This window comes from Pseudophryne corroboree, chromosome 8, assembly GCF_028390025.1.
Source record: "Pseudophryne corroboree isolate aPseCor3 chromosome 8, aPseCor3.hap2, whole genome shotgun sequence".
NCBI lineage: Eukaryota > Metazoa > Chordata > Amphibia > Anura > Myobatrachidae > Pseudophryne > Pseudophryne corroboree.
The window spans coordinates 366,427,976-366,500,064 of record NC_086451.1 but is presented as its reverse complement, the minus strand read 5'-3'; positions in this window follow the sequence as shown (position 1 = coordinate 366,500,064).

Genomic DNA, 72,089 nt, shown 5'->3' with positions numbered 1-72,089 from the left:
TTCCTCTCCTGCCTGGGATTCCTCCGATGCATCCTTGCGTGTAACGCCTACTGCTGCTGGCGCTGCTGTTGTTGCTGCTGGGAGTCGATGGTCATCCCAGAGGGGAAATCGTAAGACCACTTTTACTACTTCCACCAAGCAATTGACTGTCCAACAGTCCTTTGCGAGGAAAATGAAATATCACAGCAGTCATCTTGCTGCAAAGCGGATAACTGAGGCCTTGGCATCCTGGGTGGTGAGAAACGTGGTTCCGGTATCCATCATTACTGCAGAGCCAACTAGAGACTTGTTGGAGGTACTGTGTCCCCGGTGCCAAATACCATCTAGGTTCCATTTCTCTAGGCAGGCGATACCGAAAATGTACACAGACCTCAGAAAAAGAGTCACCAGTGTCCTAAAAAATGCAGCTGTACCCAATGTCCACTTAACCACGGACATGTGGACAAGTGGAGCAGGGCAGGGTCAGGACTATGTGACTGTGACAGCCCACTGGGTAGATGTATGGACTCCCGCCGCAAGAACAGCAGCGGCGGCACCAGTAGCAGCATCTCGCAAACGCCAACTCTTTCCTAGGCAGGCTACGCTTTGTATCACCGGTTTCCAGAATACGCACACAGCTGAAAACCTCTTACGGCAACTGAGGAAGATCATCGCGGAATGGCTTACCCCAATTGGACTCTCCTGTGGATTTGTGGCATCGGACAACGCCAGCAATATTGTGTGTGCATTAAATCTGGGCAAATTCCAGCACGTCCCATGTTTTGCACACACCTTGAATTTGGTGGTGCAGAATTTTTTTAAAAACGACAGGGGCGTGCAAGAGATGCTGTCGGTGGCCAGAAGAATTGCGGGACACTTTCGGCGTACAGGCACCACGTACAGAAGACTGGAGGAACACCAAAAACGCCTGAACCTGCCCTGCCATCATCTGAAGCAAGAAGTGGTAACGAGGTGGAATTCAACCCTATATATGCTTCAGAGGTTGGAGGAGCAGCAAAAGGCCATTCAAGCCTATACAATTCAGCACGATATAGGAGGTGGAATGCACCTGTCTCAAGCGCAGTGGAGAATGATTTCAACGTTGTGCAAGGTTCTGCTGCCCTTTGAACTTGCCACACGTGAAGTCAGTTCAGACACTGCCAGCCTGAGTCAGGTCATTCCCCTCATCAGGCTTTTGCAGAAGAAGCTGGAGACATTGAAGGAGGAGCTAACACGGAGCGATTCCGCTAGGCATGTGAGACTTGTGGATGGAGCCCTTAATTCGCTTAACAAGGATTCACGCGTGGTCAATCTGTTGAAATCAGAGCACTACATTTTGGCCACCGTGCTCGATCCTAGATTTAAAACCTACCTTGGATCTCTCTTTCCGGCAGACACAAGTCTGCTGGGGTTCAAAGACCTGCTGGTGAGAAAATTGTCAAGTCAAGCGGAACGCGACCTGTCACCATCTCCTCCTTCACATTCTCCCGCAACTGGGGGTGCGAGGAAAAGGCTCAGAATTCCGAGCCCACCCGCTGGCGGTGATGCAGGGCAGTCTGGAGCGACTGCTGATGCTGACATCTGGTCCGGATTGAAGGACCTGTCAACGATTACGGACATGTCATCTACTGTCACTGCATATGATTCTCTCCCCATTGAAAGAATGGTGGAGGATTATATGAGTGACCGCATCCAAGTAGGCACGTCACACAGTCCGTACTTATACTGGCAGGAAAAAGAGGCAATTTGGAGGCCCTTGCACAAACTGGCTTTATTCTACCTAAGTTGCCCTCCCACAAGTGTGTACTCCGAAAAAGTGTTTAGTGCCGCCGCTCACCTTGTCAGCAATCGGCGTACGAGGTTACTTCCAGAAAATGTGGAGAAGATGATGTTCATTAAAATGAATTATAATCAATTCCTCCGTGGAGACATTGACCAGCAGCAATTGCCTCCACAAAGTACACAGGGAGCTGAGATGGTGGATTCCAGTGGGGACGAATTGATAATCTGTGAGGAGGGGGATGTACACGGTGATATATCGGAGGATGATGATGAGGTGGACATCTTGCCTCTGTAGAGCCAGTTTGTGCAAGGAGAGATTAATTGCTTCTTTTTTGGTGGGGGTCCAAACCAACCTGTCATTTCAGTCACAGTCGTGTGGCAGACCCTGTCACTGAAATGATGGGTTGGTTAAAGTGTGCATGTCCTGTTTATACAACATAAGGGTGGGTGGGAGGGCCCAAGGACAATTCCATCTTGCACCTCTTTTTTCTTTAATTTTTCTTTGCGTCATGTGCTGTTTGGGGAGTGTTTTTTGGAAGGGCCATCCTGCGTGACACTGCAGTGCCACTCCTAGATGGGCCCGGTGTTTGTGTCGGCCACTAGGGTCGCTTATCTTACTCACACAGCTACCTCATTGCGCCTCTTTTTTTCTTTGCGTCATGTGCTGTTTGGGGAGTGTTTTTTGGAAGGGCCATCCTGCGTGACACTGCAGTGCCACTCCTAGATGGGCCAGGTGTTTGTGTCGGCCACTAGGGTCGCTTATCTTACTCACACAGCTACCTCATTGCGCCTCTTTTTTTCTTTGCGTCATGTGCTGTTTGGGGAGTGTTTTTTGGAAGGGCCATCCTGCGTGACACTGCAGTGCCACTCCTAGATGGGCCCGGTGTTTGTGTCGGCCACTAGGGTCGCTTATCTTACTCACACAGCTACCTCATTGCGCCTCTTTTTTTCTTTGCGTCATGTGCTGTTTGGGGAGTGTTTTTTGGAAGGGCCATCCTGCGTGACACTGCAGTGCCACTCCTAGATGGGCAAGGTGTTTGTGTCGGCCACTAGGGTCGCTTATCTTACTCACACAGCTACCTCATTGCGCCTCTTTTTTTCTTTGTGTCATGTGCTGTTTGGGGAGTGTTTTTTGGAAGGGCCATCCTGCGTGACACTGCAGTGCCACTCCTAGATGGGCCCGGTGTTTGTGTCGGCCACTAGGGTCGCTTATCTTACTCACTCAGCTACCTCATTGCACCTCTTTTTTTCTTTGCGTCATGTGCTGTTTGGGGAGTGTTTTTTGGAAGGGCCATCCTGCGTGACACTGCAGTGCCACTCCTAGATGGGCCCGGTGTTTGTGTCGGCCACTAGGGTCGCTTATCTTACTCACACAGCTACCTCATTGCGCCTCTTTTTTTCTTTGCGTCATGTGCTGTTTGGGGAGTGTTTTTTGGAAGGGCCATCCTGCGTGACACTGCAGTGCCACTCCTAGATGGGCCAGGTGTTTGTGTCGGCCACTAGGGTCGCTTATCTTACTCACACAGCTACCTCATTGCGCCTCTTTTTTTCTTTGCGTCATGTGCTGTTTGGGGAGTGTTTTTTGGAAGGGCCATCCTGCGTGACACTGCAGTGCCACTCCTAGATGGGCCCGGTGTTTGTGTCGGCCACTAGGGTCGCTTATCTTACTCACACAGCTACCTCATTACGCCTCTTTTTTTCTTTGCGTCATGTGCTGTTTGGGGAGTGTTTTTTGGAAGGGCCATCCTGCGTGACACTGCAGTGCCACTCCTAGATGGGCCCGGTGTTTGTGTCGGCCACTAGGGTCGCTTATCTTACTCACACAGCTACCTCATTGCGCCTCTTTTTTTCTTTGCGTCATGTGCTGTTTGGGGAGTGTTTTTTGGAAGGGCCATCCTGCGTGACACTGCAGTGCCACTCCTAGATGGGCCCGGTGTTTGTGTCGGCCACTAGGGTCGCTTATCTTACTCACACAGCTACCTCATTGCGCCTCTTTTTTTCTTTGCGTCATGTGCTGTTTGGGGAGTGTTTTTTGGAAGGGCCATCCTGCGTGACACTGCAGTGCCACTCCTAGATGGGCCCGGTGTTTGTGTCGGCCACTAGGGTCGCTTAGCTTAGTCATCCAGCGACCTCGGTGCAAATTTTAGGACTATAAATAATATTGTGAGGTGTGAGGTATTCAGAATAGACTGAAAATGAGTGGAAATTATGGTTTTTGAGGTTAATAATACTTTGGGATCAAAATGACCCCCAAATTCTATGATTTAAGCTGTTTTTTAGTGTTTTTTGAAAAAAACACCCGAATCCAAAACACACCCGAATCCGACAAAAAAAATTCGGTGAGGTTTTGCCAAAACGCGGTCGAACCCAAAACACGGCCGCGGAACCGAACCCAAAACCAAAACACAAAACCCGAAAAATTTCAAGTGCACATCTCTATAAACATGCGCATTAAGCGGAAAATCGCTGCAATGCGAAGAAAATTACCGAGCGAACAACTCGGAATGACCACCCATATAATAAAAATATTGCACGCCACAAGGGTGTGCAAGGGTTAAGGGGGCGTAGCCCCTTACGACGCTGTGAAGAGCGCCGATAGGGCGCAATGAATCACCTAGTATATTGTAAGTGGCCACGAGAAACCTTATTTAAAATGTAACCATAGGGATCATTGTGCCTTATAACCAATGCAGGGAAATGGCACTGATGATCCCATTTGAATGTATGTATCTCTATCTTCCCCCACCCCCCAATAATGTAACAGCAACATAATAGGGTTAAGTAAGGTGCAATCAGGGAGATTGCTGGTCTATTCAGGGAGTCAGGGAGACTGCTGCTATTTCAGGAGTTTCCTGCAGAATGCGGGAGGGTAGGCAACTACGGCCCTCATTCCGAGTTGTTCGCTCGTTCTTTTTCATCGCATCGCAGTGAAAATCCGCTTAGTACGCATGCGCAAAGTTCGCACTGCGACTGCGCCAAGTAACTTTACTATGAAGAAAGTATTTTTACTCACGGCTTTTTCTTCGCTCCGGCGATCGTAATGTGATTGACAGGAAATGGGTGTTACTGGGCGGAAACACGGCGTTTCAGGGGCGTGTGGCTGAAAACGCTACCGTTTCCGGAAAAAACGCAGGAGTGGCCGGAGAAACGGTGGGAGTGCCTGGGCGAACGCTGGGTGTGTTTGTGACGTCAACCAGGAACGACAAGCACTGAACTGATCGCACAGGCAGAGTAAGTCTGGAGCTACTCTGAAACTGCTAAGTAGTTAGTAATCGCAATATTGCGAATACATCGGTCGCAATTTTAAGAAGCTAAGATTCACTCCCAGTAGGCGGCGGCTTAGCGTGTGTAACTCTGCTAAATTCGCCTTGCGACCGATCAACTCGGAATGAGGGCCTATGTATTGTACATCTGACAGTTTTTTTACCATATAAAACTCCTTATTTATTTGTAGGCAGATCACAGAACCAGAATTATAGCAATGTATGCCAATGTCATACAACTGTATATACCAGTAGCAGATCTTGCCACGGGCAAGCAGGACTTTTACCCGGGGCGCCGCCTTCCGGAGGGCGCCGCACCATGGCAAGATCCGCTACTGTGCTACTGTGCCCCCCGCTATGTCCGCTGCTCCCCCGCTGGTCCGCTGCTGTGAAGGGAACTAGACGCTACCCGTCTAGTTTCCCTTCGTGGAGAGGACCTTTGCTGTGCGGTGCGCGATGACGTCATCACGCACCGCACAGCATTGTGGGACTGACACAGACGCTAGGGGTCATAATTGACCACTAGTGTCTATCTATGCTGTGCTATGGGAGAGACGTCATGACTTCTCTTCCATAGATCCGAGGAGAGCAGCGGTGCCGGCGGAGGTCAGCAGCGGTCGGGATTCAGGAGCGGGGATAGTAAGTATTAATTATTATTTTTTGTGTAAGCAGTGCTACTCCTACAGGGGGCACAAATTGGGGCACAACTCTTCACGGGGCGTAACTGATCAAGCCCCCTGTATGAAGCCATGCCCCTATTTTCCGCCCGGGGCGCCAAAAGGGCTAGAACTGGCCCTGGTATATACCTACAGCCTCCCAGCAATGCATTAAAAAATGGGTAGAATTTAATCACAGATAAAAACTGTATGGCCAACGTAGCCTGCTCCTAGTAACCTCAACCATGTTACTTTGTTTTTCAAAGTGCCTGTCTCAAGTGTGCTTACATTTCCTTACAATATCAGCCTCTACTACTTATCCTGGAAGACTCAAATTTCACCCCTACTATTCTCCAGTTTCAGACCATGTAATATAGGGCTTAATTCAGAGTTCATCGCTCGCTAGCTGTTTTTTGCAGTCAAGCATTCACATAGTTGCCGCCCACCGGGGAATGTATTTTAGCTGTGCAAGTGTGCAATCGCATGTGCAGCCGAGCGGTACAAAAATATTTTGTGCAGTTTCTGAGTTGCCCAGGACTTACTCAGCCGCTGCGATCACTTTAGCATGTCTGGGACCGGAATTGATGCCAGACACCTGCCCTGCAAACGCTTGGGAACGCCTACATTTTTCCAAACACTCCCAGAAAACACCCATAAACGCCTTCTTCCCGTCAATCACCTTGCGATCGGCTGTGGATTCTATGCACAAACCCATCGCAGAGCAACAAACCACTTTGTACCCATGCGGCGCACCTACGCATTGCGGTGCATACGCTTGCGCAGTTCTGACCTGATTGCAGTGCTGCAAAAAACGCTAGTGAGCAATGAGGTCTGAATTACCGGGCCCAGGTACTTTTCAGGGGGTGTGGCCTAATCAGTAATCATGGGAGGCGTGACCTTGCACACGTAAAAAAAAAGTGCAGATCTCCGGGCTCGGTGGCCATTTTCGTGGTGATTTCCCTCCTGTGCATGCAAAATGAAGCGGCAGCATTTTTCCAGTGATTTTGCAGCACTGCTGCAGCTGACGCAGTACTCCATAGAGGTAAACATTGAAAAAATGAGTGCAGCCTGTGCCCCAATGGCCCAGGTGCACCACACACACTGCACCCATTGTAGATAAGTCAGTGCACTTAACTTTTAGGCCCTACACACTTGTAGATAATACTGCACGATTTGAACGATCTCGTTCATTAATGAACGAGAACTCGTTCAAATCGTGCAGTGTGTATATACCAGCGATGAACGATGCGCGGCCCCGCGCTCGTTCATCGCTGGCCTATCATCGCTGATACATGCAAGTCAATCTGAACGATACCGACATATACAATGTGCGGTATCGTTCATTGTGTATGTATCAGCGATGAACGATACTCACAATACGGACGATCCTCCGCCCTGCCGCCTGCACGCCACGCCCGTCCGTCCGTCATCAAAGGAACTCCCGGCCGTCACTGAAGAGGAGCGCAGCCGCAGCACAGCCAGCCGCAGCATTGTGGAAGAAGAGCAGCGCGTCTTTGGTAAGTATAGCACAGTGTTCCCACTGGCCACCAATGTATAAAACACTGGCCACCAATGACACACTGTCCACCAATGAATTTAATAAAATCCACTGTCCACCAATGAATTTAATAAAATCCACTGCCCACCAATGCATTATGTCCCCCGGCAGTGTGCATGCAGCATGTGTTCCTAGTACACAGCATGCATATTGATATGCTGTGTACTGAGAACACATGCTGCATGCACACTGCCGGGGGACATAATGCATTGGTGGGCAGGGGATATATTATATACATTGGTGGGCAGCGGTTTGTCCCCCGGCAGTGTGCATGCAGCATGTGTTCTCAGTACACAGCATATCAATATGCATGCTGTGTACTAGGAACACATGCTGCATGCACACTGCCGGGGGACATAATGCATTGGTGGGCAGGGGATATTATATACATTGGTGGGCAGCGGTTTGTCCCCCGGCAGTGTGCATGCAGCATGTGTTCTCAGTACACAGCATATCAATATGCATGCTGTGTACTAGGAACACATGCTGCATGCACACTGCCGGGGGACATAATGCATTGGTGGGCAGGGGATATTATATACATTGGTGGGCAGCGGTTTGTCCCCCGGCAGTGTGCATGCAGCATGTGTACTCAGTACACAGCATATCAATATGCATGCTGTGTACTAGGAACACATGCTGCATGCACACTGCCGGGGGACATAATGCATTGGTGGGCAGGGGATATTATATACATTGGTGGGCAGCGGTTTGTCCCCCGGCAGTGTGCATGCAGCATGTGTTCTCAGTACACAGCATATCAATATGCATGCTGTGTACTAGGAACACATGCTGCATGCACACTGCAGGGGGACATAATGCATTGGTGGGCAGGGCAGTGGCAAACGCAGGATTTGCATGGGGGGGTTTCCAGAACTGGGCGGAGCCAATCACGGGGGTGGGGACTGAGGTGACCCAGTATATGCTGGGTCCGTAAAACTAGTGTGTGTGTGTGTGTGTGTATATATATATATATATATATACAAAATAGAGAATTCAGCACTCACCATAGCAAGCTCACTTGTCCTCACAACATCAATAAATAAATGATGGGGGTTTAGTTGGTGGATTGGCCAATGCACGGAAGCCTGCATACCGATTTTCAAGGTACCCCACCTTCATGCAGGTCCTACACTATCACAAAGCCTAAAGAATTAAAACCTGGCAACTGTATCACATATAATATAACTGCAAATATGCCCACTAGGTTTAATGTATGCCTGCCACATATCTAGTGGCTTTTAAAAGGCATACTAGTCACCTGACACAGCCGATAAATTACTAAACGGCTGTGTCAGGTGACTAGTATGCCTTTTAAAAGCCACTAGATATGTGGCAGGCATACATTAAACCTAGTGGGCATATTTGCAGTTATATTATATGTGATACAGTTGCCAGGTTTTAATTCTTTAGGCTTTGTGATAGTGTAGGACCTGCATGAAGGTGGGGTACCTTGAAAATCGGTATGCAGGCTTCCGTGCATTGGCCAATCCACCAACTAAACCCCCATCATTTATTTATTGATGTTGTGAGGACAAGTGAGCTTGCTATGGTGAGTGCTGAATTCTCTATTTTGTATGTATTTGGGTAGGTGGCCATGGGCTGCATGCACCCCAGCCTATGAGTGGTGAGTGCAGACACTGCACCCCGCTTCTGGGGTGGCGAGTGCTGTGGTTTTCTATATTTGTTTGTATATTTTGGGGTTAATCTTTGGTTAACTCTTATTAACCATGGTCACAGGCCTTTTCATGCACCCCTGTGTAATCTTAATTGTTCTAAACCTGTGTCAGCTGCTGTTTAGTAATTTATCGGCTGTGTCAGGTGACTAGTATGCCTTTTAAAAGCCACTAGATATGTGGCAGGCATACATTAAACCTAGTGGGCATATTTGCAGTTATATTATATGTGATACAGTTGCCAGGTTTTAATTCTTTAGGCTTTGTGATAGTGTAGGACCTGCATGAAGGTGGGGTACCTTGAAAATCGGTATGCAGGCTTCCGTGCATTGGCCAATCCACCAACTAAACCCCCATCATTTATTTATTGATGTTGTGAGGACAAGTGAGCTTGCTATGGTGAGTGCTGAATTCTCTATTTTGTATGTATTTGGGTAGGTGGCCATGGGCTGCATGCACCCCAGCCTATGAGTGGTGAGTGCAGACACTGCACCCCGCTTCTGGGGTGGCGAGTGCTGTGGTTTTCTATATTTGTTTGTATATATATATATATACATATATCTACACACATATATATACACACACATACATATACACGGGTGGTCTTCAGTATGCCAGCGGTCGGGCTCCCGGCGACCAGCATACCGGCGCCGGGAGCCTGACCGCCGGCATACCGACACTTATTCTCCCTCGTGGGGGTCCACGACCCCCCTGGAGGGAGAATAGAATAGTGTGGAGCGGGTAGCGTGGCGAGCGCAGTGAGCCCGCAAGGGGCTCATTTGCGCTCGCCACACTGTTGGTAAGCCGGCGGCCGGCCTCCCGGCGCCGGTATGCTGGTCGCCGGGAGGCCGGCCGCCGGGAGATCGTAGTGAACCCATATACACATATACATAGCATATTAAACATGCATACATATATATATATATACACACACACATACAGTACACATATATATACACATGTATATATATATATATCATGTGTGTTGGTGTGTGTGTGTGTGTGTGTGTGTGTGTGTGTGTGTGTGTTTATATGTATGTATGTATGTATGTATATGATTGTACTGTTGTGGTGTGGTCCTGAGGACGGGGTGCTGTCCCCGAAAGTACTCGACCTGAACCTGTAATACACATTTGCTACTTTGCCATTATTGATGACTCCAGAGTGCCTTCTTCCTTGGATTTGCATTTATGTATATACATGTGTATATATGTAGGCACATGGATATATATGTACTATAATTAAAATAAAGTAAACTTTTATTGCACTTGCAAGTGCCACCAGGAAGACAGCAGGCTGCAGAGGACGCTAGACAGTCATTAATAATACTCATGCAGCTTAAAAAAAAAAAAAAAAAAAAAAAATTTTTTTTTTTTTTTTTTAGTGGAGGGGGGTTTCTGGGTACTCGGAAACCCCCCCTGGGTGCGCCACTGCAGGGGATATATTATATACATTGGTGGGCAGCGGTTTGTCCCCCGGCAGTGTGCATGAAGCACACCCATGGATTCTACGTGGACAAGGGGACCGAGCCTCGTGTCAACATAGGTAAGTATGTATGAATGTAAGTGTGAATGTATGTAATAAAGTTGTACTGTCACGGTGTGTGTGTACTGTTTTTATTTGGGTATTTTTCTTGTAGTAGAACTACAGGTACCAGCGGGCCCGTTTACCCCGCATGCTGGTACTTGTGGTTCTCCAAGTACCAGCTTGCGTGGGAGGCTTGCTGGGACTTGTAGTTCTGCTGCAAAAAACAATATTCTTTTATTTGACACAAGGCTATCAGCCCCCCATCCGCAGCCCATGGATGGGGGGGACAGCCTCGGGCTTCACCCCTGGCCCTTGGGTGGCTGGAGGGCGGGGACCCCTTGATTTAAGGGATCCCCACTCCTCCAGGGTACCCCGGCCAGGGGTGACTAGTTAGTGATTTAATGCCCGGGCCGCAGGGACCGATATAAAAGTGTCCACCGGCTGTGGCATTATCTCTCTGACTAGTGGAGCCCGGTGCTGGTGTTAAAAATACAGGGGACCCCTACACTTTTTGTCCCCCGTATTTTTGGCACCAGGACCGGACGCAGAGCCCGGTGCTGGTTGTTAAAATACGGAGGATCCCATGTCATTTTTCCCCCCGAATTTTTACAACCAGGACCAGCTCAAAGAGCCCGAGGCTGGTTATGCTTAGGAGGGGGGACCCCACGCAATTTTTTTCAGGGTTTTTTTAACACTTTTGTGTCGTCCATGAAGTCGAATCCAGGACGCACACTATCGTCAATTGGTCCATTTTTCGACAGCGGGACTGTCGAATCCGTTTTTTTATTGAATATGTCGAATTATTGACATATTGTCATTATGGGGTATTGTGTATAGAATTTTGAGGGAAAAAGTGTTTTTTTCCCCTTTTTTGAATAAGGTTGTAATATAACAAAATGTGGAAAAAGTGAAGCATATATAAATATATATATTTACACAGGAGCAAAGGACTGCCACTCCAGGAAAGCAGAAATCAAATCAAATCACAGTTATATACACATCACTGGGCTAATCTGCTTTATTAAGGTACGTTTTTGTATTATATATATAACAAGTCAAAACTAAATCACGCAAATTCACGTATCCTGTATTGTCAATTTTTAAACAGGCTTCTGATTTTCATCCACTGAATGATTTCCCTGCAGTGTCCTCCCGATAGAGCCGTACCACAAGCTCAATGATGCACATTTAGAGAAAACAAATGGAGGGCGCAGGGAGTGAGTATACAACTAATAACTCTTTTAATACGAGTATATGTGTACATCTAGTTTGAGTAATACAGCATAGAGGACTATCACTGGCGCCTCCGAACAGCACACACAGAAAGCTGCTAGCCGCCGCTCGTCAGATACTCCTGGTCTGAGACCGCACACCGTCAGGTCAGCCAAAGAGACGTAGTACGTCCAGTGTCCCACTATCATGCCAACATGTTTCGTCCCAAGGACTTCGTCAGGGGGTGTGACACCTCCTTTTGGCTGACCCGATGGTGTGCGGTCTCAGACCAGGAGTATCTGATGAGCGGCGGCTAGCGGCTTTCTGTGTGTGCTGTCCGGAGGCGCCAGTGATAGTCCTCTGTGCTATGATACTCAAACTAGATGTATGTACACATATACTCATATTAAAAGAGTTATAAGTCGTGTACTCATTGCCTGCAGCCTCCATTTGTTTTCTCTACATTTATATATATATATATATATATATACACACACACACAAACATTTTTGTTATATTATTTTGTGCATATATATATGTATATATATATATATTTATATATATATTTATTTTGTAACATGGGTATTGTAAATAAGGACTCGTAGGCAGATTTTCAGGTTATAACCACAGTGTCTTTAATGACATCAGACACTGTAGCACAGCATACACAGGCTTGGGCCTGGTCACAGAGGTACATAGAGAAAATAAACAGACAAATATAAAAGGTCCTAGCAATTCCCATACTGAAAAGTAACTCTGCTGCAGTGGCTTGCAGCTACACATACCATGGTCTCCTGGCACGGCCAATGTCCACAGTCCATGGCGCTATAAACTCATCCCGGCTCACTGGCATCTAACAGGCACCAGCGCAATGCATTTTGGGTAAGAGGGATATTTAAACCCCTTTCGTGCTCCTGACTTCCTGCTGTCTCTGGGTGAGCATGAAATCACGGACATCTGTTTCTCCAGCTGCAGCTGTGCAGAATGTGCAGGACTTGTTTTCTTCTCCCTCGGAGAGAGATGATTCCACCAGAATGTGGGCATTTGTGGTGAGACACAAGCTCTCTCACCACGATATATATATAATTAGTTGAACTTATTATATCTGATTTCTGTGTTAAGTTCTGATTTTAATATTTTTAAAAATTAAATCTCACCTTTCACAGAGACATGGATGCAAACCGTGAGTTCTGGGCTGGATTCATCGATCTATACCAGATCAATGAATGCTTGTGGCGTGTGGGAACAAGGGATTACGCCAACAGAGGAAAGAAAAATCTGGCATACCAGCAATTGGCCAGGTACAGCCTTGTCCAAGATAGTGGTGCCGACATCAAGTGGGTGAAGAGGAAGATCCAGAATCTGAGGACAGTATTTCTTAAGGAGCACAGGAAATACAAAGATTCCCAACGTTCAGGAGCGGGGTCAGATCAAGTCAAGAAGCCAACATTATGGTATTATGACTTGAAGAAGTTCGTATTGGATGAGGAACCTTTGAGGACAGCGCGGAGCACGGAGGAGCCGAACACGCCCGAGATGTTCGAGCCTGAGGAAGAGGAGAGTGTGGATCCGGTAAGTGTCCGCACAATACAGATGTCACTGTTTCTTGTTTAATTTGTTGCCTTATTATTTTCACATATTTTTCTTCATATTTTTGGATAACTCAGCTGTCTTCGAGGGAGCTGGACGTGGAACCTGCAGTGGATGAGCCGGCAGACCAAGCCACTGTAATGCCGGAGCTGGAGGAGAGTGAGGTGGCGATGGGAACGCCCCAGCCTCTGGCTAGAAAGAGACGCCGGCCGGCTATCCCTGGAAGATCTGTCTCGTCCAGCAGGTCAGATACAATTCTGAGGCAGGCAGAGGAGGTCCTAAAAAACAGACCGGATAGATTTGAAGCTATTGGAGACCATTTAGCCTGTGAGTTGCGGGAGATGAACCCCACTCAGCAAAAATATGCCCCGCGTCTGGTATATGCCATTATATCACATGGCCAGGATGATGAATTGACCAACCACAGTGGCGTTGTGTTAGATACCAGACAGGTGCCTAGTACATCTTATGCCCCTCCCCCAACTCACCCTCCCATGTATTCTGCGCCGGTAATTCCTCCTCAACAATACCCCACATATCCTGCTCCGGGTTACCAAATGCCACAATCCCCCTTCCCTGGCACCTCTTCAGGTGGAGTGTTCACCACTCTGTTGAGTGCACACTCCACTGTTCAAGGCGACCAACATTTTTAATCAAAATGTTTTTGAATTTTTGAATTTGTATTTTTGTTTGCTGTCTTCAGATTTGTATTTGACCTTCCTCATCCAATATGTTTTTTCTTGAAGTCAATTGTACCATAATGTTGGTTTTCTACACTTCATTTGACCCTGTAATAGAACGTTGGGAATGCTTTTATTTCATGTGCACTTTTGAAATACTGTCCTCAAATTCTTTTACTTCTTCTTCATCCCAAGTTATGTTGGCACCACTGTTTTTGCTGCACTGTATCTGGCTAATTGTTGGAATGCATGATGCCTCTATTGGTGTAATCCCTGCTGTCATGGCACTCATTGGCTCAAAAATCAATGAATCCAGCCCAGAATGTTTCTAATTTATTATTTTTCTAAAATTTATAATTACAAATTGTTACTAAAAATTGTGTGGAGTCTTTATTTATGGGGAGTGCTAAAAGGTTTACCAGGTATACACTGCACCAAACAAACTACAGAGCAGATATGCAGTGATTTTAAATGGATGCTGTTATTTATTGTACAAAGAAGACCTGCCCACCTTCCTAAAACCATGCCCAGTATTTAAATGAAGCTGGATCTTTCAAATCTTTGATCAGACATTGTTCAGTGTGTATGCACATAATCGTTCATGGGAAATCTTTAATCTATCATATCTTTCATCTTTTAAATCTTTCAAATCTACAAGTGTGTAGGGCCCATAACCTGGATATAGTACCATAAGGGGTACATTTAGTAAGATTAATGTTCTGCCTGTGTTTGCCCAAGATTAAACACGGATTTGATCGATCGGACACGGGTGTGTTTTTTTAAAATGAAATCCGTGAATTTACCATGCTTCCGTGTTTTAGGCTCTTCCCATGCGATTTTTAGCAATATCTAAATTTGTGAAAATCGCTATCTCAGCCTCAATAGCGATCCTTAGTGAATTAGGCCCAAAGTTCACATTGTAATAGTTACTTTCAGTTCACATAATATAACCATTATTCAGTTAATGAGTGTTCCAAAAATAGAGTCTTCTTTTTCTCTGTTTTTCTCTATGTTTCTGACTCTGGGTGTCACCACCAAGCCACCATATGCAATTGTACAGGAGCTACCATTTGAAATGATCCTGTTCTAATAAATGTATTAGTTTGGCATATATAAGCCTTCTCCTTAATATAAGCCTTTGTGCAGTATTATATGTTGCATTAAATTAAGGAGTAGATCTTGTGCGGAGGGTCTCAGTTTTGTTTTAACTTACAGTAGTATCATTGTTCTATGCAAAATCTTCCCTTTTCTTTCTTTCGCCTTAGGAAAAGGAAAAAGAACAGTACGCTGTCCTAGTGTATTGTGTCCAAATTAGAGATGTGCGGCGGGCACTTTTTGTGTTTTGTGTTTTGGTTCTAATTCCACTTTCGTGTTTTGGTTTTGGCTTGGTTTTGCCAAAACCACCCTTTCGTGTTTTGGTTTTGGATTGTGATGATTTAAAAACAAAACAAAACATAAAAACAGCTAAAATCTCAGAATTTAGGGGTAATTTTTGCTCCTACGGTATTATTAACCTCAATAACAATCATTTCCACCAATTTCCAGTCTATTCTGAACACCTCACACTTCACAATATTGTTTTTAGACCAAAAGGTTGCACCGAGGTTGCTGGATGACTAAGCTAAGTGACACAAGTGGACAACACAAACACCTGGCCCATCTAGGAGTGGCACTGCAGTACAGGAGGGCAGATATAAAAAAAAGGCCCCAAACAGCACATCATGCAAAGAAGAAAAAGAATTGCAATGAGGTAGTTGTATGACTAAGCCAAGCGACACAAACAATTGGCCCATCTAGGCGTGGCACTGCAGTGGCAGACATGAGGGCAGATATAAAAAAAAGGCCCCTAACAGCACATGATGCAAAGAAGAAAAAAAGGTGCACCGAGGTTGCTGTAGGCCTAAGCTAAGCGAGACAACCACCTGGCCCATCTAGTTGTGTCACGCAGTGGCTGAATGTCGAGAGTGGGACGCAATTGTTCGGTCCACTGACAGCATCTCCAGCACGCTCCAGTCACTTTAAAAAAAATCTGCAATTGGTGGACTTATACTGAGGTACCCCAGGACTAATACAGCAGTACCCCTGGACTCATACGGCAGTGTCACACAGGATGGCACTTTTCAAAAACTATGCCCCAATCAGCACCTCCATGCAAAGATGTCGAAGAGGTGCAATGAGGTAGCTGTATGACTAAGCCAAGCGACACAAACAATTCCAACTGGAATTATACGTCCAAATCACTGGAATTAAATGGCAAGATCACTGTAATTAATAATTATAAATCACTGACATTAATTGGCAAAATCACTGTAATTATACGTCCAAATCACTGGAATTAATTGGCAAGATCACTGTAAGTAAGAATTATAAATCACTGACATTAATTGGCAAAATCACTGTAATTATACGTCCAAATCACTGGGATTAATTGGCAAGATCACTGTAATTAAGAATTATAAATCACTGACATTAATTGGTAAAATCACTGTAATTATACGTCCAAATCACTGGAATTAAATGGCAAAATCTCGCTATCGCCTGGCTAGTGAAGTGGAATCTAGATGGGATTTGGTACCGTACTACCGGGGACACAATACCTCCATCAATTGTCTAAATACCACTGCACTAATGGCGAATACCGGGCGCACGTCTAACACCAACATAAGTGTCAAGGCCTCAGTTATGAGGGCTTCCATCGTCATGTGAAGCTGAACCACTAGTGATGAACACAGTGGCGTAACTAGAAATTTTTCTCCCCCAAGCCAAAAAATCCTTCGCCCCCCCCCCCCCCCATAACCCCCATAATTGGCTTTAGTAAAGAGACAAATATGTGCCGCCAAAAAGGGTGTGTGGCTTCGTTAAAATGGGCGTGGCTTCGTGTAAAGGGGCGTGGCATTGCAGGAAAAGACTACCTTATACCCCAGTTTTGCAACCTGCACGCCCAGACGTTAGCCACCACAGGAAAGAAAAATAATCCTGATTCATGCCCCTTACATTATTTGTCATTTTTCCTCCTTATAGTAATGCCCAGTATACATTATTCCACATACTGCAATGGCCTTAGCCATTATGCCACACACAATAATGCACATGACACAATATGCACACACTGTAATGCCCCCGAAACATTATGCCACACACCGTAATGCCTGTGACACATTATGACAGGAATCGCAATGCCCGTTATATATTATGCTACACACTGCAATGCCCCTGATACATTATAGCACATACAATGTCTGTGACACAGTATGACACACACCACAATGATCCTGAGACATTATACCACATACCACAATGCCCGTGATATAGTATACAACACACCGTAATGCCTGACACATTATGACACACACCGCAATGTCCGTGATACATTATGCCACACACCGTAATGCCCATTACACATTAAGTTCTACAGTAAGGCTTCTAATTACTTTTAAATTACCTGCTCGTTGCCAGGGGTTTCATGCTCTTGGTTCCATGCACGGTGCCAGGGGTTTTCATGCTCAGGGTGTCATGCTCGTTGCCAGGGGTTTCATGCACTGGGTGTCATGCTCGTTGCCAGCGGTTTCATGCTCTCGGTTCCATGCACAGTGCCAGGGGTTTTCATGCTCAGGGTGTCATGCTCGTTGCCAGGGGTTTCATGCACTGGGTGTCATGCTCGTTGCCAGGGGTTTCATGCACTGGGTGTCATGCTCGTTGCTAGGGGGTAGTGCTTGTTGCTAGGGCCATGCTCCCAGTGCCACATATGCCCCCAGTGCCAGATATTCCCCCACAGTGCCAGGTATATGCCCCCAGTGCCAGATATTCCCCCACAGTGCCAGGTACATGCCCCCAGTGCCACATATACCCCGCCCCCCCAGTGCCACATATGCCCCCTCAGTGCCTGCTCCCCCCAGTGCCAAATATTCCCCCACAGTGCCACATATGCCCCCTCAGTGACTGCTCCCCCCAGTGCCAGATATTCCCCCACAGTGCCAGGTATATGCCCCCAGTGCCAGATATTCCCCCACAGTGCCACATATGCCCTCTCCGTGCCTGCTCCCCCCCAGTGCCAAATATTCCCCCACAGTGCCAGGTATATGCCCCCAGTGCCAGATATTCCCCCACAGTGCCAGGTATATGCCCCCGGTGCCAGATCTTCCCCCACAGTGCCAGGTATATGCCCCCAGTGCCAGATCTTCCCCACAGTACCAGGTATATGCCCCCAGTGCCAGATCTTCCCCCACAGTGCCAGATATTCCCCCACAGTGCCAGGTATATGCCCCCAGTGCCAGATCTTCCCCACAGTGCCAGGTATATGCCCCCAGTGCCAGATATTCCCCCACAGTGCCAGGTATATGCCCCCAGTGCCAGATATTCCCCCACAGTGCCAGGTATATGCCCCCAGTGCCAGATATTCCCCCACAGTGCCAGGTATATGCCCCCAGTGCCAGATATTCCCCCACAGTGCCGGGTATATGCCCCCACAGTGCCTGCTCCCCCCACCCCCCGCTCCTTTGTGTTGGAGGGACACGAAGGGCACAGCGCGCGCCTCTCCTGTGTCCCTCCTGGCTCTCCTGCCGGTCTAATAAAGGAAGTGCCGGTTCGTGAGCCAATCAGAGCTCACGAACGACACTTCCTTTATTAGACTGGCCGGGGGAGAGCCAGGGAGGGACACAGGAGAGGCGCGCGCGGTGCCCTCCGTGTCCCTCCAACACAGCAGCGGAGGGAAGGAGACCGCAGATTGACATGCGGACGCTCGTCCGCATGTCAATCTGTGCAAAATCAGTGGCGCCCCCGCAGCCCCTCGCCCCCAAGCCACCGCGAGGACTGCGGGGGCAGTAGTTACGCCACTGCATGAACATAGGCCAGGGCCTCAGTCGTTCCTTGCCACTCCGTGTCGTAAATGGCATATTTGCAAGTTTATGTTTTTCCTCAGACCATTTAAATTTCTATTTTTGGTTCTTTTTACTGAACATTGGCTTTTTGGATTTTACATGCCCTCTACTATCACATTGGGCATCGGCCTTGGCAGACGACGTTGATGGCATTTCATCGTCTACTGTATGTCATGGCTAGTGGCAGCAGCTTCAGCACTAGGAGGAAGTAGTTCTTCTTGATCTTTCCCTATTTTATCCTCAAAATGTTTGTTCTCCATTATTTTTTGGGAGTTATATGAGACAATATGCGGCACAGGAATGACTGGAATGACTGATGGACAGGACACTACCACTGGTCTGATGCAGCACAACAGGTTGTTGTTATAATTATTATACTGCAGCAGTGGACATATAGCAGCAGCGCATATCGTCACTGGAATTACTGATGACACAGGACACTACCACTGGTCTGATGCAGCACAACAGGTTGTTGTTATAATTGTTATACTGCAGCAGTGGACATATAGCAGCAGCGTATATCGTCACTGGAATTACTGATGACACAGGACACTACCACTGGTCTGATGCAGCACAACAGGTTGTTGTTATAATTATTATACTGCAGCAGTGGACATATAGCAGCAGCGTATATCGTCACTGGAATTACTGATGACACAGGACAGTACCACTGGTCTGATGCAGCCCAACAGGTTGTTATAATTGTTATACTGCAGCAGTGGACATATAGCAGCAGTGTATATCGTCACTGGAATGACTGATGAGACAGGACACTACCACTGGTCTGTCCAACACAGCACCACTTATACAGCTACACTGGATATATGGCAGCAGAGAACACCAACACTGTGACTGCCTGGACTGCTGCAGCACAATACACTGAGTGACTACACTGGACTGGACTGAGCAGCACAAGATTCGCCACCCCACTTTCCCGCCCCAACACACAGACACTGAACACTGAGGATACATCCTCTCTATACACTCTCCGAGACTGGAGTGAAAATGGCCGTGACACGCGGCTCCTTATATGGAATCCAAATCCCGCAAGAATCTGACAGCGGGATGATGACGTTTTGCCGCGTTCGGGTTTCCGAGTTAGGCGGGAAAACCCGAGCCGGACTCGGATCCGGGCTCGGAAGGCAAAGTTCGGTAGGGTTCGGTTCTCTGAGAACCGAACCCGCTCATCTCTAGTCCAAATTGATTACAAAATAAAAATAGATCCTACAGTAAAAATGCACATAAATTAAAACAATTCCAAACTTGCAATGGAACTAATAAGTAACAGCAACATGTGCAGCATTCTCCACCTACCAGACGCAGTGAACAGAAGTGAAGATCTTTCACAGGGAACTCACTTGCCGACATGTTCTATTCCCCTTCTGTTTCCATCATTCACCTCCCACAGTAGGAAAAAAAGCCGCCCTGGCTGGATACACAATCACAGTCGACTCATTTCTGTCACTTTGTAAATTTTCTGAAGGCAGAGACGGAGGTGGACAGTGGACAGAGAAAGGGAATAGATTGGTGCTGGTGAGCGAGTTCCCTGTGAAAGACCTTTTTATAAGTAAGTATTCCTGTATAACAGAGGTTCCCAAACGCGATCCTCAAGGCACCCCAACGGTCCTGGTTTTAAAAGTATCCATGCTTGGCCACTGGTGACTTAATTAGCACTTTAGTAAATTTGATTTAACCATCTGTGCTGAGCCATGGATATACCTAAAACCTGGACTGTTGGGGTGCCTTGAGGACCGCGTTTGGGAACCTCTGCTGTATACTGTACAGGCTATCACAAATGCCAATATGCAGGCCAAAGAGGGCTGGATGTATCGCAGCTTTCATGTGAACATTGGCACATCTGGCCCATTGTAAGTTGGTGACCAGACCAAGTGATGAGGAAAGCACATAAGTCATGTCATCCCTTCCACATCAAATACTCTCTATGTTTCAGGCACTGAAAGGCAATGGCCAAAGGAGTTTAGGTTGGTGTAAGTAAACTACTATAATCTGGGTTGATTTTCAGTTAGCTAGGAATAACAGGCTATCACTCATGGTTAGGTTAGCAGTCTTTTAGCAGGAAGAGAATTATCAGTTGTGGTCACATTGGCCCCCTGTACTTTCTTGGACCCTTGGCGTTCTTGAATTTGGACACCCTGGGACCTGGACTCTAGATCAGCTACTGACGCTCCAGAATTTCCAGGTGTCCACACTGTAACCACACAGCTTTCCTCTCACACCTTCATTACTCATTCTCTCTACTACCCTGTTCTGTGTCTTGTTTGGGATGAGTTCCATCTGCTTTTCTGTGCTGGTGAATGTAGAGTAAACAGTTGGGGATCAGCCATTATTATTATTATTATTATTATTATTATTATTTTACACACGTTTAGCAACAGCTCTCTTGCTGCCTGCCCCTGCACTCCGGCTCTCCTGAGCTGTATATTCTGGGACGAAATGGCTTTGAGAGCTGAACGTAGTATTCTAGATAAGGTCTCACCAAGGACCTACATCACTTCATTACTTGTCTTTTTTGTTACTAATTTCTCTCCCTATGTGGCCTAGCATTTGACTGGCATTCTTCATTGCTTTTGTTACATTGGACCGGATGTAATACAGTGCGAGACGGCCGGAGCTCCGAGATTCAGGCCGAACTCCTACGTTTTATTAAAGTGGCAATGATTTACAGTACAAGGCAAAACCAGGTTGGTTAATTAATGTCCTGTTCCTTCTCCATATTAATTATTTTATAGCCATGAATATGTTACGTTCACTGTACTTGGGGCTCATCCGCCCAGTTCCAGGAGTACCAAGTACAGGAACGTAATGCTGCAATAGATACGGAGCTCGGCAGCACCCCCAAGGATCCCTAACTCCGTTGTCTCACCCTCGTTGTCAGCCTACGCCTGCGTGACTATGGTTTCTTGGGCCCACGGCAGCCGCGTTTGAAGAGCGGGTTATGTCTGCCCAACTCCGATGCCCCCCGGTCTTAGTTGGAGACAAGGTGTAGACTGAGATGGGGCGATGACAAGGGGAACCTCTAACTAGAGAAGGAAGTACCCAGTTGAGGGTGCTATAGAACTAGAATAAAGTGTGTGCGGCACAGCCACCAAGACAAAAACTACAACAAAGGCAGTGCTGTCCACATGCCGACACAGCACCGCTGTGTTCCGGTGAGGACAGCACATGCAGAACCTTCTGCAGAAAATCCAAAGCAAAAGCAACAGGTAGCCATGGCCTAGGCCAAGGGACACGGCAAAGCCGCTACTCACGAAACCGGTACGAATACTGGCAAAAAAGGACAGGAACCCCCAAAGTAGCTGACACAGGCTCTCAGGACCGGAGGACAGGCAGAATTCCAAACGACAGACCAATGGACACCAAGAAGCAGGATACTGGATCAGACACAGGCAAAGCCACAGGACTCCTAGACAGGAATGCGTCAAGGCAGGATACTGGATCAGACACAGGCAAAGCCACAGGACTCCTGGACAGGAATGCTTCAAGGCAGGATACAGCTAGACAGAAGCTATCACCGGCGTCTGTGTAATGCACTGAGACAGAATATAACAAGGATTTCTTCCAATCACAGCAGGGACCCTAATTAATTATGTCGTGCAGCTGCCCTGCTGCACGATTCCAAACTGACAGGTGCAATTAACAGACAGGTGAGGCTAAACACATGGAAACAGGCTGCAATTACACAGTCTCGTCACCGGCGGCCAACAAGAGTCTTTCTAAACCAGAGCAAAGGAAATCCTGGCCTGCAAGAGAACTATAACATAAAATACATAACCAAAATGCAAAACAAGAATGAGCCACTGCCGTGGCTCATAACAGAATACTACACTCAGGGGGGTTATTCAGAGATGAACGCAGATGGTTGCATACACAGCCAGAGCTACGTTCATCTTAGCACATGCTGGGGGATGCCCAGCACAGGGTAATGCAGCACAGCATGTGTGTGGCCGCCCTCTGATGCGGACACGTCAGATCTAAGGTTGAACCCTGGCTGCACTGTAAGGCGGTCATCAGGCTTCTTTTTTTTTTAGACCGGCTGCATGTGTTGTCACGGAGCAGCCCTGAAAATGCTCCCGTCACCCCCTGTTCGGTCTGCCTTGCCCCTAATGCTACGACGACGCCCCTCCAATGGCAGCCACTGTCAATCACACTGCAGCCGCATCCTTCCTTGATTCAGCCACAATGTGTAAGGTAACGCACGTTTACTGCGGTCAGTGCACATGCGCAGACCAGATGGACGCGGCCGCTGCGAGCAACTGCGTGGCTGCGTCCATCTCTGAATTAGGCCCTTGGGCTTTATTTTTTTTTAGATCAAACTGCTTGATTTTCAGGTGTTAAGCTGTACAGGATAAAAGGTCTGAGTTTGTCCTGGAAACATATTAATATAAATCAATGGTTGTAAATGTGAAACTCGCTTGTAAGCAGGAAACATCTGTTGTGAGTTCTAATCAGCACAGCCGCAACAATCCACAGGGATGAATGCTATAAATGGTCTCCCAGGATTTTTTGCCACACAGGTAAAGTCATCGTCAGCGATATATTTGGGGCACTGTATTATTATTATTATTATTGTTGTTGTTGTTGTTGTTGTTGTTGCTGTTGCTGCTGTTGATGCATAAGGTGCCACAATACTTCTACACACACCAGACAATGGAAAAAAACTGAGCATAATAAACAGTTACATAATACAAGGACATACTGTACTAGCCTAGTGTAGGGAGGCTCCTGCACCCTGTAAGCATCCTTGGATGTAGCCTTTCTTACCCCACTGTTCTGTCAACTTGATTTTTTAGGCTATTCTCCTCTGTAAATGAGCAAACAGTAGGAATTTAATTACCTACTGGTAAATCATTTTCTCGTAGTCCGTTGAGGATACTTGAGGAGTCCATTTAGTACCATGGGGTATAGACGGGTCCACTAGGAGCCTTTGGCACTTTAAGAATTTGATAGTGTGCACTGGCTCCTCCCTCTATGCCCCTCCTACCAGACTCAGTCTAGGAAACTGTGCCAGAGGAGACGGACATACTTTGAGGGAAGGATTTAAAGGACAGTGGTGAAATTCGAACCAGCACACACAAAACAAGAGGAAAGCCATGCTAACCAAACTTGATGAGGAACAGAAACAGCTAAACCAACAACAGTACTTAACAAGTAACAGTGTAGGAAAACACAAAGCACTGGGTACCCAGTATTCCTCTACGGACTACGAGAAAAGGAATTCCTGGTAGGTGATTAAAATCCTATTTTATCTTACGTCCTAGAGGATACTGGGGTCCATTTAGTACCATGGGGATGTACCAAAGCTCCCAAACCGGTTGGGAGAGTGCTGAGGTTCCTGCAGAACTGATTGACCAAACTTTAGGTCCTCAGAGGCCAAAGAATTGAACTTGTAGAACTTAGCAAATGTGTTCGAAGCTGACCAAGTAGCTGCTCGGCATAGCTGTAAAGCCGAGACACCCCGGGCAGCCACCCAGGAAGAACCCACTGACCTAGCAGAGTGGGCCTGTACAGATTTTGGAAACGGCAAACCTGCCGTAGAAAAAGCATGCTGGATAGTAAGCCTGATCCAGCGAGCAATAGACTGCTTTGAAGCGGGACACCCAATTTTATTGGGATCATAGAGAACAAACAGCGAGTCTGATTTTCTGTGATGAGTTGTCCGCTTCACATAGATCTTCAAAGCCCTCACAACATTCAAGGACTTTGAAGTAGCAGAGGTGTCGGTAACTACCGGAACTACAATAGGTTGGTTGATATGAAACACAGACATCACCTTAGGAAGAAATTGCTGATGAGTTCTGAGTTCAGCTTTATCTTCATGAAAAATCAAATAGGTGCTTTTGTGAGACAACACCCCCAGGTCCGAAACACGCCTTGCTCAAGCTAAGGCCAACAGTGTGACGGTTTTCCACGTAAGAAACTTCATGTCAACCTACTGTAAAGGCTCAAACCATTCTGACTGTGCCTCCCACGGCACCTTGGGATCTCAACGTGGTGTTGCAGTTTCTACAAAGGGCGGTTGGATGTGCAGAACGTCTGAACCTCCAGAAGGGAAGCCAATTGTTTCTGGAAGAAAATGGACAAGGCCAAAATCTGGACTTTTATGGAGCCCAAGTGTAGGCCCACATCCACCCCTGACAGCAGAAAAAGGAGAAAACATCCCAATTGAAATGCCACTGCAGGAAATTCCGTTTTCACACCAAGAGACGTATTTTTTCAAAATACAGTGGTAATGTTTAGACGTTACCCCCTTTTTGGCTTGGATCAAAGTTGGAATAACCCTGTCCGGGATCCCTTTCTGGGCTAGAATTTGATGCTCAACTTTCATGCCATCAAACGTAGCCGTGGTAAGTCTTGATAGACGAACGGCCCTTGTTGCAGAAGATCCTCGCGAAGAGGCTAGAGGCCACGGGTCCTCTAAGAGCATCTCCAGTAGATCCACGTACCAGGCCCTTCTTGGCCAGTCCGGAGCAATGAGTTATGCTTGAATCTTTTCTCTTTTTATTCTTTTGAGAATCCTTGGGATCAATGGAAGTGGTGGAAACACGTACACCATCTGGTAAACCCATGGAGTCACCAGAGCGTCCACCGCCACAGCCTGTAGGTCTCTCAACCTGGAACAATACCGCTTGAGAGTCTTGTTGAGATGAGAGGCCATCATGTCGATTTGAGGAACCCTCCACCCTCTGGGTGAAGGCCCCACTCTCCTGGGTGGAGGTTGTGTCTGCTGAGGAAGTCTGCTTCCCAGTTGTCCACTCCCGTAATGAAGAATGCCAACAATGCCACAGCATGTCTTTCTGCCCAGAAGAGAATCATTGTTATGTATGACATTGCTGCTCTGCTCTTCGTTCCGCCCTGCCAGTTTATGTACGTTACTGCCGTCACATTGTCCGACTGAACCTGAATGGTTGATCATGAAGAAGATGTGATGCCTGTAGAAGGACGTTGTATATGGCCCTTAGTTCCAGAATGTTGATTGGGAGAATGGTTTTCTGACTTGACCATTTTCCTTGGAACTGTTCCCCTTGGGTGACTGCTTCCCAACCTTGCCAAGGCTTGCGTCTGTGGTTAGCAGAATCCAATTTTGAATCCCGAACCTTCAGCCCTCTGTCAGGTGAGAAGTCTGAAGCCACTACAGAAGAGAAATCCTGGCTCTTGGCGACAAACGTATCTTCTGGTGCATGTTGAGATGCGATCCGGATCATTTGTCCAACAGATCCAACTGGAAGGACATTTCGTGAAACCTTCCGTACTGCAGTGCCTCGTAAGTGGCTACTATGTTCCCCAGAAGGCAAATGCATAGATGCACCGATATCCGGGTTGGTTTCAGAACATCCTACACAATCGACTGGATTACCAAAGCATTTTCCAATGGAAAGAATACCTACTGTGCCTCCATATCTGGTATCATCCCCAGGAACGGAAGCCTCCGTGTTGGTTCCAGGTGAGATTTTAGTAGGTTCAGAATCCACCTGTGATCCCGGAGTAGACGAGTTGAGAGGGCAATGTTGTCCAACAATCTCACCCTGGATGGTGCCTTTTTCAGCAGGTCGTCCAGGTACAGAATTATGTTCACTCCCTGTTTGCGGAGGAGAAGCATCATCTCTGCCATTTCCTTGGTGAACACCCTCGGTGCCCTGGAGAGGCCAAATGGCAGGGCCTGGAACTGGTAGTAACAGTCCTGTAAAGCAACCCTTAGCTAAGCCTGATGAGGCGGCCAGATTGGAATATGAAGGTACGCATCCTTGATATCCAGAGACACTGGGATTTCCCCTCCTCCAGACCTGAGATCACCGCTCTCAGAGACTCCATCTTGAATTTGAACACCCGTAAGTACAGGTTCAGTGACTTGAGGTTTAAAATGGGTCTTACTGAACCATCCAGCTTCGGTACCACAAACAGGTTGGAATAATAACCTTTGTTTCGCAGAAGAGGTGGAACTGGAACAATGACCTGAGTCTGTACCAGATTTTGAATTGCTTTCTGTAAAGTCATACTTGCTTCCTGAGAAGCTGGTAACCCTGATCTGAAGAATCTGTGAGGTGGGAGTTCCTGAAACTCCAGCCTGTACCCTGGGGTGATAAGATCTTTGACACAGGGATCCTGGCATGATGTTGCGCATATGTGACTGAAATCTCTTAATCGGGCTCCCACCTGCCTGTCTTCTAGGCAGTGCAGTCCACCGTCATGCTGAAGGCTTTGAGGAAACAGAACCTGAGGTCTGTTCCTGTGAACCTGCAGTTGCTGGTTTTCTGGGTTTACCTCTATTGCCTCCTGAGGCTGTAGAAGAACCTCTGGCCTTATTTTTAAATTTGGCTGCCCAAAAGGACTGCAAAGTTGGAGCCGGAGTAGGTCTTCCCAACTTGGGGGGGGGGGGGGGGTAGGTGATGGTGGGGAGGTTGCAATGATCAAGCCTATAAACCCATAAAATATAAACACCATAACATTTGCAGAGTCCTTTATATGTTGTAGGGGTAAAACTTCCTCCCCCCTGGATAAGGAATCTAATCCCTTAATTAGATTACCTGACCATTTTGCAATGGCCCTAGTGGTCCATGCACAAGCAATAGTGTGTCTTTGGGCACCCCAGCAGCTGTATATACAGATTTGAGAGTGGTCTCAATCTTGCAGTCAGCCGTGTCCTTTAAGGAGGCTGCCCCAGGGACAGGTAAGATTGTTTTACGAGATAACCTAGATACCGATGCATCAACAATCGGTGGATTTTCCCATTTCTTCCTATCATTCTTAGGAAAAGGGAAGGATGTGAGTGACCTGTTAGGGATCTGAAATTTCTTATCAGGATTAACCCAAGTCTCTTCAAATAGGTAATTCAACTCTTTTGATGCAGGAAAAGTAGCAGAGGATTTCTTTTTTACATTAAAATAAGATTCTTCATCCTCCTCTGTCACCATATCAGGTATGTGCAGGACGTCTCTAATAGCTTCTATCAGGGCCTGTATTCCTTGTGACAGAGCAGCATCCCCCCCTCCTGAGTCCACCTCACCCTCCTCCGCGTCTGATACGTCATCATCAGTGTCAGCCTGCAGGATCTGGGCCAGTGTACGCTTTTGCGGACAAATGGTAGGGGTCTGAGACGCCGGTATGAGAACTGAATCTTTATTCATCAGGTCATCCACAGACTGTCTTAAGTATTGCGTTTCTCTTTCATTATGGGATAATTTATTCAAAATATTTGGGATCATCCCTTTAAGGGAATCCAACCATGCTGGTTCTGACCCACTAGTCTGAGAATGCGTACTATCCTGAGTACACTGTAGTGATCCCCCTGTTGAAGAAAGACACTCTGCCGTGCATGAAACACACTCCTTGCCTGTGTAAATGTGAAGCACACACACACAGGAAAGGTTAAAATACGGTTAACCCACACAGAGCCCTTCCAGGGAGACACAGAGTATATAGGAGCCAGCCACACCGCGCCCTTAATGCTAATGCCAAGCTTAGCTGGGTCACAAACTAAGTACCCTGATAGGGGCTTAGTACTCTAATAACGCTCATCCCCCTTTACTATGACCCCCTGGTACCGCTGAGGAAAGCTGGAGTCCTTCTGGAGAAGCTGTGCTTCCCTGACAGTCTGTCTGTGTAGAACTGCAGAGAGAAAAATGGCGCTGGTGAACCACTGGAACCGCTCATAGTGAAGCCCCACCCTCTTAATGGCGCGTGGCCTTCCCGGTTTTATTTTAAACTGGCTGAGGTGTTTAAGATGCCTAAAAAGTGGGACATAGCCCCTGTAAGTTTATTTGCCAGTGTGAGTATGTCAGCGTCCGGAGTCTTACCGGTACGCTGGGGCCGCGGGGCTGGCTTCCTTGGCGATGTGCGGGCAGCGGTGGAGGTGGGCTGCTGCACCGGATCCGTGGGCAGCAGTAGCGGCTGTGAGGGGGTCCGCATGTGGTGGCGGGACGCCGCTACAGCTGGTCGCTCTTGCTGAGCCGTTGCTAGGAGACCAGGGGCAGTGAGCATTGTGGCTTTGCAAAAAGGTCTGCATTTCTGGGCACCGCCATGTTGGAGACCAAGTTTTAAGCATAGTTCCTGTTTCCTGTTTCTTCTAGCCAATCCAGGGGAAGCTCTCCCTATAAAAGGGGGCTGGTTTAGGACAGGGATGCCAGTGCTTCAAGTTACAACCCTGTTGTAGGTGCTTTAGCCTGTGCTCCCAGGATTCCTGCTGTATTCTGGTTCCTCCTGATCCTGTTTGGTCGGTTCTCTGTTGCTGCTGCAGCCCTGCCGTCTCTAGCCTGTTACTGCCTGTGGAAGCACTCCTGGAAAACCCGGTCCAGTAAGACTCTTTGGGCACAGTCGGCCCCGGGTCTTCTGCCTTGTCTTCCAAGTCACACTCCACAGATCTCCTTCACCAGCCACGCCTTTGTACCACCGACCACAGCCTGCAGATTATTATCTTCAGCCTCGTTTAACAACCACAGTCCACAGTCCTTGTCTCCAGCCACGTCTTCAACCACCATCCACAGTTCCACAGTTCATCATCTACAGTCTCGTCTTTCAAATCACAGTCCACAGTTCTTCGCCCCTGCCACGTCTTTAACCATCGTGCTCCAGCCTCGGTCCTCTACCTCAGCCCTGTACATAATAAATACTTTCCATTGACTCTCAAACCCCGCCTACATTCTTCATTGCTCCGTGTCCCATGCAAAGGAACTATATCCAGCCCCCTCATCTGGTTCATTCACAGCCTGCTATCTCCTCGGGCAAATCTCAGCAGCCGGATCCTCAAACTTTGCTAGACGTGACAGTAAGCACTGGCCAAATGGATTCGACGGGTGATCAGGCCTCAGGAGGGGATTCAACTGCAAATATCTGGTCTCGCTTAAATAAGCAGGAGGCCACACAATCTCAAATCGTGCAGTTCATGCAGAGTATGTCTGAACGTCTCGATTCTCTCTGTGTTGCCATCACGCCCCTCAAGTATCTACAGCTGCTCCCATATTAGCACCTCCGGTCCTGCTTCCTCCTGTACCAGTACCACTTCAACGGGTGCATTTGCCACCTCCCAGTAAATTCGATGGGAATCCAAAACAATGCCGCGGGTTTCTTAACCAGTGCAAAATCCAGTTCGAACTACAGTCGGCCAACTTCCCATCAGCACGAACCAAAGTAGCCTATATAATTTCTTTACTTACCGGGCAAGCTTTGGAATGGGCTTCACCATTGTGGGAGAGGATGGATCCCATTTTATCTAACTATCCAGAATTCGTGGCCACCTTTCGAAGAATCTTCGACGAACCGGGCAGGACTTCTGCCACCTCATTGGAGATACTGCGCCTGCGTCAGGGCACGCGTACGGTCAGTCAGTACGTGATCCAGTTTCGCACCCTTTCCTCAGAACTGAACTGGAACGAGGAGGCTCTCATTGCAGCTTTTTGGAGCGGTCTCTCAGAAAAGATCAAAGATGACCTCGCAACTCAGGACGTACCTGATAAGTTGGATAAACTAATTTCTTTATGCAATAAGTTAGACCTAAGGTACAGAGAACGCTGTATGGAGAGGTTGCGGTCAGATCGCCCTAAGCCTAGAGTTGTTCTTCCACCAACACCATCATCACCAACTGCGGAAGAACCCATGCAGATTAATCGCTCCCGCCTCTCCAATGAAGAACGTCAGAGACGGCGACAAGGGAACCTCTGCCTGTATTGTGGTGCATCTGATCACTTTGTTAAAACTTGCAATTTACGTCTGGGAAACGCCCGCTCCTAGTTTGTGCTATAGAGGTCAAGCTAGGAGAATTCTCAGAATTACATACCAAGAAAGAGTCTGTCCCTTTAACCCAATTGGAGCTCCCTTCTTCTTCTCTTCTCATCCCTGCACTACTCGACTCCAGAGCCGCCGAAAGTTTCATTACGTCAGCTCTGGTCAAATGATCTGGAATGCAAATGGTTCCTTTGGATCGTACCATTTCTGTTACCGCAGTGGATGGAAGTTATATCCCTGAGGGGATTATATCCTTTCGTACTATTCCTCTCAAGATGAAGGTTGGAGTTCTCCATTCAGAAAAAGCCTCTTTCCTTGTAATTCCTAAAGCCTCTCATCAACTAATCCTAGGGTTTCCATGGTTAATCAGACACAATCCCCACATAGATTGGCAAACTATGGATGTTCTCTCTTGGGGACAAGACTGCTTCCAGAACTGTTTACCTTCAGTTAGACCTCTCTGTTCTTCCAGCCCTTCCAGCCATCCTGTGGAATACCAAGCTTTTCAAGATGTTTCCAGTAAGCATGGGGCGGACACCTTGCCTCCGCATCGTACTTGGGATTGTCCCATTGAGCTAGTACCCGGTAAGACTCCTCCCCGAGGACGAATTTACCCTCTGTCACTTCCCGAGACACAGGCCATGTCGGAGTATATCCGCGAGAACTTGGAGAAAGGGTTCATCAGGTCTTCCACATCTCCGGCCGGAGCAGGATTTTTCTTCGTCAAAAAGAAGGATGGGGGGTTGCGGCCCTGTATTGACTATAGAGGTCTCAATGACATAACAGTTAAGATCAGATATCCATTACCTTTGATTCCAGAACTGTTCGACCGTATTAAGGGGCTATTGTATTTACTAAGTTGGACTTACGGGGGGCCTACAATCTTATACGTATTCGCCCAGGGGACGAATGGAAGACGGCATTTAATACCCGCGACGGCCATTACGAATACCTGGTAATGCCTTTTGGCCTATGTAACGCCCCAGCCGTCTTTCAAGAGTTTGTTAACGAAATCTTCAGAGATCTCCTCTACGACTGCTTGATAGTGTATCTGGTTGACATCCTCATTTTTTCTAGGGATCTGAAGACCCATCGGGAATAAGTCAAAGAAGTGTTAACTCGTTTACGAAGGAATCAGTTATTCTGTAAGTTAGAGAAGTGCACCTTTGAAGTACCCACGATTCCATTCCTCGGTTACATTCTCTCAGGGCAGAGGTTACAGATGGATCCCGCTAAAGTCCAGGCGATTCAGGATTGGGCGCTTCCAGCTACCCTTAAAGGAATTCAACGTTTCCTGGGGTTTGCTAACTTCTACCGAAAAACAGATGTGTTGAACAAATGCGCTGCCTAAAACAATGCCGCCTGCTTGAAAAATACAGGAATCCTCATCAAATTCCAAAGAAAACAAAATGAAACATAAAGATTTAACAAGTGGGCGCAAAGAACCTACATAGAGAATATCCTCAAAGTGAAGGATGATTCCAGGGATATCACAGACTGTATTCTTAGATACTCAAACCACCAGATAATCAGTCAGGTGGAAGTTTTCTTTATGGAGATATTCCAGAAGTGTCACAATCAGTGTTCTAATATTCCCAATCCACCATGTCGATCAATCAGGTTGTAATATTCTTTCTCTCAAATTTACATAAAAAGAAAAAGCATGTAACCAATCAAATGGTACAGGTTGGAGTGTGGGCCTCTAACATAATCACGTTACCCTCAAAGAATGGTATTGGGACACCACTGGTGGTTCCGGATAGCACACCAGTTGGAGCAGGCTTTGAAGTCAGAAGTCACATCCACAGCAAGCAGAAAACGCCACCAGCTTAACGCGTTTCGGACAGTACTTGTCCTTCCTCAGAAGCTTGGTGGTAACTGAACCCTAATACATATATATACTAAAACATAATTGTATCATCAAATCCATGTGTGTGGCGTTCTCCCGCCACACAGTAACGCCGCACAGCCGCTCGTGGCCGGAAGTCACGTAACCGGAACCGGAAATGTTCATGCATTCCAAGGACTTTACCGGAAGTTCGTCGTGCGTTCCATACTATAATGAGACGGCATGAGCGGCGAAGATCCTCCTGATCCATAACATCGAGTCCATATCCACATAGTACATAGGGAGAAACACATAACAAAGCGATGTATGTGAAATAAACCACTTCTCCATATGGAAAACAATTAAATGAATAATTTTAAAATTACATAATACACATAATTAAGCATATGACACAGCGGAATAAAAATGCAGAATAAAATAGCGAATAAAAATAACAAATAAAAAGAGCAGGATAAAAATCAGAGGAACCACTTTAGTTCAAAATCCCCATTCAAATTTTCTCATAGCCTTTTTCTGAGAAACGTTTCCCCATTTCCTCCATTTGGTCCTCACAAACATTAGTTTCAGTGCAGTTACGTCTTACCCTTAGGAACTGGCCATAGGGTATACCGTCTAGCCAGTTCCTATGGTGAAGACTATGTTTATCGATATAGCTATTGGAGTCGGTGGTTTTTCTGTATATCTTAGTTTGTAGACTGCCACCTTTCACATATATCCATAAGTCAAGAAAAGATAATTCTTCCTTACTACGCGTAAAATAAATAGATATATTAAAATCATTGGAATTCAAAGCTGCACAGAATTTGGTCAAATCATCTTGGGTACCTTTCCAGATGAACAATAAATCATCGATAAAACGTTTCTATGACACCAGACCCGCACTCAGCTGGTCACCATGCCATACCATGGTATCCTCCCAATATGCCATAAACATATTGGCATAACTGGGTGCGAATCTGGTGCCCATGGCGGTACCTACCAATTGCATATAATAAGCACCATTATAATAAAAATAATTGTTAATGAGTATAAATTTGATGCTCATTAGTAAAAATTCCTTCAAAGTATTTGGTAAAGTGGATTTATTAAAAAAATAGGAAACTGCTCTTAGCCCCAGGTCAGTGTCAATAATAGTGTAAAGGGTAGAAACATCACCGCTAACAAGAAAATAGTCCTCCTGCCATGTAATATTTTCTAAAATCCGTAAAACATCTCCTGTGTCTTTTAAGAAAGCTTTAGTCTCCCTAACAAGAGGTTGTAGATGAGCATCTACCACAGCAGATAAATTTGACGTGATGCTATTCACTCCCGATACAATCGGTCTGCCTGGTGGGTGGAGGGGGTCCTTATGGACTTTCGGTAAAACATAAATAGTAGGTACTGAAGGATGTAAAATATTGATAAAATCCGATTCTGATTGGCTAAGAGCACCATCAGAAACAGCTTCCTTTGTAAGAATGGATAACTCCTTTTGGATTCTTACAGTGGGATCATTTTTCAACTTCTTATAAGTATTTCCACTGGAGAGCTGTTTCTCAATTTCTGCCATGTAATCAGTTTTGTCCATAAGGACCACACCTCCACCCTTATCTGCAGGTTTAATAATCAAATCGCTATCATCTCTTAAAGATTTTAGTGCAATACGTTCCTTATTAGTTAAATTGCATTTTTTGTTGTTTTTCTGTAAAACTGTCTCCACCTCTTCATTAACTATCTTACTAAAACAATCTATAAAACTTCCCTTACAGTGCGCAGGGTAAAATGTGGATTTAGGCTTGAAGGCCATTGTAGGAGATATTTCACTTGCGGACTCCAATGCCTTCTCACCATCCTTACTAAGGAAGAATTTCTTAATCGTCAGTTTCCGAGAAAATTTCTCCAAATCTATATAAAATTCAAAGGGGTCACATTTACTAGTAGGGGCATATTTCAAGCCTTTTTTTAAAACACTTTCCTCATCCTTAGTAAGCGCCCTCTTGCTTAGATTTAAGATTTTCATTGAAGAAAAATCCTGATGGGTGCTTTCCATAACTTGATTTGTTTCAGTGTTTATATTTTTATTTTTGTTTTTATTGTTATTTTTATTTTTGACACCTGCTCTCTTTCCTCTTTTCTTTTTTCTGCTGAGGTCACTTAAAATCTCCTTTTCATGGGTCTTGGTCCCCAATCTAAAAAAGGAGTGTGTACCTCATCATTTCTTTGTAATGGTTGGAATCTATTTCTATGTATGGGAAAAGTCCTTCTTGGGGTGAAGTATCTATCATTTCTCTCATCCCTTTCTCCACGTCTATCATCATAATATCTTGTGTCTCTCATTTCCTCCCTTCTATTAGATCTCCAATTCTCCCTAATGAATGGTTTCCTAAAGTTGGTTCTTTTCCTTTCTTTTTCATTCTCAACTTTCCTCCACTGTGTCTGTGGGATTCTCCTTTTTTCAACAGGGGTATCAACTTTATCTATTGAGGATGTCTTAATTTCCTCATTCCCCAGATATCCCTCTCTGTCCCTACGAAACTTTTTAACTTTCTTTTCTCTAAGTTCTCTTGTTTCTTTGTTTAATTTCCTGACTATTTCAATCTCAGCTTCTTTTAAAAACCCTTTCCCCGGGAGGTTTGAATGGGGATTTTGAACTAAAGTGGTTCCTCTGATTTTTATCCTGCTCTTTTTATTTGTTATTTTTATTCGCTATTTTATTCTGCCGTTTTTATTCCGCTGTGTCATATGCTTAATTATGTGTATTATGTAATTTTAAAATTATTCATTTAATTGTTTTCCATATGGAGAAGTGGTTTATTTCACATACATCGCTTTGTTATGTGTTTCTCCCTATGTACTATGTGGATATGGACTCGATGTTATGGATCAGGAGGATCTTCGCCGCTCATGCCGTCTCATTATAGTATGGAACGCACGACGAACTTCCGGTAAAGTCCTTGGAATGCATGAACATTTCCGGTTCCGGTTACGTGACTTCCGGCCACGAGCGGCTGTGCGGCGTTACTGTGTGGCGGGAGAACGCCACACACATGGATTTGATGATACAATTATGTTTTAGTATATATATATGTATTAGGGTTCAGTTACCACCAAGCTTCTGAGGAAGGACAAGTACTGTCCGAAACGCGTTAAGCTGGTGGCGTTTTCTGCTTGCTGTGGATGTGACTTCTGACTTCAAAGCCTGCTCCAACTGGTGTGCTATCCGGAACCACCAGTGGTGTCCCAATACCATTCTGTGAGGGTAACGTGATGATGTTAGAGGCCCACACTCCAACCTGTACCATTTGATTGGTTACATGCTTTTTCTTTTTATGTAAATTTGAGAGAAAGAATATTACAACCTGATTGATCGACATGGTGGATTGGGAATTTTAGAACACTGATTGTGACACTTCTGGAATATCTCCATAAAGAAAACTTCCACCTGACTGATTATCTGGTGGTTTGAGTATCTAAGAATACAGTCTGTGATATCCCTGGAATCATCCTTCACCTTAAGGATATTCTCTATGTAGGTTCTTTGCTCCCACTTGTTAAATCTTTATGTTTCATTTAACTTCTACCGAAGATTCATTCAAAATTATTCTTCTATCATAGCTACTATAACCGCATTAACTAGGAAGGGAGCCGATCCTGCCAAGTGGTCTCCTGAGGCTTTGGAAGCTTTTTCATCTTTAAAGGAGGCCTTCAAGACTGCTCCAGTTCTTCGACAACCCGATCTCAGCCGTCCGTTCTTGGTGGAGGTTGATGCCTCTACTGTGGGAGTGGGAGCAGTATTATCCCAGCTTTTCGAGGACAAGAAGGTCCATCCTTGTGCGTTCTTCTCACGAAGATTCTCCCCCGCTGAACAGAATTACGCTATTGGGGAACAGGAATTACTGGCAATTAAGTTGGCCTTTGAGGAGTGGAGGTATTTGTTGGAGGGAGCTCAGCATCCAATTTCGGTGACCACGGATCACAAGAACCTCCTGTATCTACAGTCAGCCCGATGTCTGAACCCACGCCAAGCAAGATGGGCACTCTTCTTTACCCGTTTTAATTTTAAATTCAGTTACCGACCAGGTTCCCTCAACAAAAAGGCAGATGCATTATCTCGCTCCCTAAGTTCAGAAGAACCCTCTGACCGTTCAAAAGAGCAATTTATCCTGGAATCCACCTTTTTTTCTGCAACTAATACCTCTCCACTTCCTCCTCCAGGGAAGATCTTCGTTGCACCAAATCTTTGCAAAAAACTTCTTACATGGGCTCACTCCTCCTCCTTCATGGGCCATGCGGGCGGTCATAAGACACTCAAATTCATTCAGCGCTCCTACTGGTGGCCTCATCTCAGGACTGACGTTCAGGAATTCATAGCTGCCTGTCCAAAATGTGCTCAGCATAAAAGTCCCACGGGTCCACCAGCTGGGTTACTCCATCCTTTGCCGGTACCACTAAGACCATGGATGCATATTTCTATGGACTTTATTACAGATTTACCTATGTCTGGTGGGCGGAACACCGTATGGGTCATAGTTGACCGATTCTCTAAAATGGCACACTTTGTTCCTCTGGCTAATCTTCCATCTGCATCCCAGTTGGCAAAATTGTTTATAGCAGAGATCTTTCGACTCCATGGTCTACCACAGGAAATCGTGTCTGATAGAGGTCCTCAATTTGTGGCCAAGTTTTGGAGATCCCTATGTTCTGCTCTTGGCGTGAAATTAAACTTCTCCTCAGGATATCATCCCCAAACGGATGGTCAAACAGAGAGAGTGAACCAGGATCTGGAGACTTTTCTGCATTTATTAATTTCCTCCTCACAGGACAACTGGCTGGACTTCCTCCCATTCGCAGAATTTGCCCATAACAATCTTTATCACTCTGCCACAAAATCTTCTCCATTCTTCATTAATTATGGTTACCATCCAAGAGTTCCTGACTTCCAACTTCTGCCTACGCTCGAGGTTCCTGCCGCAGAGTCAACACTTCGACAATTTACTGATGCCTGGAAACAAGTTCACAAGACTTTGCTCAAGACATCCAAGAGATACAAGACCTATGCAGATCTGAAACAAAAAGCTGTACCAAGCCTTAAGGTAGGAGATCGGTTCCTACAAAAAAGTTTGCTCCCAGATTTATTGGGCCTTACCCAATCGAAAAAGTGTTGAATCCTGTAGCTTACAAAGTGAAATTACCTCCGCAGTTGAGAATTCCTAATGCATTTCATATTTCTCTCTTAAAACCATTGGTACTTAATCGGTTTAGAGCCACTGTGCCTAAATCACCCAAGATCCAATCAGCACATGGAGACGAATTTGAGATTCACAAGATCCTCGATTCTCGCAGACGTTATGGTCGCATCCAGTACCTTGTTGATTGGAAGGGGTATGGCCCAGAGGAGATATCTTGGGTAGATGCAGAGGATGTCCATGCTCCAAGACTTCTTCGGACATTTTATGGCAAGTTTCCAACTAAACCACATAGGTGTCCGGAGTCCACCTGCAAAGGGAGGGGTACTGTCTGCGTCCGGAGTCTTACCGGTACGCTGGGGCCGCGGGGCTGGCTTCCTTGGTGATGTGCGGGCAGCGGGGGAGGTGGGCTGCTGCGCCGGATCCGTGGGCAGCAGTAGCGGCGGTGAGGGGGTCCGCTCGTGGCGGCGGGACGCTGCTACAGCGGGTCGCTCTTGCTGAGCCGTTGGTAGGAGACCAGGGGCAGTGAGCATTGTGGCTTTGCAAAAAGGTCTGCATTACTGGGCGCCGCCATGTTGGAGACCAAGTTTTAAGCATAGTTCCTGTTTCCTGTTTCTTCCAGCCAATCCAGGGGAAGCTCTCCCTATAAAAGGGGGCTGGTTTAGGACAGGGATGCCAGTGCTTCAAGTTACAACCCTGTTATAGGTGCTTTAGCCTGTGCTCCCAGGATTCCTGCTGTATTCTGGTTCCTCCTGATCCTGTTTGGTCGGTTCTCTGTTGCTGCTGCAACCCTGCCGTCTCTAGCCTGTTACTGCCTGTGGAAGCACTCCTGGAAAACCAGGTCCAGTAAGACTCTTTGGGCACAGTCGGCCCCGGGTCTTCTGCCTCGTCTTCCAAGTCACACTCCACAGATCTCCTTCACCAGCCACGCCTTTGTACCACCGACCACAGCCTGCAGATTATTATCTTCAGCCTCGTTTAACAACCACAGTCCTTGTCTCCAGCCACGTCTTCAACCACCATCCACAGTTCCACAGTTCATCATCTACAGTCTCATCTTTCAAATCACAGTCCACAGTTCTTCGCCCCCTGCCACGTCTTTAACCATCTTGCTCCAGCCTCGGTCCTCTACCTCAGCCCTGTACATAATAAATACTTTCCATTGACTCTCAAACCCTGCCTACGTTCTTCATTGCTCCGTGTCCCATGCGAAGGAACTATATCCAGCCCCCTCATCTGGTTCATTCACAGCCTGCTATCTCCTCGGGCAAATCTCAGCTGCCGGATCCTCAAATTTGCTAGACGTGACAGAGTACTGTATAGGATGACTCAGCTCGCCTCTCATAGCGGTGCTGCCTGCACTGATCTGAGCTTGGAGACGTAGCCTGTTTCTCAGCGTTGTGCTCTGTACCCTCATACCAACACGCCAGCATAACACTCACCACTCTTCTTTCTTCTGGCTCTGTTAGGGGTCGCGGCGTGCTGCGGGAATGTATGCTCGCCGTGGTGGGGCTTGTGAATGGTTCCCTCAGGAGCTCCATGTCCTGTCAGCGGGTAACGGGACCATTAACCCTATATGAGGTGGGCCTCCCCCCCTAAGTCCCACGAAGCAGGCAGACTGGTGCCAACCAGACCTGCCTGAAAATAACAAATAAAAAATAAATGCAGAAAACTCTTCAGGAGCTTCCCTAAGCGTGACCGGCTCCTCCGGGCACATTTTCTAAACTGAGTCTAGTAGGAGGGGCATAGAGCCAGCACACACTATCAAATTCTAGAAGTGCCCAAGGCTCCTAGCGGACCCGTCTATACCCCATGGTACTAAATGGACCCCAGTATCCTCTAGGACGTAAGATAAATTATTATTTTCTTTCACCCTCTCATCCTCCCTCCCCCTCTCCACGCCCAGACCCACCACCACCAGACGCAATCTTGGTTCTCTCAACCCCACTTTCATGTCCTCCCTCGAGACTTTCCTATCTCCTCTTTCCACTATGACTTGTCCCAACCAGGCAGCCACCTTCTATAACTCTTCCCTAACCGCTGCTCTCGACTCTGTGGCCCCCCTCTCCTCTGTCCCCCTCCGCCGCTCCAAACCCCAACCCTGGCACACCAAACTAACACGTTTCTTACAAAAATGCTCACGCTCCGCTGAACGCTCCTGGAGGAGATCTCACTCTCTGGCAGACTTCCTCCATTTCAAGTTTATTCTCTCCTCCTACAGCTCAGCTCTTTCCCTCGCCAAGCAATCCTTTTTCCAAGCACTCGACTCTTCTCAGTCCTCCTGTCCACGCCGTCTTTTTGAAACTTTCAACACTCTCCTTCGCCCCCCTCCTCCTCCCCTCACATCCTCCCTCACTGCCACTGACTTTGCCTCCTTCTTCATCTCCAAAATTGAGGATATCCGACACGACATCTCCCGCCATCACCCCTCTGCTACCCCCCTGCCCCCTCTATCCCTCCCCTCCATCTATCCCACCCTGTCCTCCTTCCATCCGACTTTAGAAAAGGAAGTCCACTCCCTCATCTTATCCTCCCCCCCCACCACCTGCCCCCCCTCCCCTCCCGTCTTCTCCGCTCCCTCTCCCCCACTGCCTGCTCCCACCTTGCTCACCTCTTTAACCCGTCCCTCTCCACCGGCATCTTCCCCTCACCATTCAAACATGCTCTGGTCTCACCTATTCTCAAAAAACCCAACCTCGACCCCTCATCACCCACTAACTACCGCCCCATCTCTCTTCTCCCTTTCGCCTCCAAATTACTTGTACGACTAGTCTACAGCCGTCTCACAAGCTACCTCTCTGACAACTCCATCCTCGATCCACTACAATCTGGCTTTCGCCCACTCCACTCAACTGAGACTGCCCTGGTGAAAGTCACCAATGACCTGCTTTCGGCCAAATCCAGGGGCCACTTCTCTCTGCTCATCCTTCTGGACCTCTCTGCTGCCTTTGACACCGTAGATCATCCTCTCCTCTCCTCGGCACACTCCAAAACGCTGGCCTCTCTAGCACTGTCCTTGACTGGTTTTCTTCTTACCTCACTAACCGCTCCTTCTCTGTGTCTGCCTCAAGCACCACCTCACACCCTTCCATCCTTCCTGTTGGTGTCCCTCAGGGTTCTGTCCTTGGACCCCTTCTGTTCTCCCAGTATACCTCTTCCCTGGGTGCGCTCATTAACTCATTTGGCCTTCAATACCACCTCTATGCTGATGACACACAACTCTACCTCTCATCTCCTGATTTGTCCCCCTCTGTCCTCTCTCAGGTTTCCAGCTGCCTCTCTGCAATCTCCTCCTGGATGTCTGAACGCTCTCTAAAGCTCAACATGGACAAAACGGAACTCATCATCTTCCCCCCATCCAGAGAAACACCCCCGACCAATATCTCCATCATTGTTGACAACACCATCTTCCCCGTTCCCCAACTCCGCTGCCTGGGCGTCACTCTTGACTCCTCCCTCTCCTTTGCTCCCCACATCCAAGCTCTGGCACAATCCTGTCGTTTCCAGCTACGCAACATTGCTCGTATCAGGCCATATCTCTCCCAGAGTGCAACTAAACTCATCATCCACTCACTGGTCATCTCACGACTTGACTACTGCAATGTCCTCCTCACTGGCCTCGCTTGCTCCCATCTTGCTCCCCTCCAATCTGTCCTGAACTCCGCAGCTAGGCTTATCTTCCTCTCCCGCCGCACCACATCTGCCACTCCCCTTCAACAAAATCTACACTGGCTCCCATTCCCCTACAGAATCCTCTTCAAACTCCTCACCCTCACATACAAGGCCATCTCTAATTCCACTGCTCCCTACATCTCCAACCTCCTTTCCCTACATACTCCCTCCCGCCCCCTACGGTTGACTAATGACCGTCGCCTCTCCACCGCCCTGGTCACTGCTTCCCATGCACGAGTTCAGGATTTTGCCCGTGCTGCACCCCTTCAGTGGAACGCACTCCCCCGCTCTATTAGACTCTCCCCAACCTTGCAAAGCTTCAAACGGGCACTAAAAACCCACCTATTCATCAAAGCGTACCCTTCTAATGCATAACCCAGAGCTGAAGCCGCGCCTCCACCCCCTGCCTCATGCCGTGAACATCTCAGCTTTGCTTGCATACTGCCATCAGGCTACCTCCCGCTTGCCTGCACCTCTTGTCATCTGTCTGTCGCCCCTCCCCAATAGATTGTTAGCTCTTCAGAGCAGGGCCCTCTTTCCTCTTGTTATCTAAGCCCTCGTCTCAACACATTTCACTCACAGCTCTCCCCTACTCAACGACCATCTTTATCCTGCTAGTAAAGGCTCATCTCCATCTATGACTACCAGCCTCTAGTAGTACGATGATCACTCCCCCAATACTTACATCTTAGCTGTACTATGTCTTGAGAATGTGTGGTGCTCTGTTACCTGTACTCTATTTCAGTTATTTATTTACTGTAATGCAATGTTTTGTCCCCTGTACTGTACTTTGTACGGCGCTGCGAAACACATGTGGCGCCTTATAAATAAAATGTAATAATAATAATAATAATAATAATAATAATAATAATTTTGCTCATTCCAGAAGAACCTGTCCCTGTGGGACTAATGCCTAATGGGTATAATGTCAGTTTATGTAGCGTAGAATCACTCTGCGTGCTCTATGCATTAACATGCTACAGATGCAGAGTCAGACACATCAGGAGATATGTAAGGTTCTGCATCTGAGTGGAACTACACTTTTTTTGTAATTACAAGTGATTCCGATTCATTTAGAACTCGCTTGCATTGCGCTTGCTGCTGAATGGGCATTACTAGATAGTGACTAGGTGGTAACAGGCAGAGGTTAAAGTGAGCCGGAACGGGACGGTTCTGCATTCCGTCAGTTCCACTTGGAGACGGAACGCAGTTCCACCTCCTCCAGCTCACCTAACCCGATGTGTGGCCGGCGCCGCTGGGAGATGCCGGCCGCCTGCTGAGATTGTGTTACCAGCGGGCGCCCGACTCTCTCTCCACAGCAGCAGCGGGAGGCAGAAGCTCAGTACTGAGCTCCGGCTTCCGGCGCTGTCACTGTGCGCTATGGGAGAAATGTCATGACGTCTCTCCCATGGTGCCGAGGAGCGGATGCCCAGTGGACTGCAGCGGTCGGACACGGGAGCAGGGCTTGGTGAGTATTGTGATTGTTTGTTTGTTTTTTTCCTTTGTGTAGCGGCACATCTACTGGGGGCAAACTACAGGGGGGGTTACTATTGAGGGGCATCTACTGGGGGCAAATTACTGGGGGGCATTACTACTGGGGGGCATCTACTGAGCGCATCTACTGGGGGCAAACCACTGGGGGGGCATTATTACTGGGTGCCAACTACTGGGGGCAAACTACAAGAGGGCAAGCTACTGGGGGCAAACTACTGGTGGGGAAAAGCTACAAGGGGGCAAACTACAAGGGGGCAAGCTACTGGGGGCAAACTACAAGGGGGCAAGCTACTGGGGGCAAACTACAAGGGGGCTAACTACAGGAGGGCATTACTACTGGGGGCATAACTACAGGGGCATTACTACTGGGGGCATAACTACAGGGGCATTACTACTGGGGGGCTAAACTACTGGGGGCATAACTACAGGGGCTAAACTACTGGGGGCATTACTACTTGGAGACATTACTACTGGGGGCATAACTACAGAGGCTAAACTACGTGGGGGGGCATAACTACAGGGGCTAAACTACAAGGGGGCAAACTACAGGGGGCATTACTACTGTGGGCATTACTACTGGTGGCTAAACTACAAGGGGCAAACTACTGGGGCTAAACTACTGGGGGCATTACCACTGGGAGGCTAAACTAAAGGGGGGATAAACTACAGGGGTCATAACTGCAGGGGCATTACCACTGGGGGCAAAACAACAGGGGGCTAAACGACTGGGGGCATTACTACAGGCAACATTACTACTACTACACAGGGGCATTACCATTAAGGGCATTACTACTGGGGACACTACTAATGAGGGCATTGTAAAGGGGGCACTTCAAAAGGGGCATCACTCCTGGGGACATAAGGGGCACTACTATTGCGGGCATTGCATAAGGGGCACCACTACTATGGGCTCTATATAAGGGGCACTACCACTGTGGGCACTACCAGTACAGTGGACATTGCATAAGGAGCACTACTACTGTGGGCATTGTATAAGGGGTGCTACTGCTGTGGGCATTATGTGTATTATGGGGTGCTACTACTGTGGGCATTATTATTATTGTGTGACCACGGCCCTTACTTTTTGAGACCATGCCCCTTTTTTGCGGCGTGCGCCTATGGCGCACGCAATACCTTTATTACATGGGCACCGTGGGGAGGGGGAGTGAATTCCACCACCTGTCTAGGACCATTTTAAGCACTGGTAACAGAGCATTCATACATAGGATATCTATCCCATGGGGATGTCAAATCCTGCGCTAGTTAGATGGGAGCATATACAGAGATCCATCTAACTTTAGACCGATCTCCTGCACCACGGGAAGAACTGGGGCTAATGCAGGTAATAGTGATGGCTACTGCTCCCACAAGCTGTGGAGTGAGGGTAAGCAGATACTGCTGACTCTGAATACAGGCGGACGATTGCATGGGTTTCTGATTGCTGGAGGTGGCTGCCATTACCCCTGCTTTATGTGCGATGCTGGATCAGGCCCAACATCTTATTTTTCTGAGCCCGCTTATACTACAGTATATGAAAGCCATCTTTTCTCATTTCATATTAGTCACTGCTTCTTTTGAAGCCCAAATTGTTTTTTTCCCCACAGATTGTAAGCATACTGTATTTCTGTTTTATGTCATTGTATGTTATTTACTTGTATTTGTGACAATGATCTCCTTAATATACAGCACTGTGTAATTGCTGCTATTTTTTAAATAAAGATATTTTGCTAATAACTTGCGGAACTACAGGGTGGGCACCAAGGGGCCTGTGGCTTCCATGGCCAGATTACAGACTAGCCCATTTTTTTTTTTAGATCTGTCAGTAATGCCTGGCCACATGTATGCATGTACTGTATGCCTATGTGAGAGGCACCAGTCACCGTTACCACAGACTGTCTCCCATTGTTAGTTCCTGCCTTCTTGTGCCACCCTCTGCCTCCCCAGTCACCCACTGCTTCTCCCTGTCACCCATGCATCCCCAGTCAACCTCTGCCTCTTCCTGCAGCCCTCTGCCTCCCGCTATCACCAACTGCTTCTCCCTGTCACCCTCTGCCTCCCCAGTCACCCACTGCTTTTCACTGTCACTATCTGCCACCCACTGCCTCCCGCTGTCACCCACTGTCTTTGCCTTTTCCTTTCACCCTCTGCTTCTTCAGTCACTCACTGCCACCTCCTGTCCCTCACTACATTTCCCTGTTATCCTTCACATCCTCAGTAACCTTCTGGCTCCACAGTCCCTCTTTACCTCCCCCTGCCACCATCTGCCTCCCTAGTTACCCACTACCTATCCCTGTCAGTATATCTGATTCCCGTTATCACCCACTGCTTCTCCTTGTCACCAATTGCTTTTCCCTGTCACTCTCTGCCTTGTCCTTCCACCCACTTCCTCCCTTTCACCCACTGCCTGCTCCTGCCACCCACTGCCTCCTCATTCACCCACTGCTCCCTGTCACCCACTGCCCTTCCCAGTCATCCACTGCCTCCTCCTTCTACCCTCTGCCTCCTCCTGCTACCCTCTGTCTCCCCCTGCAACCATCTGCCTCCCCAGTCACCCACTGTCTCCCACTGTTTCTCCCTGCCATCCTCTGACTTCCCAGTCACTGCCTGCCGCTTATGTTACCCACTGCCTTCTACTGCCACCCACTGATTCTCACTATCATCCTCAGCCTCCCCAGTCACCCACTGTGTACCTGGCACCCATTTGCTCCCCTACCATCCTTTGCCTCTCCCCGTCACCTACTGCCTTTTCCTGTGGGGCATAGGAGGGAGGCCCAAAGCATACTTTGCACCTAGGCCCACCACCCACAAGTTCCACCACTGTTACATCCACACTTACTTTTGACACTCTGCGACTCAACGCATTACTCAAAGCCCACCTTTCGGCTGCCCTCCCCTCAAAGATCAACTCAGGAACAGCTCTGTGTTCGACCTGTACATCTCACTGTAGAACCCAAAACCTCCTTCCCTCCTGTACTGTATGTCGTGTGTGTTACTCAGCCACTGTAGAAAACATTCAGAGATCTTCAAGTTCTGGAGAGACATGAGACACTAGTTGCAGCATTGGGGTCGGGGGGAGGTAGAGCAAAATTCTGCGCTGATGCGGTACATGGGCATACAGTATATAGCTTTATCCTACAGGTACAGTTAATCCCATATACAGCATTTCTTCTGCTCGGTGTCAGATTTTGGGTGCATGATGAAAGGCTCTGTTTTTTGGGCATAAAAGTGAAATTCTCAAGTGGAAATATTTGTTTTATATATATATATATATATATATATATATATAAAAGGTGCGGTTCTTTGGTAAGGATTACTGCTCCTATCCCAATGGCAAAAAGAACCAGGCGGCACTCCAGGATTTGAAAAAGTAGACAAACTTGCAGCATAGCACCTTGAGGAAAACGCCGTCAGGGTGTTGAAACGTTGATGTATCCACTATGCCTGTTTAATTCACTTGTTGTGACTTAATATACGTTTGTCTACTTTTTCAAATCCTGGAGTGCCGCCTGGTTCTTTTTGCCATTGGGATAGGAGCAGTAATCCTTACCAAAGAACCGCACCTTTTATATACCGACAAAGGAGGGCACCTGGGTGGTTGCTTTTATGGACAGTGAGTGCTGTTTATTTGCTATGAATATAAATATATATATATATATATATATATTTTTTTTTTAAAGCAAGCATACAGTACAGTATATAATTTGTAATGTGCTGTACATAGAGTAAGGGGAAAATGAAGTACAGTATTCCGTATTTCGGAATATTTGGATATGGGATACTCAACCTGTATATAATAAATGCTTAGTGGTTTATATACTACATTATATTACAAACCGAAGATAAATGGTTTAAACAATCCCATAAGGGTTAAGAAACAAACCTGCAGTATTGAAATGTACCTGGCTTCCTCTTAATGCCTTTCTACCTTGGCATATTAAATCAATATTGAAAACTGTCCATTATGGCAGAATTGATAAAATCTTCATGGTTGTTGCCAGACCTATTTGAAAACCGTATTGACAGAGTAAAATAAATAACAACGACTGTCATTTCCCCAGAGGGTGGAATTAGTATAATACAGCGCAGTGTTTGCCTGCCCTACAACTCCATTTGTTATTATTGGAATGGACTGACCAGAATAATTCATTTCATAAACCTATTGGAAAATGACTCATTATTTATCAGTCAAGCCATATAAATAATTGTACCAGTTACATTTTTATCTTGTGGCACACAATGCTGGCAGCACATCAAGTTTTAATTAAAGGAAAGCTGGACTCCCAGAAATATTCAATGTTTCAGGAAAATCTGCTAGTAGTTTCTATCTATTCAAATGTATTACTTCTTAACTCCTTCATTACCAGTGTAGGATGTCATATGTCATGTACAAATACCAGGAAAAGAAATTGAAGGCATTATCAGGTTGCTTTCTATATAGATGAAGGCAGGACTGGATCCAGGTTCTCTGGCACCCAGAGCCGTAACTAGACTTTTTGGTGCCCTGTGCCAGAAAAATAATTGGCCGCCACCCCCTCAGCCCCCTTTTTTTCCAATATGGACACAAGGCGCATGACACAAATCCTCTTTATATCACATTCATGCACTTAACTTGAGAGCTCATTGTTATTCAGATACAATACCATTTATTAAATAACACAATATACTGCCATACCCAGAATTCAAACCTATAACCTGTTGAATTCTATTCAAACACCCTACTCATTGCGCTATTTAATCCTGCATAAAACTATGAACACTATATGAAGCTACTGGTATTTTGTAAAAAAAATTAAATCAGCATTGCAATTGATCAGATCTATGTAGTGTGCAGCCACACATCCAATCTCTTGCAGCCACACACAACATAGATCTGCTCAGCCGCAATGCTTATTGTATTTTCAGAAAGTAAAAGGTAAGCTTCAAATAGTCAGAATTCTTTAGCTTACAATTATCTACCTTTCAATGCAAGGGCAGATAGCTCAATGAATATATAGTGAGACTGCAATGCCACAGGCAATGGGTTCGAATCCCGGGTATGTCAGCATCTTGAAATGTAAGGACAGTGTGACTGAATAACAAAGACATCTCAAGTTGAGTTCATGAGTGTTGTATAGGTATTAATGACAGAAGGGTTCAAGGTAGGAGATAGCGGTGGACAGGAGATGCTGGGCTTCAAAAAAGGGGGAAGATGCAAGTGAAGTCAATAAAACATAATTGACAAGTGCCGCCAACAGTGCCCCCTACCCTGCATCGCTATGTGCGGTGCCCCCTCTGCACACACCTAGTCATGGCCCTCACTTTCAAATGTATTTCTACTCTTCAGCTATTATGTGTGTTGTCTCGTATTGACTGGGTAATTATGAGGAATGACAACCTGCTACAATTTTGAAAATACACCTAAAATTCAATGACATATAAAACAACTCTTAGTAGTTTTATATGTCATTGATGACATATAAGAAATTACATATAAAACTATTCTGTATGACAATTCAAAGAGCAGTTTTATATGTCATTTATTTTTTAATAAAAGGTCCTGGTACTTTTCATGAAAGAATATCACTCCTTGGTAAGGATAGATGTGTGGCCAGACATTTTTCGTGCTAAGGGGGTTATTCCGAGTTGATCGCTAGCTGCCATTGTTCGCAGCGATCAGGCTAAAAATCTGCATTTCTGCGCATGCGTATGCACCACAATGTGCACACACCGCAATGCACACGCGAGACGTATGGGTACAAAGGCAATTGTTGTTTTGCACAGGTTCTAGCGACGTTTTCAGTCGCACTGACGGCTGCAAGAAGATTGACAGGAAGGGGGCGTTTCTAGGTGTCAACTGACCGTTTTCTGGGAGTGTTTGCAAAAACGCAGACGTTTCTGAAAAAATGCAGGCGTGGCTGGATGTTCGTTGGGCGGGTGTATGACGTCAAATCCGGACACGTATAGGCTGAAGTGATCGCAAGCGCTGAGTAGGTTCAGAGCTACTCAGAAACTGCACAAACTGTTTTTGCAGAGCTTGGCTGCACATGCGTTCGCACTTCTGCTAAGCTAAAATACACTCCCCAGTGGGCGGCGGCATAGCGTTTGCACGGCTGCTAAAACTAGCTAGCGAGCGATCAACTCGGAATGACCCCCTAAATCATTATATACAAAAACAAATCAAGTCACCATGATGCCATGACTTTACTGAGGCGTAAAGTGCCTTGTGGATCAAAAGAGTGCACGGCACAGCGAATCACATTATCATGGCTCACCTGCCGTGGCGTAATGCTGCAATTTGATGTGTTATACCATGAGGAACAGGGTCAAAATGATGATGCCAATCCCGTCGAACAGTGCAGCACCCAACACACTTCAAGGGATCAGTAGGTAGTGTCTGTGCGGATTTGCTACTCTAACGGAAGCCATGGGGAACATCCCTAAATTTAGGAGTCTCCCTGACATTCAGGAGGAGTAGGCAACTCTGAAAAATATATGTAAATTAATGTTAATACACAGAATAATGCTACAAAAATACACTTAAATAAACTGATACAGTAATATGCACAAATATAGACACTCTCATAAATACAACAGTGCTAAATTCTTCCACGATTATAAAAATACTATATATATTATAGATTTTTGCCGATTTTGGTTTTTATTTTGGTTTTGCCAAAACTGCATCACTGGTTTTGGTTTGTAATACGGATTTTTTTTCTAAAATTGATTAAAACAGATGAAATTATGTTATTTTTGCAATCCAAACCAAAACCAAGCTCTTGGAATTCGGAATTTAAAATCTGAATTCTGAATCGCTGGAAGATCCGAACCGAGACACGGTTTGGTTTTGATCTTCTCCGGAGATCCAGACCGGACTTTGGTTCACAAAATTCGTGTGGGTTCGGATTTCTGGATAACCAAACAGTACATCTCTAATATATATATACATACGGTACACACTTGGCACACATTTAAAGGGACAGATTTACTTGCATGAGTACATGTACAGTACATACATAACAAACATGGGCCGGATGTAATGGCTTGCGAGACGGCCGGAGCTCCGAGACTCCGGACGAAATTGTAAATTTTTTAAAGAAGCAAATGTTTACACAAGGCAACATCAACCAGGTTTTGCCTTGTAAACGTTTGATGCTTTAAAAAAATGTACGATTTCGTCCGTCTCGCAAGCCATTACATCCGGCCCCATATATTTGTTCATCAGAATGTAAAGCCATATACACTACAGTATGTGTTAATTGTAAGTCTTTAAACAACAGTTTAACACACTAGACTGCTGCAATATCAATTATGTACAGTAAGATACTTTCTCCAACTAATATAAAATGCATGCCCTTGGGGATTATCATAGAGATTACATTAAAGGAAAATGTTGTAATGTTATAAAAAATGTACATCCAGTAGCAGGACTTGTGGGAAAGAGTTGTATTCAAGAATAATTTTTTGCAGTTTAGCATTTAATTGAAATATGTACCTCAGAACATCTGCCACTCCAAGTTGCATTGTTTGGTTATATTAGGGCGATGAATGACACCCATGTTTTGGTTTTGGTTCTAAAATCATCATCCTGTTTTGGTCTTAGATTTAATAGAAAATGGTTTTTATGGATCATAAACATTGATGCATAAAGACCATTATATCATAAACATTTATTTAAAGTTATACCCTTTCACACTGCCAATGTCGGATCCCACCCGGGAATTGGAAACGAGTCCTTCCCAGGTGGGATCTGGCATTGGCAGCTGCTGCAGGCTTTCCCGACCCGGCAATATGCTGGGCGGGTTGCCATAGCAGCGGGGGGGTGGGGGGGTGGAGCCGGCGGCAGGGGAGGAGGTGGAGGCGGCGCTGGGAGATGAGCTCATCTCCGCACCGCCTCTCTCTATCTAGTAAATGGGTCCCGGGTCGCATCGACCCGGGAGCCAGTTTACGCAGCCACTGACCCGGTATTCCCGATTCCCGTGTTTTGGTTTTGGATCTGTATTAATTTTCGGGCTTTGATTTTGTTTCTAATTTTGCAGAAAACACTCAGGTGTTTTAGTTTTGGATTTGTATTTATTTTAAATGATCAAAACAGCCAAAATAATGTTTTCCTTGTCTGTTTTGTTCCTACAGTATTAACATCAATAACATTCATTTCCAGTCATTTCCAGTTAATGTTTACCACCTCACAGCTCATAATATTGTTTTTACCAATGTTGTCCAAAGGCTGCAGCGAGCCAGCTGGTTACTAAGTGACACAAACAGTGCAGTTTATAGCATATCTATGAAATACTGCCACACAGCAGTGGCATAAAGGAAAAGGGGTGCAAGATGAAATTGTTCTTTGCCTTCCCACATACCCTTATGTTGGATATTAAAAAAGACATGCACAATTTAATAAACCAAGCACTTTAGCAACAGGGAATGCCATTTTGTGGCTCAAGTGCTCAAGCTACTGATGGGTCTAATCCCATTCTACATGTGCGCAAATGGGTCCTGTGATACAGGATGCAGGACAGCAGCAGACTGTCAGCTGCCATCTGAGGTGCGGAAAGGTGGCCACGACGGACTCAGTTTGTTAAAACAGAGGCGTGTTGCTGTCATTTAGGGGAGGGACGAGGAAAGGGCTCTCCCTCAGTGGATGTAGATTTCCTGGCCTCTGTGACTGGTGGCTTATGCAGCACCATGGCTGCCGCAAGCCACCCGATGGTGTGTGAGTGATCTGATTCTGACCTTAGGACACAGGTCGAATCACTACTGCAGCAGGAGGCGTCTTCTTCTATTAGACACCTTCTGCTACATTACCATACAGCACAATTGATGTTGCTTCCAAGGAAGTAGTGATAGCAACTCAAACCACATCTGAATTAGGCCCAATGGACTTAAGGCAGCTTACACTCATGTTTTGTTAATGATCTCTTCTCTACAGTGGAAATATGTTGTCATTATCACCCTTATCCTCACCCTCTTGTATATCATCATCATCATCATCATCATCATCATCATCATACAATATTAACCCATCCCTGCTGGAATCCACCATTACAGAAGTCTCTGTACTTTGACTTAATTGGTGGGAAAGGTCTTCCTCATGCAATTTGTAGTTCATTTTTATGACCATCATCTAGTTCACATTTTGAGGAAGTACTGCAGCCTCCGAGGCTCCTGGCTATGCTGAAAACTCTTTCTGAGTACTCACTGAAGGTGGGCTGCTTAAGTAAAGCATAGTGAGTTTATATAAGGGCTCCAAATTGCCTTTTTTAACTACCAGAAGTCAAAGTGAGTGTCTGACATGCTCATTTATACATATTTGTAATCCTGCACCATTCTATGGATGGTTACTGTATCAGACTGAGTTATGGTAGAGGTATCACTAACATTGGGTAATTCTTTGAGACCTGACCAGATGTCAAAACTTTGTGTCACTCTGGTGTGCTGAGTGGACTCAGTCTCATCACCAGTGGGTTTCTGGGAAAAGGTTAGTTTTTTCCTGGCAGCAGCCACAGCACTAGTACTGGGTTGCTGCTCCTGCTCTTCTATCAACTGATCGTGATCTATATCAACTCACAGTACTTATATAATTAATGTTGTGGCACGGCACCTACTGAGCATTATTGTAATGCAGTTCCACTGCCTGGTCCTTACACATATATTTTTATATATTTTTTATAAAATTAGTATTTTTTAACAAATAACAACTTCACAATGCAACTAAGACAGCGCTTATGTTAATGCAGTGGCACGGCAACTCCTGAGTGTTATTGTTGTTAAACACAGTATCACTGCCTTGCCTGTCTGTAGAAACACAAGTTTAAAAAAAAAATACAAAAAAAGTATTACTTTTTATTAACACCGTGCCGATCCATGACCCTGAACAACAGAAAAGTTTTACAAATAGAAAAAAGTTTTTTTATTAACAAATATCCCCAAGATCAGTAGATCACTACAGCCCGACAAACCTGTTTTTTTTAGCCACTTCTGGATATGTCCTCCAAATGTTGGCTACCTGTCACTAACTATGAGAAGAAATTCTCCCTGTGCCAGACCTCGCTACTTCCCTGCGCATTCGCATAACAGCTTTGATGCATGCGCAGTAGCTAAACATCGCTCCAGTAGCTAAACATCCGCTATTGATATTGCATCCACTTCTAAATCAGGTCCAATAGTGCATGTGACAGTAATGAAGATGCAATGATAAATGTGTCTTGAAGAAGATAATGAGGATGATGTGGATTGTGTAATGTGGCCACCAGTGGTACCCACAGATGTCCAGAAAAAGCGCAGGGTCATGCTTGGGCAAAAGACAATAGAATCCATGTGGAAATATTTCTAGAGATGTGCGTTGACTCCTGTGTTTTGGTTTTGGATTCGGGTTTGGATCCGGATTCACCTTAATGTTTTGTATTGAAATTTGGGACTAGGTTCAGTTCGGATCCACAAAATTCAGATTTCTAAAGAAGCAAAAAGCACAGCTCTAAATTATTTCTACCCAACCCAGGATAAATCTAAACAGGAGCAGTATGGAAGCAATAAAAATGTCACTTTAAAGTCCACCCACCTCCTGATTAACTGCCCTTCCAATTCAATTAACCATTTTAGTTTTCACCCAGAATTTTACTCAATTGAGCCTTATCTGTGGCTAAATAAATTGGGAAAATGAGGGGACATCTGGAGCAGGATGTAATGGAGTCCGGATTCGCCCGACGTGCGGGATGCCGGTCAAACTCAGGCTTTTTTTAAAAGGGGCAATCACTTGCAAGGCAAACCATGCCTTGTAAAGTGACTGCTCTTTTAAAAAAATGTCCATGTTCGGCTGGCATCCTGCAAGTCGGGCGAACTTGGAATCCATTACATCCCGCCCAAGGTCCATCTTTATAATTTATCATTTTTGTTTGTTTGAAGATGTTTATTATATTGGCCTAATAGCGTCTAGAAATAGGTTTTGCCACAGAAGGGGAATTGGACATTTCAAACATTTTGCAGTTCCTAAATTACCCTTATTAGCTGTAAAAGAATTGGTGATCTATTAATGACATTTAGAAATCAATATAATTCACTTCATTGCTTCTTCCTACAATTCTTTTTTTTTAAAGTTTAAGAATAAAGTTTTTAATAGTTGAAGAACATCAAAGTAATATCTTAGTTGCAAATAAGTCAGTGAGAAATTGACTTGTTGGATCCAAAGATGTTATTATAAATTTACTGTAATACTGTTACAAAAATATGCCTTACTAAAATGCAATAAATGTATGCTCTATATTGGGGCCAAACTTTGTATGTGACCTCAATAAAGTGACCTAATTTATCTAGGATGTATTAACTATTTAGGCGATGATATTTTGAATTTGACGCTACTAATTTGATTAATGTAATCTTATAACTGTTCTTTCCTCTTCTTTGTCCTTTGCTATATTTATTTCTGACCACAAATGATTTTATGACTAATGAGCACTGATTCAAATGTTTAAAAAACTGATGAATTACAAATTACAATTACTCAAATCCTTTTCAATGTATCATGTTGTAATTTACAGCAGCAAAGTTTTCTTGACTCCTAATTACTGTATGTCTCACTTGTGGTCATTTTCTTTTTAAATATAGCATTTATTAAACCTTAACCTGTTAGAATGGATCCTTTGATGGGACGTCAGGGTAATAGCTTTCATGATGGTCAAAGTATTGAGACAAGGGGCCGGATATAATGACGCCCAAGAGGATGCGATCTCAGGTGTCATTACATTTGGCCCAATATATCAGATTTGGTTGACTTGGTTTCAAGTTGCGGACTACCAAATACAAATTATTATAAAGCACATCTTACTACTTCTATGCAGGTACTGTGTGTGCAAAGGGCAAACATGACAGGGCTGTTAGCATGTAACATTTACCCATTTACAGATACCTCAAAGCTGCAAGAGGATAGAACAGCAGTGATTACATCTGGAATATGACTAGAAGCACTGGGTGTATTCATATAAATACATTATTTAATAACAAATTGGTGTTATTTCTCTTTTAAATATATAAAAAATAAACTCTTAAAGATGTACAGCTCTGCGAAATATGCGTGCGCTATATAAAAAGCTGGTAATAAATAAAGAATAAATAAATGTGCATTATATTTGAACACAATTCTGTTTGAGGAGTGCTGCACATTACTGTATACATTTTTTTTTCTGTGGACTCAATGCAGGTGCAATAATAGCCGAGTTATGTTCACCTCTGCCTCAGCCACTTTTCCTAGGTGCCATCCAGGGTTGGGCTGGGCCACAGGGGTACAGGGGAAACCCTCGGTGGGCCCTCCTGTCTGTGGAGGGGAGGGGTCTAGGGATCAGGTTCCAGATTGAGCCCTTGAATTATATTTTATACATGTTATGTAAATTATACTGCACAGGACTGTGGTGCATTTTCAACAGTGCATTGTTGTTGTTAATCTGGTACATTATCATGCATGCACCAGCAGTGTTTAAAAAATAAATAAAAAAATACAAATTATATATATATATATATATATAGAAATCGGTGGACAAGGCACTCCAAAAGATTATACAAGTCGAAAGCCGGTGCCTCCGTGGAAATAGAATAATAGTAAAGGAGAACAACGTGGCACTCACGGCAAATTTCAATAATCACAACCACAGCGTTAGAGTAGAGCAACGTTTCAGTGGCACCCCACTGTCGTCAAAGCCTGACGACAGTGGGGTGCCACTGAAACGTTGCTCTACTCTAACGCTGTGGTTGTGATTATTGAAATTTGCTGTGAGTGCCACGTTGTTCTCCTTTACTATATATATATATATATGCAGAAATGACAGGTATAGCGCTGGTTATTTTACATGGAGTTTGGCACATATAAAATACATATGAATGAATGGAATCACAGCACTTAATTGGCACCTATAAGCACTAGCTCCTCCTTGAATTAGGACCGCTGCTCCCTTTCAATCAATCCGAATTCCCATGGATGTATAAATCTGTCAATGAAGCATATATATGGGGCGCTCCATAGTGCGTAAATTTTTTATTTTAAAATGACATAATATAGTAAAACAAATGATAAAATTGCACTCGTACCAACAGGTAACCAGTGTGGGCTCGTTACCACATGATTCCACAATGGATCACCGGGAAAAGCTGGAACAGGTGCCGTTCGGCCGTATCGGAGTCCTCAACCCGCCGATAGCCGCTTTCCCTGGAACTCACGAGCAGGATCACACGCGCCAGCGGCTACGAGTTCAGCAGCTCCAGTGGTCCTCAGCGTCACCAGACTCCGCCGGAGTCTATCGCCGGCTATCGGCGGGTTGAGGACTCCGAAACAGCCAAACGGCACCTGTTCCAGCTTTGCCCAGTGATCCATTGCGGAACCATGTGGTATCCAGCCCACACTGGTTACCTGTTGGTACGAGTGCAATTTTATCATTTGTTTTACTATATTGTGTCATTTAGAAAAAAAAAATGTGCGCACTATGGAGCGCCCCTATATATGCTTCATTGACAGATATATATATATATATATACAGTGTATATATATATATATATATACATAGATATATATTTATCAAGGGGACCAGACCATGTACTCGCTGATGGGCAGCCAAGCCTCTAAGCATGGTCACCTACTACTGCATTTCCCTGGTGGGCCCTTCCTGCCCCAGTCCGACACTGGTGCCATTGATATAGTTTGGTGGCAGATATATGGGATAAATCCTCTTGCTTTACTGCAGAATGGTGCCATAATAATACCTTTGTTAGCAACACTAAAAATCCAGATATAATATACTATTTTCTTTTCTTTAAAAACATATTATTATATATAAAATCGCTGCCTGCACCCAGCTTTCGGTTAAGAATTAAGACTGCAAAATCAGCAGCTTCCTGCTATGTTTCATGAATAATTTATAGAGGAAACACAGAGACAAACATACAGTTATAGACTATTTATGCAGTGTCCCCAGGCAGCACGCTCGGGAGTCCATTGACACCCTGACCAGCGAGCACCCTGGGCTACAACACATTTGCATTAATAAACAATTGAACAAATTGTGTTACTCTATTATACTAAATATTAGCTCCAGCACTAGCAAACATAAAATATACTCTACAGAGGATGTATGGGCTGTAAACAAAACAAAAAAAATATATATACAGAACTGCTAACGTAAAGCTTGTTATGGTGATTTGATAAACAACATAAAATATGGATACAGCCCACAGCATGGAGGACCAAGTACAACAGAACTAATTGTCCATCGATTCCGGCTGCATTTTAGCAGATGACTTGTGATGTACGGTAAATATCAGAATGTACTTTGGGCCATTTCAGGTGCCAAAATGTATAGATATCTAATTTACAGAGTGTACTGTACTTCATATCTTCCTGCTGAGCAAAACTGTCCATATACAGACATACCTGTGTGTGTCTTGTGTGCAGCGTGACTTGCCATGTGTTCTATATAGCCACCTACAGTGGGATCTCAGTAGACCTTACAAGAGTGGTAACGTACACTTGCATATAACTGTCACTTGGCCTTATTCTAAATCAGGTTCAATGTCCAAATAGTTTTATTGTGTAGAATGATGCCGCTGGTCATTTTGAGCTCATATACACATCAATTTGGCCACAGAAAGGATTGAGTGTGTGGCCCCCTTAAAGGAGTTGTTCACTTAGTTACTTTTGCTAAATTGATTTCCTCATCTTCATAATACTTATGTAGATTTGGTGGCATCTTAAATTTATGACTCCGAGGGCGGGATGCAATAGAGTCCGCGTTTGCCCAACGTGTGGGATGCCGGCTGAACTCAGACGTTTTTTTAAAAGAGGCAATCATTTACATTGGCATGGTTTTGTTGGCGAACTCAGAGTCTATTACATCCTGCCCCATGTGCCTGAATGGGGGAAACAAGATAGGGAAGGACCATGCAAGCGTAAGCTAAGCCACTGCAATATCCAGTAGGCCTTGGTACTGGTAGGCATGGCCACCAGAGGGGGCACAGCTATGCATGCATATACTCTGTTGCTATGGCATGCACAGAGAGAAACCATGGTAATACTTCCCCTGCATCCCCAGCCCCGTAGACAAGCCAAGGTACTTTGGGGGACATTTATCAAATCTTGGAGAGAGATAAACTACCACCCAATCAGCTCCTGTCATTTTTCAAACACAGCCTGTAACGTGCCAGTTAGATGCTAATTGATTAGTACTTTAACTCTCTCAATTTTATTTCTTTCCAAGTTTTGATAAATCTGCCCCTTTGTAGCCACCACCACCTTTCGACACCCTTAACCTTCCTAGGGTTTTGCTATGGAGCATACACCTAAGGTGTATTTTATATGGGTCAAAAAAGACCCAAACATCCTAGGAAGGTTAAGCGTAGGTCGAGTACAGTAAGAGAGGTTGACGGAAATGTTTTGCGACCTCTCTCTAGATAAAAATGTATTAAATCTTGGAAAGCGTTAAAATGGATAGAGATAAAGTACCAACCAATCAGCTTCGGACCGTCATTTCACAGACTGTGCTAAAATAATGACAGATAGGAGCCGATTGGTAACTCAGCGCAACGTCTTCAATTTATCTCTCTCCAGGATTTGATAAACCTCTACCACTCTATGTTAGTTACCACTGGCATATGGTCGTTTTGTATACAATTAAACATTTTGTCTCCGATATTTCTCATATTTGCATCTCTTGCTGAATTAATGGCTCAATACATTGCACAAGTGTTTCTTGCAATGCAAAAGCTTAGCTTTCTATGCAGCAAAAATCTTTCCCATTTGAAACGTGGATCAAAATCAAGCAAGACTGTAATTAAATAATTGTCTCTTTTCGTAATCACTTCTAGATATGTGTCATTATGCATGTACTGTATAAGGGCATAATGCCATAGCTGTGAAATCATTGCCACCTGAAATATCATCGTCATCTGTTTCATCTTCATCAAAGATCAGTCCTTGACTCTCCATCATTAATACAGATCTCACCAGCAACATCATAATCACTGGTTGCCTGTTCACAATAAGCACACACACGGCTTGATGATGTATATACAAAACCACCCTTTCGAGTTTTGGTTTTGGATCTGGGTGATTTTTGAAAAAAACACAAAAACAGCTAAAATCACAGACTTTGGGGGTAATTTTGATCCTATGGTATTATTAACCTCAATAAAATTAATTTCCATTCATTTCCAGTCTATTCTGAACACCTCACACCTTACAATATTGTTTTTAGGCCAAAAGGTTGCACCAATGTAGCTGGATAACTAAGCTAAGTGACACAAGAGGGCAGCACAAATGCCTGGCCCATATAGGAGTGGCACTGCAGTGTCAGACAGGATGGCAGTTTTAAAAACAAGGCCCCAAAGAGCACCAAATGCAAAGAAGAAAAAGAGGTGCAATGAGGTAGCTGGATGACTAAGCTAAGTGACACAAGTGTGCGGCACAAACACCTGGCCCATCTAGGAGTGGCACTGCAGTGTCAGACAGGATGGCAATTTTGAAAACTAGGCCCCAAAGAGTACATAATGCAAGGGGAAAAAAAGAGGTGCACCCAGGTCGCTGGATGACTAAGCTAAGCGACACAAGTGGGCGGCACAAACACCTGGCCCATCTAGGAGTGGCACTGCAGTGTCAGACAGGATGGCAGTTTTAAAAACAAGGCCACAAAGAGCACATAATGCAAAGAAAAAAAGAGGTGTACCGAGGTCGCTGAGTGACTAAGCTAAGCGACACAAGTGTGCGGCACAAACACCTGACCCATCTAGAAGTAGCACTGCAGTTGCAGACAGGATGTCAGTTTTAAAAAATAGGCCCCAAAGAGCACATCATGCAAAGAAAAAAAAAAGAGGTGCACAAAGGTCACTGGGTGACTAAGCTTAGCGACATAAGTGTACGGCACAAGCAACTGGCCCGTCTAGGAGTGGCACTGCAGTGTCAGACAGGATGGCAGTTTTAAAAACTAGGCCCCAAACAGCACAAACTTGACAATGTACTTCACTTTAATTTAATTTGTCACTTGACAATGACTTATGATGAATGCACTGCAGGTGATGTATAAGGGAGGATGTTCCTACGTGGTTAACGTCCTTACCCCTACTTATTACAGATTGACAAACACAACACACAGCTTGACACCTGTTGTCCAGATTTGTGGAGAAATAATTCCACACCGAAGAGGTGACTTTTTTGGTATTTTGCTCAGGCATGACAGTGGGCTTTCTCATCACACAGACAACAACTGTCTCCTCTTGTGCCTTATTCAAACAAACCACATCACCATCATAATCCTCACTGTCAACTTCTTCTGCAGCACCAGCTACACCCATATCCTCCTCATCCTGGTGTACTTCTACAGTGACATCCTCAATCTCAATATCAGCAACTGGACTGGTGGTGCTCCTTCCAGCACTTGCAGGGCATGTGCAAATGGTGGAAGGAGCTTCCTTATCCCATACAGTGTTGTGAAGGTCAGACCTAGACATCGCAACCACAGACAGTGTAAGCACCCCTGTATTTTCACAACACCCCTGTAATTTTACAGCATACAAGACAAGGCTAGTGTACATTGATTTTCACTGCACCCTAGAATTATTACAGCATACATGACAGGGCCAGTGTACATTGATTTTCACTGCACCCTATCATAATTACAGCATACAAGACAGGGCCAGTGTACATTGATTTTCACTGCACCCCAGAATTAATACAGCGTACAAGACAGGGCCAGTGTACATTGATTTTCACTGCACCTCTGAATTTTTACAGCATACAGGGCCAGTGTAATGTTATTTGAACAGCAGCACCCCTATATTTTACAGCATATAGCAGTGTGCTTTTAATTTTTAACTGCACCCCTGAATTTTTACAACATACAGGGCCAGCAGCACCCCTATATTTGACAGCGTACAGGAGCAGTGTGCTTTTAATTTGTAATAACTGCCCCCTTGAATTTTTTATAGCCTACAGGGCCACTGTAATGTTATTAAGACATCAGCACCCCTATATTTAACAGCAAACAGGAGCAGTGTGCTTTTAATTTGTAAGAGCTGCACCCCTGAATTTTTATAGTAGACAGGGCCAGTGTAAGGTTATTAAGACATCAGTACCCCTATATTTTAGAGTGCCCCTGCCCCCTGTACAACACAATGACAGCCAGGACAGCAACACACATGTACAGCTGCAGCACATGAAACACCAGTGACAGCCAGGACAGCACCCCTAACACTGCACAGGTACACCCCAGCGACTGTTGCAGCACCCCTACATAGCACACAATAATCCAACCCGACACCACCACCCATAGAGAGACAGAGGTCTGTCTCTTTCACTCTCCAAGTCCGGAGTGAAAATGGCGGCGAAATGCGGCTGTTTATATGGGATTCAAATCATGCGAGAATCCAACAGCGGGATGATGACGTTTTACCTCGTTCTGGTTTCCGAGTCTTGAGGGAAGTCCCGAACTGGACTTGTATCCAGAGCGTGAAGTTGGGGGGGGTTTGGTTCTCACTGAACCAAACCCGCTCATCTGTACTTTCTAGGAGCATCTTACTTCTCAGAACAAGGCCCCAATATTCCAGGTAAGACCTAACATATAGGGCCTGACTTTAAGCCGCAAGCAGACTTGTCTTTTGCCACAGCTGTGTCTGCGTCTTATGCAAATGCTGTGGTTGATTTCTTCTAAACTGAAATGCCCACTTGCAGTGCCTTGCACCTGTGGAAATCCATCTACTGTAGGTGCATCTTTAGATGAACCATTGGTTGGAGGACTGAAACTTGCACAAGCCTATCGAAGGGGGTTTAGGAGAGGAGGAGGCCCATGTGCAGACTGTGATCAGGCCCACTTCTCTCCGATGATGTAGTAGACTATGCTGTTGTGCCAGAATCTATTGTGCATGCGCATGTTTCCCGGGAATATGGCGTCCGTGCCTTGTTCCCAAGGACATCTCTGCTTTACATGCATGAATTATAGGGAAAATAGATGGTGATTTTTTACAGTCAGCGCTGGGCTGATGGAGCGGTAAGAATAATTATATGGGTGCAGGGTATGCGTTGTGTGGGCCCATGTGCAGCACACACTTTGCACTCATTACAGATACGCCAGTCAGCCCTATAACAGATGCAGTTTGTCCATCTGAACATGGCCACCTGTGTGAGCTATTGTGCGTCTTTAGACTCAGCAGCTGTCAGCGTCACGCCCATGCCAGCTTACCCACACTCCTGTTACCTCCCACCCAGGGATGTTTAAGAGAGGAAGGGACCCACGTACAGCTTCCGTTGTGGGCCCCCTCCTCTCCGGCAGCAAGTAGACTCTGCCCGAGCCTTGTTCCCAGGGACATTCCAAGTGCACATGTGCATATCACTTGGAAATGGCTGCATTGGCAATATTCCAGGTGATTTGTGTCTGGTGTGGGATTCCAGTGGGGAAGTATAATATATGGGTGCAGGGTGTGCGGTTGGGCCCTCTGGACCCAGGGGCCGTGTGCACCACACAAACTGCACCCATTATAGAAATGCATTTGCTCCCAATAACGCCCACTTAAAATCAACACTCACTGCATCCAAATTCATTCTGCATCTCTCCATACTAAAAATCAAGATGCATGCGCAATGCGACCCAGTGCGTGGGTGCGGGCAGTCCCCCGCACCCACAGAAGAATAGTTGCATCTGCTGCATCCCGCTGACTTCCTAGTGAAGCAGGCAGGGTGAGGAGATTATATAGGGAACTTGCATACCGTATGGAGGGGGTGGAGCTAATGAAGCAGATCCACGTCAAGAGGCAAGCAGTGCCTCCTCTCTGGGCTTCTCCTGCAGAGGAGACATTAAACATAGGCATCCATCTCACCTCATTGCTACAGCAACCCTGATAATCTCATTCACATCACTCCCTTAGACTCTCTCCCTCTCTCCTGTGCCCTCTGGAATGCCAAATCTGTCTGTAACAAACTGGTCCCCACGCATGACCTTTTCATCTCAAAATCCTTGCATCTCCTAGCCATCACTGAAACCTGGATTACTCCCTCTGACACAGTTTCTCTGGCTGCTCTCTCTGCTGGGGGTCTCACGTTCTCACACACACCCCGACCTGGGGGTCGCCACGGTGGTGGTGTTGGGCTCCTACTACCCTCTAGCTACTTATACCAACTCATACCACCAGAACCATCCCTTACATTCTCTATATCTGAGGTCCATGCCATATGCCTCTTCCAACCTGTTCATCTTCGAGTAGCTGTCATTTACCGCCCCCCTGGCATACCCTCCAAAATTCCTTGACAACTTTGCTTCCTGGCTTCCTCACTTCCTCTCTTCTGACATTCCCTCCATTATCCTAGGTGATTTCAACATCCCTATCGATAACCTCACAAAATCACCTGCCTCTAAACTCCTTAACCTCACCTCTACTCTTGTTCTCTCCCAGTGGACCTCCTCCCCCTCCCATGTAAGTGGAAGCTCACTGGATCTGGTTTTCACTCACCGCTGTGATCTTTCTGATTTCTCTAACACCCTGTTCCCCCTCTCTGACCATCATCTGCTCACTTTTAACCTATCTCTATCTGCTTCTCCATCTTTACCACCTAAGACTACCATCACTAAGCGTAACATTGAGGCTACTGACACCACTTACCTATCTTCCCTATTTGACTCGCTGCTCTCTCCTATTCTCTCTCTTTCCTGCCCTGAACAAGCTACTTCCCTTTACAATGCATCCCTTACCTCTGCTCTTGACTCTGTCACCCCACCAACCACTATTCACCCTTGCAGATCAACACCTCAACCCTGGCACACCAAATGCACCAGATATCTCCAAAAATGCTCACGTACCGCTGAACGTCAGTTGAGGAAATCGCGCAATAAGGCCGACTTCCTCCACTACAACTTTATGCTCTCATCCTACTTTGCTGCACTTACCCTCTCAAAACAGTCTTACTTCAAAAACCTAATCTCCTCCCAATCCTCAAATCCCAGGCACCTCTTTGCCACTGTCAACTCGCTCCTCTGCCCACCCCCGCCTCAACTCCCCTCTTCACTTTCTGCTCTTGACTTTGCCACCTACTTCACATCCAAAATTGACTCCATTCGTCAGGACATAACATCCCACCAGAACCTGAGCAACCTCCCTCCTCCATTTCTCAACACCCCTCTACTTCCCTCATATCAACTCTGACCTCTTTCTTCCCTGTATCTGGAGAGGAAGTCATGGTCCTCATCCGGTCCTCACCCCCTCCACCTCTCCACTTGACCCTATTCCCTCCCGCCTTCTCTGCTTCCTCTCTTCTTCTGCCTGTTCCCATCTTGCCCATCTCCTCAATCTCTCACTCTCATCAGGCACTGTCCATTCTGCCTTCAAGCAAGCACTTGTCTCCCCTATACTAAAAAAAACCTACCCTTGATCCAACCAATCTCTCCAACTACCGACCCATATCTCGTCTCCCTTTTCCCTCCAAACTCCGTGAGCATATTGTCTACAACCGCCTCACTGTCTTTCTTTCTTCCCACTCACTGCTTGACCCTTTCCAGTCTGGTTTCCGTCCTCAGCACTCCACTGAAACTTCCCTCACAAAAGTCTGCAATGACCTCCTTGCTGCGAAATCCAGGGGCCACTACTCTCTGCTTATTCTCCTTGACCTCTCTGCTGCTTTTGACACTGTAGACCACCCTCTCCTCCTGCAAATCCTTTACTCCCTTGGTTTGCGTGATACTGCTCTCTCCTGGCTGTCCTCCTACCTTTCTGACCTTTCCATCTCTGTCTCCTCTCATGACTCCACCTCCCCCCCACTTCCTCTACCAGTAGGTGTCCCCCAAGGTTCTGTTCTTGGGCCTCTACTTTTCTCTCTACACACATCCTCATTAGGTGAGCTCATTAGCTCTTTTCCCATTCAAAATCCAATTCAAACTTCTCACACTCATCTACAAAACCCTCACCCACTCTTCTCCCTCTTACATCTCTGACCTTATCTCTCTTTACATTCCCACCCGTCCTCTTCGCTCTGCTAATACACGTTGTCTCTCCTGCCAACTAATTACCTCCTCCCACTCCTACCTACAAAATTTTGCACATGCTGCTCCCTATCTTTGGAATGCGCTACTTCTCCCCATCCAACTCTCCACCTCTCTACAAAACTTCAAACGGGCTCTCAAGACCCACTTCTTCACCAAACCCAGTCAACTCTCCTCCTAACCCTCTTGTCTATGCACACTGTCTGTGTCACTCTGGTCTGTTAGCCCCTCACCTTTTAGATTGTAAGCTCGCAAGAGCAGGGACTTCTTTCCTCATGTGCTTTTCCTTTTCCTACTTACACTATCTTATACTCCATACTCCTATTGATGGCACCTAACCCCGGGTTTTCTATACCTGTCCTATTTTGTCCTGTACTGTAAGTGCGGTTTTCTTGTTTGCTCTTTATATTATGTACTGTGTAATGGGCGCTGCGGATCCCTTGTGGCGCCATATAAATAAAGGATAATAATAATAATAATAATAATAATATTTTTAAAGGGGCACATTATAATGATAAAATTTATGTGGGTAGTGCAGAAACAATTACAGATCTTGCTGTTCGAATGTGACCAGCCCAAATAGGCTCAGCTGTGATGGAGTTAAAAGTGGAGAGATAGAGGCGAAACAGTGAGAATCCGGTATTGACATTCTATCAGAAAGCCAGTCAGTCAGACATTAATGATTTGTCAGTTTGCTAGTCAGTTTGAAAATAATAAATGTCAGTTTTGCACTTCTATATTGTTACATTTCAAAGACTGCTCCGAGACAATATTGTTTTTCTGCCAGAGAGCTGCACTTCAATCTGCTACAGTAAGTGGGATTTTGTATGCCTGGATGAATAATAACCTTTGTTCTGTTTATATCTCAGTTCTGTTGGTTGTATAGTAAAACCACACAGCCTGACAAATATAAAGGAATATTTCATACAGCTTATTGCCCTGCACCAGTCACTCCTACAGAATGGAACTGGTAGTTAGAATCCAGCAACATATTGTACAAAGACCAGGGGGCAATTTATTAGAGTGCAATTTTACCCAACATTTTACCCTGCAAACTACTGTGTTTATTACCCTGAGGTTTTATAGGTTTACCGCTTAGAATGCCAGCAATGTGCTGCTGTTCTGTAGCCTTAAAATTTACTGAAAACCACTGGCAATCTAGGAGGGAACATTTGTTTGTGCCTCAGTACCTCTGAATGCCCAGGGCAATGCTGCAACCCTATCCTGGTACCCTTGGTTGTGGTACCAGGGTTACAAAATAATAAGTGTGTCCCTTCCAAGTTCCTACTAAATAATTGTAGACAGGATACATTTCACACGTTCTGTATGTCGGAATTTGGGGGGTTATTCGGAGATGAACGCATAAAGCAAGATCTGCATCCATCTACTCACATGCGGGGGGGCTGCCCACAGCACAGGGCAAGGCCGCCCAGCATGTATGTGCCACTGCCCCGCGATGCGCTCACAATTTTATTGCGAAAACACTCCCGACACCCCCCCCCATTTTGTCCGCCACACCCGCAAAATGCTGGGCCGACGACCCAACACCCATAGCCACCACTGTCAATCACCTTTTCAGCTGCATCCTTCCGTGATGTGGTCACGTAGCGAGGCGTCGCGCATGCACACTACAGACACTGCGCGCGAACGCGCGGCTGTGTACTGGTCTGAATAGCCCCCTTAATCCCCAAGTGTGCATGGGGCTGCTCCTGGTAATGCAAGAGTTACAGTTTGTTAGACGCAGACTACTGAAAAAATATATTTGGAATCTGAGGCTTCTTTTCATCAATACTAAAAAATATTTTGCACTAATTAAGTTTTGAACTCACATCGAGTTCAGCCTCCATATTGGAGGCATTCATTTTGCCTCCTTGTCAGACAATGTATTTTAGGTGTTTGCTCCTTTACAGTTGATAACAATGTTTAAACGGTATATGGTCATTAGGTCGACCACACTTAAGTCAACAGTCATTAGGTCGACCACTATTGGTCAAATTGCATTAGGTCGACAGGGTTTCTAGGTCGACATGGTCCCTAGGTCGACATGTTCTAGGTCGACATGAGTTTTTCACAATTTTTCTCATTTTTTGAACTTTTTCATAGTTTACGATCCACGTGGACTACAATTGGAAATGGTAACCTGTGCCGAACGCAGCGGTAGCAGAGAAGCATGCCCGAAGCATGGCGAGGGGACACAGTGCACTAAATGGGGTTCCCCGTCACTCTATGAAGAAAACTACACCAAAATATTTTTAAAATCTCATGTCCACCTTTTGTCATGTCGACCTAATGATTGTGTTGGCCTATTTTGGTGTCGACGTAGTCACTGTCGACCGATGGTGGTAGACCTAAGTGTGGTCGATCCTATGACCCATACCTGTTTAAAATTATCATCTGTATTTGGCGCTAAAGCTTAACTGCTTTGCAGAGAACTATGGCCCTCATTCCGAGTTGATCGCTCGCTAGCTGCTTTTAGCAGCAGTGCAAATGCTAGGCCGCCGCCCTCTGGGAGTGTATCTAAGCTTAGCAGAAGTACGAACTAAAGGATAGCAGAACTGCTACAAAAATAGATTGTGCATTTTCTGAGCAGCTCGAAACTTACTCCTTCCTTGCGATCACTTCAGTCTGTTTAGTTCCTGCTTTTACGTCACAAACACACCCTGTGTACAGCCAGCCACTCCCCCGTTTCCCCAGGCACGCCTGCGTTTTCACCTGATACGCCTGCGTTTTTTAGCCCACTCCCGGAAAACGGTCAGTTACCAACCAGAAACACCCACTTCCTGTCAATCACTCACCGATCAACAGAGCGACGAAAAAGAGTCGCTAGACCTTGTGTAGAACTGCATAGTTTTGTGTGAAAGCATGCGCAGTTTTGCCGTTTTTTTACCTGATCGCTTCGCTGCGAAAATCGGCAGCGAGCGATCAACTCGGAATGAGGGCCTATAACATTACAACACTCGGTGGACAAATTGTCTTTTTTCAAACTCAGAAACTACATTCTTGCAAAAAAAGGTGAACAATTAGCAACAGTCTTGACTGTCGCCAATTCTTTTGTAATAAATGTAAGGGAGGGTGATGAGAGTTCTGAGTACAATCTTTTTAAACAGTATGAATAAGTGTCAGCTGAACTAGTCAGAAATAGGCCGTTCACACAAATGTTTAATACATGCCTATTTTTTTCCAGTAGAAGGCAACAGAAAACCTAATAACAAAATAATTTGCAAACAATCTAATTATCAACTGTGAGATGTGAATTTTCAATTAAAATTGTATGTGGCTTTCCTTTTAATAAGTCGTCTAAATTTAAATATTTTAAGAAGTCAAAACAATTGAAATCCACTAATCTCGTTACAAACCAGACTAACATATATCAGCACTCAGCAACCCAAGGGAATTATCCCTTTCCTGGCAATGAAGTCATTCCAGTGCAATAAAAAGGTCCCAAGTTAAAAAGTACATCAGCAAAGCAGCAGCAATTCATTATAGGTATGGTATAAATGTTACATTTTATTACACAACAGAGAATGTATAGAGATTATTATATTTTATTATTATCTCGTACTTGTAAAGAGGTAAAAGTGTCCCTGGGGAGGGGTAACATAGCAACAGCTTGGAAAATGAAGAGGTAAGGACTAATCATGCTTTTAAAGCACAGAGAGAAATAGCAATATAAATAAATATTACAACAATACTTGACAAAGCCTTTATAAAAGGAATAAAGTTAACTACAGTGTACAGTATAAAATTCGGACCATACTCCATTTACCCAGCAAGCACCAGGGCATCCATTATTTAAAAGTTCCATTTATTAAATACAGGTTGAGTCTTCCATATCCAAAAATGCGATATACAAGACATTGCAAAATTAAAAATTCTTTGAGCATGACCAGTGGCAGATTTTACCAGTGGGCTGCAGGACCAGGAAAATCTGCCACTTGCAGGGACAGCCTAGCTGTGGCAGTGACTTCCCACTGGACTTCCCAGACAGGCAGTCCCAGGGGAGGTGTTTTCTCACCCTGGGACTGACAGTCCAGACTGCCATTGCAGAGAGAATGCATACCATGGGAATCCACTCTCCTACTATTATGCAGTAGCGCACACACGGGGGGTTTCCGAGTACCCAGAAACCCCCCCTGATGGACCAAATTCTTTTTTCAGAGATGGAGAAAACTAGCTGCGCACCCTCACCCCAGTGCTACTGCCCGGCCACCGTCGGTTCAGCTGTCACCGCTTCCATGTCAGGTGGTTTTCATATCCATTCCACCTGACACGGAAGCGCTCACAGCTGAACCAGCGGTGCCGGGCAGCGCACCGCGTCCGCGACAACAGCGATGAAAGGAAGAGTTTCAGCGCCGGCACCCATCACTGCCAGGCAGTCACGGAGGAACACCTGCAACAATCTACAATACGTGTTAAGAATGGGGGAAAGGTGTGTGTGTGCGCCCAGTTGTTTTTTTAAGCATGTTATGTATGTGACTGCTACATGTATGTGTGCATATGCCGTGTGTGTGTACTGTATGCATGCGGTGTGCCACACATATACTCTGCCTCTCTCACTATATTTTATATATATATATATATATATATATATATATATAAAATGAACAATACTCCATAATTTCAACGTTTCGGGTTTATTTCCAACCCGTCATCAGGATACAGCTGCTGTATCCTGATGACGGGTTGGAATAAACCCGAAACGTTAAATTTATGGAGTACTGAGTTATTCTGCTATGCTGTTTAAGACCATTGAGGGCCGCCTTCTGTTCACCTTGGCAAGTTGTGGGACTTAGGGAGTGGCGACCATCTGGAATCTGTGTGTATGTATAAATATATATATATATATATATATATATATATAAAATACGGTATATATATCTATATACGGAAACACCCCCCCCCCCCCCCCCTGAAAATCCTGCGTATGCCCCTGTTATGGAGGTCCAATCTGACTTCTTGGGGCTGAAGGCAATGCAGTCCCTTGAAGCCAGCCTGTTCTCAACCAGTGCTGGACTTAAGCCCTTCCCCCAGACTTAAGCTCCACCACCTACTGTTGCCAGACTTAAGACCTGCATTGCAGTGACATCAGCCATCAGTCACCAGGAGGGTAGGCCAGGGTACCAGGGAATCAACAAGCCAAGTAAGGAGCTGCCGCTAAGCGTGACTGAGTTAGTGACTACTTTGCTTTCTTATGGGGCAGTGTACGCAAACTTTGTTTCATGCACACAATTACTATTACTACACATATTGTATAAAATTACCTTCATGCCGTGTGTATTAGGTGTACATGAAACATAGATGCATTCTGTATTCAGACTTGGGTCCTATCCCCAAGATAGCTCATTATGGAGGTGTAGTATGTTATGCAGATGCTTGGGATCCCTGCCGCCAGCATGCAGGCAACGGGGTGAGCGCAAAAGAGCCCCTTGCGGGCATGCTGTACTCGCCATGCTGCGGGCACGGTGGCGCGCTATGCACGCCAAACTATGCACGCCACGCTATTTATTCTCCCTTCAGGTGTTACGTGGTCACCCTAAGAGGGAGAATAGTTGTTGGTATGCCAGCTGTCGGGATTGCCTCCCCATTATGGGCCAGTATTTACTAAGAATCCGAGTTTGTCCGATTTGTGTTTTTTTTTCTAAGTCCCAATCCGGGAATTCACTAAGCACAAATCTCAGCAGTGTTTGGACTATTAGTAATGGTTTGATTTGCAAAGTTCCGAAATACGAATGAATAGACCATCGGTCAAACGTGGCTGATATTTCATACAATACGGGCATTCACTATTCATTCGTATTTGGGTGTTAGTTTCTGAGTGCTCAAGTGCGGGTCTGTTTTTTTCGATTCGTTAAAAAAAGCAGCAAAAAAATAGACCTGCTTTTTCCAGTCGAGTTTGGATAACCATGCACGGATCAGTGAGATCTGTGCATGGTTATCTATGGGAAAGGGTCTGTTTAGTGTAAAAACTGGATAAAAATTTGCGTGGGGTCCCCCCTCCTAAGCATAACCAGCCTCAGGCTCTTTGAGCCGGTCCTGGTTAAAAAAATATGGTGAAAAAAATGACAGGGGTTCCCCCATATTTAATCAACCAGCACCGGGCTCTGCGCCTGGTCCTGGTTCCAAAAATACGGGGGACAAAAAGCGTAGGGGTCCCCCGTATTTTTGAAACCAGCACCGGGCTCCACTAGCCAGGTACATAATGCCACAGCCGGGGGACACTTTTATACTGGTCCCTGCGGCCCTGGCATTACATACCCAACTAGTCACCCCTGGCCGGGGTACCCTGGAGGAGTGGGAATCCCTTAAATCAAGGGGTCCCCCCCTCCAGCCACCCAAGGGCCAGGGGTGAAGCCCGAGGCTGTCCCCCCATCCAAGGGCGGCGGATGGGGGGCTGATAGCCTTTTGAAAAATTGTGAATATTGTTTGTAGTAGCAGTACTACAAGTCCCAGCAAGCCTCCCCAGCAAGCAGGTACTTGGAGAACCACAAGTACCAGCATGCGGTGGAAAACCGGGCCCACTGGTACCTGTAGTACCACTACTAAAAAAATACCCCCCAAAAAACAGGACACACACACCGTGAAAGTATAATTTTATTACATACATGCACACCTCCATACACACATACTTACCTATGTTCCCACGAGGCTCGGTCCTCTTCTCCATGTAGAATCCTTGGGGTACCTGTGAAAAAAATTATACTCACATAATCCAGTGTAGAATAAGACCTTTGTATAATCCACGTATTTGGCAAAATAATAAAACGGAAACCCGACCACACACTGAAAGGGGTCCCATGTTCACACATGGGACCCCTTTCCCCAACTGCCAGGACTCCCCCTGACTCCTGTCAAAGAGGGTCCCTTCAGCCAATCAGGGAGCGCCACGTCGTGGCACTCTCCTGATTGGCTGTGTGCTCCTGTAGTGTCTGTCAGGCAGCACACAGCACAGATACAATGTAGCGCCTATGCGCTCCATTGTAGCCAATGGTGGGAACTTTGCGGTCAGTGGTGAGGTTACTTTCGGTCAACCGCTGACCGCAAAGTTCCAACCATTGGCTACAATGGAGCGCATAGGCGCTACATTGTATCTGTGCCGTGTGCTGCCTGACAGACACTACAGGAGCACACAGCCAATCAGGAGAGTGCCACGACGTGGCGCTCCCTGATTGGCTGAAGGGACCCTCTTTGACAGGAGTCAGGGGGAGTCCTGGCAGTTGGGGAAAGGGGTCTCATGTGTGAACATGGGACCCCTTTCAGTGTGTGGTCGGGTTTCCGTTTTATTATTTTGCCAAATACGTGGATTATACAAAGGTCTGATTCTACACTGGATTATGTGAGTATAATTTTTTTCACAGGTACCCCAAGGATTCTACATGGAGAAGAGGACCGAGCCTCGTGGGAA